The sequence below is a fragment of the Cebus imitator genome, unplaced genomic scaffold (genome assembly GCF_001604975.1).
Source record: "Cebus imitator isolate Cc_AM_T3 unplaced genomic scaffold, Cebus_imitator-1.0 Scaffold178, whole genome shotgun sequence".
NCBI lineage: Eukaryota > Metazoa > Chordata > Mammalia > Primates > Cebidae > Cebus > Cebus imitator.
In genome coordinates this window covers 2227629-2299717 of record NW_016107493.1, presented here as the reverse complement: position 1 = coordinate 2299717, position 72089 = coordinate 2227629, and the positions used below count along the sequence as shown (strand labels likewise).

Here is a 72089-nt window from a genome sequence, read left to right as displayed (position 1 = left end):
CACCATATTGGCCAGACTGTTGTGGAACTCCTGACCTTGTGATCCACCCACCTTGGCCTCCCAAAGTGCTGGGATTATAGGCATGAGCCACCATGCCCAGCTTTTCAGGTAATTTTTAAGCAAATCTTTTAAGAGCAAATAAGTTTTCCCTTTGTCCCTATAGTATTCTAGGAAAAAAGTTGTGTTTCAGTGGAAAACTATGCATTGTCTCTAGCATGCCTGCTTGGGTTACTGTCAGATTCTAGCCTTGTTCATTGTCATTGAGTTATTTTGCAGCTCTTTGTAGACTGTTAGTTATTCGTGAGTTTGTAGATCTGTCTTGTCTGCTAGTGACCATGGCCGAAATATTAAAATTCAAAACTGACTGAAAACTCACCAGTTCACGTCAAAGTGTTGTTCTCTTCCCAGTGGGTATAAATTATTGATTTGAAATAAAAATAGACAAACAGAAAAGACTAACAAACCAGATGTTCTGTCAACTTTCACCCAACAGGGACAAGATCTCCATAAACTTTTAATTTGTTTACACAGATCAACAAATAATCTGACAATAAAACCAATTCTCAATGGGAAATTATTTATTGGCCATATAGAAACCAAAACCAAGGTCACCCAAGAGCCAAATTTAAATGAGAAAAACAGTCTATTACACCCTCATGGGTTCTTCTTGCCCATTGCACAGGTAAAGACAATACACTGAGACAGTGGTGTTACAGTAGAGAAAGAGTTTAATTATCACAAGGCAGCCGAGCAAAAGAATGAAAGATAGTTTTCAAATTTGCCTCTGAGAATTTGTGGGCTAGGATTTTTCAAGGATGGCTTGGCGGGCAGGGAGATAGGGAATGGGGAATGCTGAATTGTTAGGTTGGGGATGAAATTATAGGAGTGTCAAAACTGTCTTCTTTGGGGGGATGGAGGCAGCAAACCACATTGCCATGTATGTACCTGTGCAACAATCCTGCATGTTCTGCACATGTACCCCAGAACCTAAAGTGCAATAAAATACATACACACACATATATATCTATATCTATATCTATCTATCTATCTATATATATATATATATATAAAAAACTGTCTTCTTATGCTGAGTCCATTCCTGGTGGTAGTCACAAAACCAGTTGAGTCAGTTTGTTGATATGGGTTATCAATCTGGGTGGCATCAGTTGGTCCATTACAGTGTAAGGTCTGAAAAATGCCTCAAACATCAATCTTAGGTTTCACAATAGTGATGTTATCTATAGGAATAATTGGGGAAGTTACAAATCTTGTGACCTCCAGCTACATGACTCCTGAGTAGTAAGCAGTTTTGAAAAGACAAATTATGAAACAATGCCTGGTTAGAGTAAAACTATACCTACATCTTAGCAGAGGAAACAATGACTGGTTTAACTATTCCTACATCCTAACAGAATTCAGACCTCTACCATAATTCTAACCTTCTGGCTAATTTTTGTTTTACAAAGGCAGTTTTGGTCTCCAAGCAAGGAGGAGGTTACCTTCTTTCTTTCTTTTTTTTTTTTTTTTTTTTTTAAGGTAGAGACAGAGTCTTGCCATGTTGTCCAGGCCATTCTCAAATTCCTGGGCACAAGGGAATTTCCTGTATCAGCCTCCCAAAGTACAGGGATTACAGGTGTGAGACACTACGCCTAGCCAAGAGAGTTAGTCTCGGTAAAAGACTGTTAGCATCTTTGTTTTAAAGTTAAACTGTAAACTGAATTTTTCACATAGTTAGCTGGGCCTATGCCTCAAAATGAGCAAGGATAGTTAGCTTGTGAGCTTAGAAGCAAAATGGAGTCAGTTATGTTAGATTTCTCTGCTGTAATTTTTATAAGACCTCATCTCTTTAAAAAATACAATAAAAATAAAATCTCTGTAAGGAGATTGTAACAATAACTAAGTTCTTATATAAATTGAATATTCCTAAAATTACAGAAAATAAAGAAATTGAACTTCTAATACTTTTAGTATGCTAGATTTAATAAGTATTTTTTTAGCCAAAACTAACTAGAAAATGTTTTAAGAAGTCAAATTTATATAATTTAGGTAAATTTTTGCTAAGCAAGACTAGTTTAATATTTTCAGTTTAATAAAAAACAGCTATCTTCTGTAATTTATCAGTGTTAAGTACAATATAATCAATTTTTATTTTACTTGGTTATATTCTTTCTAAACTTGTGAAGGTTACTGACCAAATAAGCTGTCGTTAATTCTACTTAATATTTAAAGTTATAAAAAATGTAAATATGTATTTAACCAAATTGATTTTTTTTTTTTCAAGATGGAGTCCTGCTGTGTCGCCCAGGCTGGAGTGCAGTGACATGATCTCGGCTCACTGCAACCTCCACCTCCGGGATTCAAGCGATTCTTCTGCCTCTGCCTCCCAAGTAGCTGGGACTACAGGTGTGTACCACCACGTCTGGCTAATATTTTGTATTTTTATAGAGATGGGGTTTCACCGTGTTAGCCAGGATGATCTTGGTCTACTGACCTCGTGATCCGCCCTCCTCGGCTTCCCAAAGTGCTGAGGTTGCAGGTGTGAGCCACTGTGCCCGGCCATGAGCCACCGCAGCCAGCCGACTCATCGTTCTAACAAAATTTTATGTTAGCAGTAATTATGTTGTATAGTATGTCAACTTGGAGATAATTTCCAAGATCTATTGATAACTTAAAACCTTAGACTGGTTTTAAATCAAATTAATTAATGCCTATTCATTGAATGCCTAGATAATTTCTAAGATTGAATACTGTAACTCTGATTATTAAGCATCCATTTTTTTAACTTGTTGTTTATTTATTAAGATAAATTATTTCTTATTTAGCCCACATAATCATGTTTCATAGTTCAGGAACACAAGTCAGTGACAAAACTTCTGGGTAATTGAACTCAAAGAAATTCTTTATATTCTAGAATCATTTTGCATTATGAAAGATACCAGCCTTCCTCATCTCCTTAAAGTCTTTCATGAAATCATAATTTTTTTAGACATCTGTACATGCCTTCTTTCTTGGTTCAACCACAGCAAACCTATAGAGAACCACAACCCCCAGGAATACAATGCTCCAATGATATGAAATTGCAGATATTTGTCCAGAAGGTCACATATCTGAGGTTTCATCAAAGCACTGAATGTTCTCGATAAGTACATCAGCCTCAAAACCAATATCCTTCCTGGCTGATAGAGAAATGAACAGCACCTACTAAGCATACTTTTAAGACTGCTTTTGCTTCTTTTTATATGCTAGAGAGAGAGAAACTTGGGGTCTCTTACCATATTCATTTTTGCCATCTTGAAAATTTGTACAAAGTATGGCTGTAGAAAGTTGTGTTAAACGTATTCATGAACTCTGCAGGACTGCAAGGATGCTGGTGTGTAACATAGTTGTCCACCTCCTTTCCCTCCCACTCCCCAATTTGCTGTGAAAATACAAATTACTTTGGTTAAAAATTATAATTAATGTATGTAAATGAGGCACTACCTTGGAGCAATAGTTTCAGAGAAATACAGTTGACCCTTGAGCAGTGTTGGGATTAGGGATACTGACCCACCTTTCAGTAGAAAATCCACATATAAATAAGTAAAATATAAATATATTGTAGAGACAGAGTCTCACTTTGTCACCAAGGCTGGAGTCCAGTGGCACGATCATGGCTCACTGAAACCTTGACCTCCCAGGCTCAAACTATCCTCCTGCCTTAGCCTTCTGAGTAGCTGAAGTGCAGCCATGCCCAGCTACTTTTTGTATTTTTTTGTAGAGATAGGGTTTTACCATGTTGCCCACACTGGTCTTGAACTCCTGGGTTCAAGTGATCTGCCTGCCTCGGCCTCCCAAAGTGCCAGGATTACAGGCATAAGCCATTGTGCCTTCCCTGTTCTAATTTAAAAGTTTTAAAAAAAGCAAAAATTTTTAAAATTTAAAATAAAGAAGATGAAAAGGACATAGATCCATTACTAAAATAATTATTTCTGGTTCCATGGTAACATTTTAGAGACAGCTTTGCTATGTTTTGCTATGTCAAAAATAAAATTAGAGCTTTACAGGATGACTAATACATTGAGACAACAGAGGGACTTTTTCCTCAACATTTCCAACCAGGTCTCTGACTCTACTGCAGCAAGTTAAATGTCCCTTAACTGTGTGAAGTACTCCAGCAGATTTAGGATTGGAATGCAGAAATTGCATTGTAATCCTGAATAAAACTGGGACTAATGTGAGGAAATACAAACTCTTGGAGGAAGTTCAAGTATCAACTAAAGTGGTTATGGAATTGCAGTTTGTTATTATAATAGATACTTAGAAAAAGATGTCTTCTGAAGAATGAAGGTGAAAATCCTACATTCCCTATTCTGAAGTTGAACTACTGTACCTAGTTCTAGTGTGACAAAATGTATTCCCAGGTTTTACATGTTTTCTCCTTCTTTTCCTTCTCAGAGGAACAGCATCACAGGTGTAGGAGCTGCTGTTGTCTTGAATCTATTTCCATTATATATTTAGTGGGTAGGGGGAAGTAAAGAAGGATTAAATTTGGGAACCCAAAGAGACAATGAAGAATCAAACAGGGTTTTGTTTCTTAAAAAAGGAAAATTTAGTATTTAATAACTAGATAACCAGTTTTAAAGCGTTCCTCTCTTTCTTGTCACTATTTTTGAATGAATGTAAGATGCATTGAACAGGCCTAAACAGGAAATTGAGTGGCGTAATTTAGTGACATAAATGCAGGATTAAACTGCTGCATATAGAAAAAATTACTACCTATAATTTCTTAAATGTTCAGGTTTTAAAAAATATATAACTTTAATTTTGTGAACTTAATAAGTTGGATTTCCTGCCTTTTTTATTTAACATAAATTCACCAGGGAATGTAGAGGCAGCCTCTGAAGCTATTAGGGCTACCGCAAACCATCTCACAAAGATTCCATTTTAAAATCTTCCCTAGAGGACAAATTCAGTGAAAGTTCTGTTTATAATTTGCCTCCTATAATTTGCCAGAAGACCAAACTGACCCTGTCAGAATTCGATCCTTTAACTCTGTGATTTCTCACCTGAGCTTTGGACCATTTAATAGCGCTTTAAGTACTTTAGCAAGGCATTCATCCACTGCGTTTCTAATCAGGGAAACATACAGCAAGATCTGTCCTTAAGCTGTTTTACTTTGCCTTATAATGGTCTCTATTTCCTTTCATGCAGCATTATGTTGATGAATTGCTGTTTTTAAAGATCACCCTTTGCCTGGAAAGTGTGCAATAGATCAGGCATGATGAAGGTTTGTGTTAAGCCTGAGATTTTGGTCAAATTTTGTATAACCCCATTGCCTGCTGTATTAATATACCACACTATTCCTGAATTTACTCTTTGTTTCCACTTTGTATACTGTATATTTTAGCAAATTTGACTGGGTAGATTCTTCCAATAAGAAAGCATATTCAGTAGCTAAACTAGGACTCAAGAGCGTACAAGATTATCATACTCCAAAAAAATCTGTAGAGTACTGAAACTGTTGGAAGAAAGAAATGAAGAGAGAGAGAAAGAAAGGAAAGAAGGAAAGAGAAAAGAAAGAAAGAAAAAGAAAGAGAAAGAAAGAAAGAAAAAGAAGGAAGGAAGGAAAGAAAGAAAGAAAGAAAGAAAGAAAGAAAGAAAGAAAGAAAGAAAGAAAGAAGAAAGAAAGAAAGAAGGAAAGAAAGAAAGAAAAGGAAAGAAAGAAAGGGAAGGAAAGAAAGAGAGAGGAGGGAAGGAAGGAAGGGAAGGAAGGAGGAAAGGGTGGGCGAAAAGAAGTAGGGAAGGAAGAGTTCTATTAGTCAGATCACATTCCTTGAATTCAAATGTTAATTATTCCCACTGAAAATTACCATTGTAATTGATTATAGACGTTTGTTAGGGTTTGAATCACCTACATTTATCCCTAGAAATCTAGCAATAGTTTAAAGAAAACTTACATGGTAATTTGTCTATACTTATTGCACTTGGAGGAGCACTTAGAAAACACTACACATAAACAAAAAACAAAGCAGTCACATTGCTGTGGAGTACAAGTTCCTTAGAATGACAATAATAATTAGTATGAAAAGAGCAGCATTGGATCCACTGAGGACTACCATTTCTTCAAAAGCTAAGGAGCAATTTAGAGGAAAGCTATCAAAATTAGTCACCATAACAGTGAGTTGATTGGTAAATAATGCCCTGAACTGACTTTGAAATAACACACAAGTATAGCAATGTTACTAAAGAAACATCTTCTGAATTCATTTTAATTTACCTTACCTTTTCTTTTTGTCAAGTAAGGTTTTGTTTTTTTTCTATCAAGTAGTCAAGAAAGCACCTGTCTCTCTGTTAATTTTTTTTTGCAGTATTAGATTTATACCTCTATTAAAGGATTTCAAAACTGCTTTGTAATTATCGAGAACAGATCTCAAGTTCTCATTTAAAAATAAAGTTAATGTCATGCCCAAAGTCATGGAGAAATTTAGAAGTGGTGTTTAAAATAGAAATTTAGACTACTGACTTGAAATCCCATGCTCTGACCACGAGACCACACGCCTGCCCAAAGATACTTAAAATTTTTACTGAGCTATTCTTCTTTGTAATTAGATGCAGTGATTAGAGTGTCTTTTGCATTACTCTGCATTTTTCTTTTAAATCAGGGTTGTAAGCCACATAGGGCACTGTCCTTTGCAAAACTAAACAAGGGATTTTCAGTTTTGCAATACAATCTCCTGATATTTGTTTATAGGTTTCACACATCAAAAACAATGAAATCTGTAATTTTTCAAATTACAATCTTCTCATTCTCTATGTTATGTGCCTATGAGAATTTGAAAATCTTTTGAAGAGAATGTAATCTTTATGCTTACAAAATGTAGGCTTTCATACTTGGGTGCAATTACAAATCAAGGCCTTTTTTCCCCATAATAATCAGTTTCTCAAAGTTGTGGATTTTCCTCATTTGAAAATAAATTAATGGGAATTTTAAGTTATAATTCATCCAGCTATTCAATCTTTTGAATCTTCAAATTAGAAACCATTTCTATTCTCAGTTCCCAAAGAAGCAATGACAGAAAGTGCTTTATATCAGAGCATGTAAATTACAATTTATTTTTTTTTTGATTGGGGAAATAAAAATAACCAGCTAAAACTAGTTAAATTTAAATTAAAAAAGAAAAGAAACCTTTTATGTGACTACTCAATTGTAGTATGTATTTTCATTATAGGTATGTATTGTGTGACTTAAATATTGAGTTTATTTTTGTTAAGTACCTGTTAAGAAAGAAAGTCAATTCTGAAACAGCAAAAACTCAAAGTGCTGCAGATGGCTTTCAGAGTAATTTGAATTAGACACCATTTGATGTTGCAAAAAACAATGATATCTTTTACATCTCTAAACATCACTTTTTAAATTAGAGATTGATCTATAAAGGAGCTAATTTTGTATAATTATTATTCATTTTGAGATAATAATATATGATAGCTACTAAATTATACAGTAGTTTTTTGTAGAGATTTATACGTATTTTCAGATTGCCATCATCACATCATCTAATTATTTAGAAATTTCATTTTCAGAACCTTGACTTTTGGACATAGGACTTTAAAAAAAGTTATACTTTGAGATGAAAATGTGGCTGTTCATATTTTCCCAGACCTACCTGGAACGATCTGCAGGGTGGGGGTGAAATTTGGGAGTTGGGGGGAGGTGGCAATAGACACACACAAAACTTATGTTAATTTGTATGTTAATTCCCATACAAGAAGTGTGTGCTTTAAAAACGACAACAATAATAACAAAACCAGTTCATTATTGTTTTACGTATTTATTTAGTTCACTACTATGGGCATTTTGTTAGGGTTTCCCTGAGGAAACATAAGGTAGAATCAGGAACAACACTGCCCATACAAAGATGCAGTCTTCCAAGTAACAAGTCCCTACCTCTTGATCTCAACTCTAGCAAACACGCTGGAAGGCAGGCTCTTTTGTCTAAATTTCTCAACACGGTACCTCTAGCATCTAGAGCAAGAAATGAAGGACTGGATGAATAATGAAAATAATGATTCCTTTGGGGACCTTTTAAATCAAGTTGCCAAATTAACATTAATATTCATAGGTAGACTGAAGGTGATGCCACCAATCAGTGAATGACGTAGGAAATCTACACATGGAAGGTATAAATACTTGAGAGAACAAAGCCATGGCTGGAGAAGTGGTTCTCTGACAGTGACCACTTGGGTAATGTGAACTTTTCCAAAATGGACAGAAGTCATGGAGAGAACAGTGGTCTATTCACTTCAAAAACCTCCCCTTGAATGTATGGGTGAAATATAATAGCTGGGCTTCCTTTAAAATTATGCTTTGAAGGGCAGGATGGAGAGGACAGGAAAATTAGATGAACTAGAGATGAAATAAAATTGACTTTGTGTTAATAGTTGTTGAGGTTAGGTATGTGGGATTCACTGTGGTGTTTGAAATTTTCTGTAATAAAAAGTCAACATACACATCTCCACTTAAGAGCCTGACATAATAAACATTTACACTGCTTAATATGTAAATACAGTCTAAACTTAGAAAGCACTTCTTACATAGATTAAGAAAATTTAAAAAAAGGTTTGTCTTCATGACAAAAAAAGTTGCTTTCAGCTCTAGATGCAACAAATCATGATAGCAATTGGTACTAGGCCAGGTGTGGTGCCTCACACCTGATATCCTGTCACTTTGGGAGGCCAAGGTTGGTATACATCTAGGAGCCTGGGAGCTTGAGACCAGCCTGGGCAACATGGCAAAAACCTGTCTCTACAAAAAATACACACACACACACACACACACAGCCGGGCATGGTGGCAGGCGTCTGTTGTCCCAGCTACTCTCAGGCAGCTGAGATGGGAGGACCTGAGCCCAGGAGTTTGAGGCTGCAGTGATCTATGATGCATATTACTTTATGCAAAGTCTACATGATTCTCATTACATCTTTGTACTCACTTGGACAAAGGCTGAGTAACTCAAGGAAAGTTACTGAAAAAGGGACCAGATAACCACCATATATCTCAATAATTCACCTGCTGCCAATCATCTGTCAAAAAGACATAAGTGCGGCGCTGTTGTCAGGTGGTAGAATTTATTATTTTATAATGGTTTTATGTGATTCTCATTGCTTGATCATGAGTCAGATTTATTTTCCAACTAAAATTAATCTTGAACCCTTGCCTAACAACCTTTTAATTATTTTCTAGTTCTTTTAAAGTCTTGTTCCTTAACGTGAGATTGTGTATTTTCCTGCCTCTTCAGAAAATTTGTTTAGGACTTCTTTAGCTTGGTGATTTGTGACCTTATAAATAAATACTAGTTAAATGAATATTAGGTAATTAGTGTAAAATGAGTTTGAGTTTGAATTGTTCAATTATCTTTAGGCACAATCATTAGTGAGGTGATGCATTCAAATAAGAGTTGATCAAACAAACAGAGCAAAGGAGGTGATTTTTTTAGCCCAATCCTTATACTCTCCCACTCAAATGATAACTTCAAGACTGATTTGTCAATGTTTGGTATGAAAGCTTAAAAAAGACAGCTATATATTACAGGGTCCTAAAGGTCAGGAATTACTTCTCTATAAGTACCTTTTTCGTTTTCTCATAACACCTAATAGTTCTGTAGCATAGCAGGCCTCAATACCTTTCTCTGCAATAATTGCCATCATTACCACCAGACATTCTGATATGAAAATAAATGGTTCTAACCTTTAATAGTGTAAATCTGAAATTTTAAAAGCTGTTGTTATTGAATTAAGCAAATATAAGACGACATTAGTACTAAGGCCAACAAAACCCCTTTAACAGGAAAAGATCAAAATTAAGTGACTTGTTTACTTAAAATTATACTTTCACTCATATTTATACAGTATATTTTGTAATTTCCAGCTGACCCTCCACTCCAAATCTATCTACTTATAAAAAGAGGTGTTTATAAGTCAAATGCTATAGGAGGAGGAAATCCAATTTTGACCTGGAGTCAAATTGATGCCAAAGGGAGTTTATGGTTTTCTCTACTTTATAAGCTGTAATTGCAAATACAGTTTCCTTCATATAAAAAACCATTCCACCCTGAAATTTTCAAACAAAAATAGTTTTCAGAAACATTGGCAAAAGACGTCTTCAAAGGAAACTAACTAGTTTGAATTAAAAGGAAAAGGGAGGAGAGAGATGGTGCAGTTTTTTTTTTTTTTTGATGGTGGATATTTTTAAAGAGATTATGTTTTCAATATTTTGGGCACAAGATGTCTAATTCCTATTTTTTAAAGCATTTCTCATTTAAAATTTAAAGTAGATTAGTAACTTATATGTGCTTAATTTGTAAATAAGATAAAAATAGCATAAATGTGTATAACTTTAAGAGAAAAATAGTAATATAAAAATCCTTTCTTTAAATATTAAAGAGAAACAAAGTTGTTATCAGTAAATGCCATGAAATACTGAAATAGAAGGGTCCATATCATATAATTAATACCAATATAGTAATGGTATGAAATTCAGTGACCAAAAGTATTTTTGACTAATTGTTTTTATCAGAATATTTGATATCATAATTTCATAATAACTTTAATTTCAACAAATTGTTAGTTGCCTCAATCCTGTTTATTCTGGTGTATCTACAGGTTAAATTTAAAAACCTGACTAACTTTGAGATTAACTGACAGATCACCTTTGCTACAACTGTTGGATAACATTCAACGTAAGACATGTTAGGATTCCAGTTTTACAAAGTTAGCATAATATTTCAGCAGGTGAGAGGTTAGGGTAGTGCATTCAGTGGTTATGTCATCACTTCTTACTCCTCATCACAACAGGTTCCAAACTTTAATCTTCTCATTCCTCTTTTCTTTGCATTACATATATATATACATAGTTTTTTGCTTGTTTGTTGGTTTTTTTGTTTTAAGTTCTTACGCTAAACTACTTTTGATTCCAGGGATTATTGAACATGGACTTTCAATACCAAAAAAATGTTTGAGTGAGGTAGCACAGGGAGACTCACTGAATTAGTCTCAATATATTTAGAGTTTACCTTTGAATTAAATATATCAAATACTGAAATGATACCTGCAGAAATGGAAACTGGAGACATCTGAATCTTTGAGGTGTCTCAGATATTGGACTGAAGGTTCATTTATCTGTTAAATGGCCATCCTAATGTTAAGTTCAGGGGTTCTTATTTATTTCTAGGAGGAAATATTTAAATATGTTTTTTTTAAAGGAGCTGGAAAAAATATTCGGAGAAGCATAAAATCTTCCCAGAAATGACTCTGTCAGGACAGCCTACAACAATAGGTTTAGAATGGTAAAGCCAATTTCTGAAGTGATAATCCCTAAAAATTCTGCCAAAAAGAAATTGACTAGCCAAGCCCAAATAAACCAAACTCAAAACAAAAACAATCAGAAAACAAAGGTAATGTTTCAGAATTGTTGAAATTATAACAGCCATTGTGACTATCCAGTAAGACAACATACCATGAAGTGAGGCCAAAAGATATTTTGATGCTGGAACCCTTAAAAGGGTAAATGTTCTGCAGGCTGTCTTCAGGAAACGATAAAACATGTATGATTACAGTCTGTAAAATATGCAAAATATAAAAGGTTCAGAGAATTAGAACCTGATTTTAGAAAAGTAAGATTAGGTGATATTCTCTGAAATTTTAAGAAAATATTTACAAGTAAAATGGAAGTCTTTCTGATGTGGTATATGTTGAAAATAAATGGCATTAAGGAAAGTTTTAGAATGTAAAGGGTACTTTTACCTTTGATCACTAAGAGGGAAAGTTAGAGATGGTTTTGTTAAGTCCTTAAATGTGCAGGGTGACACTACTCAAATCATTCCCTAGGGCCACTCACAGAAAGAGAATATTAAAGTTGGGCTAGGCTCCTACCCAGCAGAACAATTCATAGAATCTTAATCTGTTAAGCTGGAAATGACATTAAAGAACACCTAGTCCAGCCCCCACATTTTACAGATATGGGGACTGAGATGCAGAGAGGCTGAGTCATTTGTCTAATGTTATGCACTTGGTGACAGGCTGGAAGAGAAATATGGTTTCTTGATCCCTGGTCTGAAGTTCTTTCCACTAGGGAATATTGACTAACTGGGGACATCTCTATGTTTGCTGAAAGCCAAAAACTATGTTATTCATCACGTGGGTTGCCTTCTTACAGAGGTGAGTGGGTTAAATAGAGCTAAATGCTATTACAACTATTATGGTTATTCGAGCTTGCTGACTTGATCTGCCTGCTGGGGATGTATCTTCAACTACAAAGGCCTGTGAAAGAGTCCACTGTCCTGTAACATAATGTTGTTTTTGGATCAAAACAATTATGTGAAAGTTCTTGCAAGAGAAGTTCTCTTTTTGACACCCTTGTATTCTTACCATTTCCCTAAGTAATGGTGTCTTGTCTTAGAGAATAATGGAGCTTAGATACCCAAATGCCCTGTGCTGAACCCACTTGGCCATTCTTGGTGTTTCAATGAGGAGAGATGAGGAGATAATCAAGGAATAGAATCTTCTAGTATATGGCTATGCTTAGTTTATGTCATGGAGAAGGATTGTCTATCAGAATGGAAAATAACAAATGATAATTTTAATTAATTAAACATTTTGCCTATAAAATTGGACTATAATTAATTAATATGTCCTTGAATAGAAATGCTTTTTTCCATACAGCAATCCCATGCAGGCTCCTCGTACCAGCATTTAATGGTCTTGGTATTTCGTGATAAATATTTTCTTTCAAGTTAGAAAGAAAAAACTCACATATTTTAAAAAAGAGAAAGATACTCCAAATCTGTTATGTTTGACATCATTTTCTTTCTATTTTATTCTTCCTTTAGGTTTAGAATAGATGTATATCAAATACATTTTTAGGTCAAATGCCCAATGGCTATTAGATCAACATTTTTCAGAGGCTAGATACCATCATAGAACGAACACCTTAGATATAAGAAGAAATGTGAACTATAACTGCAACTATGCTTATATAATAAAAAACTTAGTAATCTGATTTTAAAAGTTTGACATCATGGTACAGGAATAAATATTCATATTATTGTCAATCTATATCCCTATTTCTCAATTTAACAGCTTAAATATTCTTATTTGTTTTCTGTATAAGCTTACCAGCTTTCACAATCTTCCCTAATTTTGCAACACTTTGCTATTCTAATACTTAGAGCACATAAGGAAATTTTAATTCTATGTTATATCTGTACATTCAAAATGAATATTCAAATATTAAACAGTACATTAGGATGACCTTCCTTGTTGGCATATCCTTTCTTTGCTGACTGTACATGATAGTAGGCTACAAAAGACACACATGATGATGATGATGATGTAGGTTTGTGGCTATTTGACTTTCCAAAGGTCTAAGAGGAAGCTGTAGTTGAAACCAAAAACTAAATCTTAGCTGAATATCAAAATTGAAGTCAAACTTCACTATGTCTCTAATTCAGAGTTTGGTAGAACATTTCAATAAACACAACTTATTTTTTCTTCATATTTTCTTCCTTTTCTGAAGAGGTAACTACAGACATTTTAAACTGAAATCCATGAATTCCTCTAAGATCCACAAGATGGTGCTATAAAGTGGCATTTAGAAAATTTTGACAAACCATATGACTTCCTGGAGCAAATACTTAGGCATGGTCAAATAATTATCATTTGACAATATCGGCTACAGATAAATGCCATTTTTAAAGGGCAACAGTAAACTAAATTTGTTAAAATAAGGAACGTATACCTTTACTCTTAATGTTGCTTTTAAATATTCTGTCCCATAAATTATATTTTTGTTGATTCTGTTTTCAATCTCGGATTTTAAGACTATTTTGTGAGAAGGTTAATAATTGAATTTGGATCTCAACAAGGCTAAATTATATTAGAGAAAGTACCGGATTGAATTGGAGACCAATCCCTGCCCTCCACCTAAAGTGCTGTAACCGGTCTTTTCATCTCTTCCAGTTGTTCTCAATCAAGGGCAATTCTGCCCTTGGCGGGTCTTTGGCAATGTCTGGAGACATTTTTAGTTTTCACAGCTGTGTGGGTGGGGGTGGAGGGAGCTGCTACTGGCATCTAGTGAGTAGAGGCCAGGAATGCTGCTAAGCATCCTATAGTGTACAGGACAGCCCCGACAACAAAGAATTACACTGCTCAAAATATCAACAGTGCCAAGGTTGAGAAATTGACCTATTCATTCACTTCCTTGTTGTTGGTTTGTTTGTTCATTCATCAATTTGTCCACACATTCATTCACTTATGCATGTACTTATGCACCATCCGTCCATTAATTCATTCCTTCAACACATTTTTACAAAGTGCTACCATGATTCAAGACTGAACTAAGGGTGGTAGTGGCTCATGCCTGTAATCCCAGCACTTTGGGGGGGCAAGGTAACAAGATTTCTTGAGGCCAGGAGTTTGAGATCAGTCTGGGCAACACAATGAGCCTGGGTCTCTAAAAATATTTTAAAACTTAGTTGGGTGTGGTGGCGTAAGACTGTAGTTCCAGCTACTTAGGTGGCTGAGGAGGGAGGATTGATTAAGCCAAGAAGGGCAAGGCTGCAGTGAGCCATAATCATACCACTGTACACAGCCTGAGCAGAAGCAACCCTATATCTTAAAAAAAAAGGAGATACAAAGATAAGGATTATCCTGTTTGTATTTAATCTGACAGGGGAGAGAGATGCTTATGAAATAATCTAAACAATAATATGATGTGATTGGTGTTTCATTTCTAAATGTAAGGTGTTCTGGGAACAAAGAAATTAACGAATCCTAGGGAAGAGAATAGAATTCAGGAAAGCTTCACAGAGATGGGGATTGTTTATTGGATGGGTGGGTGAGACCATAAAATGAAATTCTGAGGAAAGCACAAGCAAAGCCAGAGATGTAATAGTCTAAAGTGTTTGATGAGCATGTACTGTTAGGGTATGAAATTAGATTGAGGAGGTTGGGAAAAAGAATGCAGATAATACTTAAAAAATTGAGCAGGACACTCTGGGAAGCGCCTTGGACTTCATTCTCCAGGCATGTAAAGTTTAGAATAGGATTGAGCACGGTGGCTTATGCCTATAATCCTAGCAATTTGGGAGGCCAAGGCCGGTGGATCACTTGAGGTCTGGAATTCGAGACCAGCCTGACCAACATGACGAAACTCTGTCTCTACTAAAAACACAACAATTAGCTGGGTGTGGTGGCACAAGCCTGTAATCCTAGCTACTTGGGAGGCTGAGGCATGAGAATCCCTTGAGCCTGCGAGGCAGCATTTACAGGGAGGCGGAGGTTGCAGTGAGCAGAGATTCTGCCACTGCATTCCATCCTGGGTAACAAAGTGAGACTCTGTCTCAAAAAAAAAAAATAATTAAAATAGAAGAATGACATCAGACATGTAATAATTACTCTCTTTAGCCTGGTTTCATACCTTTAATGTGAGAAACATGTCAGGTTTCCTGTAGCTTTAAAACTATGTTTTATAATTATACAGTCAATCCATTAGATATATTACATCCTATATGCTATTACATTTATATTACAACTATCAATAAAATCACACCTATAAAGAACATTTTTAATGTATAAAAATTGTGTTGTCATGGACATTTACTTTCATTATGATGAGCAAAATATTATATATTCCTATTAACATATTTGGTGTTTGTTTTAAGGCTGGACATACTTGAGCAGATCAATTATTCTGCAGAATACAGTCTTCCAGTTGGTTTATTACTACCTCAATAACTAATTGAGGCTGCACCCAGAATAAATTTTTAAAATATTTTTCCTTCTAACTTCTCTACTCTTGTACTTTTATCAATAAATTTTAGACAGCCTAATCAGATACAATTAGTTTAACAAGTTTTATAGTTTGAATAATTACTTCAAAAGTATTAGTGTTTTATAGAAATAAAATTGTGGGGAATCCTTTGTGTCTTATGTTAATAAGTGAAGGAAACCTTATATGAACAGTTGTATGAATTTTATTTGAGTAAAATCAGGGTACTAATAAAATGAATATTTGATAAAATTTTATTCCGATTTACAAAATGTATTCTCATTATATATTTTTGATTATATGTTTTTATATTTATAATTAAATTTGGCTTTAAAATATGGGTGGCTGAAACCACTGCTGCAGACAGTTCTGTAGTCATTCAGAACTGAAGTTCATAGAATAGATCAAATGGAGTAACATGAAAATAAATGGAGTAACATAAAAATAAAACACAGGATGAGGGTGCAGAGAACAAAAATGGGCCCTATATCTAAATGAAATACAAAAAACCCAGAAATCTCCTATAAGGAACACATCCATCATTTTGCCCAAAATAGAGAAATGGAAATACTGATGTTAAAAGTCATAGAGTTATGGGGAGGGGCATGGCTGTATTACAGTCTTCAGAACTGGTTAATGATATAGTAACTGAACCACTTTCATTCTTGCCTGTTGTTTGAACTGTAATTGCCTGCCCTATTTGATTGCATCTTTTGGAGTCCTCCTTCCTCCTTCCCCCAAATCTTGATCGTTATGGTTTCTATACCACATTTCCTCCAGTATTAAAGTCTTTGATGGATCATTTCAGATTTGAATATTCATTCATATTTATTTCCTCTGCAGAAATTAAGACCCATCCAATAATTTACAAAGTTACATGGGTTTTCCGATTTTCCACAGCACTTTTTTTTTTTTTTCAAGACAGGGACTCACTCCTGGGCTGAAGCTATCCTCCCACCTCACCTCCCAGGTAGCTGAGACTACAGGCAAGCATGACCATGTCCAGCTAATTTTTGGATTTTTTTTTTTCTGTAGAGATGGAGGTCTCCATATGTTGCCCAGGCTGTTCTTGAACTCCTGAGCTCAAGCAATTTGCCCACCTTGGCCTCCCAAAGTGCTGAGGTTACAGGCATAAGTTGCCATGCCCAGCAGCACTTAGATTTTGAGGCCACATCATAGATCCCTTTTTAAGAGAGAGGGTTAATTTTCAAAAGATAAGGACTTTGTATGATGTTATAAAAAGGGGTCCAAACCCAAGAAAAGTATTTGAACTAGTTTGTGGTTTTGAAGGGTACCTTACGGTTCAGAGATGTGTTGTGGAAGAAGCAGATACAGGATGGGTGGGGGGAGCAAAGTGCAGGACTACGGGACACCCAACTCTCCACCCCCACCCCCTGCTTCCATCAGCCACTCTGCTTTTGTCTCTATTTTCTTGTTTCAGGTGAGGTATAATTTTTTTTTTTTGAGACAAAGTCTCACTCTATCTCCCAGGCTAGAGTGCAGTGGCATGATCACAGCTCACTGCAACTGCAACCTCCTGGCCTCAAGCCATCCTCCTGCCTCAGCCTCCCCAAAGCTTTGAGGTTACAGATGTAAGCCACTGAGCCAGATGGAGGCAGAATTTGAACAAAGGGTTATGAGGAGATGCCAGATGATCTCTAAGGTCCCTTCTGCCCTGTAGGGACAGGGAACTTTTGTTTTCAAATCTTTGACCTGAACATAGACCTTCAAGCTAAAAGAGTTGAATAATAACTGAAAGACACAAGATAGGATAAAGAAAACACATAGGCTGGGCATGGCGGCTCACTCCTGTAACTCCAGCACTTTGGGAGGCTGAGGCAGACAGATTGCTTGAGTTCTGGAGTTTAAAACCAGCCTGGGCATAATGGCAAAACCCCATGTCTACAAACAATACAAAAATTAGCAAGGTGTGGTGGCACGTGCCTGTAGCCCCAGCTATTAGCCAGGCGTGGTGGCACATGCCTGTAGCCCCAGCTACTCAGGAGGCCTAGGTAGGAGAATCACCAAGCCTGGGAAGTAGAGGCTGCACCACTACATTCCATCCTGGGCAAGAGTGAGAGCCTGTCTCAAAACAAAACCAAAACCAAAAAACCTTGTTAAAAAAAGAAAGACCCCGAAATAAAATTTTTAAAAAAAGTAAAAAGCACCAAAAATTAATCTTTTCTTTTTGGTAAGAAATTAAACATTTTCTATTAAATAGAATGAAGAGGCATATTAAAAAATGTTAAATCTCTTCCAACACTGAGATACATAGTAAAAACCAAACAAACTAGCAGATAAACCTCAGTTTGAGTGTCCTGCAGAGACAGGACTTGGAGATCTACCCAAGAGCAGGAGAACTAGTTCTCTCCACAAGGGGCTCCTTTTCAAAACAAGGGTTGCCTCTGAACACCCACCTGAATTAGGACGTGGCAAACACGACATGCAGGATTTTGTTCTGGGTGTCTGATTTCTGTGCATACAGGACCTTCCCCTCTTGGTATCATTGAGAGTTTCCATTCATTTGCATATACATAGGGACATTCAACAACAGCAGCCCTATAAAAGTATGGAGAGGATGTTTCTGTTGTTGTCACTTCTTTCTGGACATCAAGCTCCTTTTCTTTGTTTAAATTAATAGCACAGCTTCTGTTGTTCCAAACTAATAATGGCATCAGTGAAACCTATTTGCTATTTTAGAAAATGACTAGTAGAACAATATTTCATAATATTACATGATAAAACAATTTAAAATTCACGGGTAATTAAAAACACTTCACTGTCCTGCAACGACAACTAAGGTCACTTGTAAAAAAACTCTCATTTATCAGACTACATTTATATGAAAGAAAAAAACCTTTTTGTGTTCCATGAGGGAAGAAGATAGAATGAAGTCTGACATAGTGCAAATGTGATTAAAGAAAAATTTTCAAAAAAACAAGTTGCATTAGGAAGTAGACGTCTGTCTCTTTAAGGTTAATTCTCTACTCATGTTTTCCTGAACACAAATAAATGCTACACCAAAAAAACAGAATATAGATAATATTAATTAGGAGGTTCTTTAAAACATTTCAAAATTCTGCAGCACAGTAGGAAACCTAATTTTCATACTCTGATGTGTATCAGGTAAGTAGAGCTGATTCTTTTCCTTGTTCCAATAAGGATTTGCCTTCTTTTTATTTATTTATTTACTTTTTTTTGAGACAGAGTCTTGCTCTGTCACCCAGGCTGGAGTGCAGTGGCACGATCTAGGCTCACTGCAACCTCTGCCTCCCAGGTTCAAACAGTTCTTAGGTCTCAGCCTCCTTCCTAAGTAGCTGGAATCATGGGCTTGCACCACCACACTTGGCCGAGTTTTGTATTTTTACTAGAGATGGGGTTTCACCATGGTGGCCAGGCTAGTCTCGAACTCCTGACCTCAAGTAATCTGCTTGCCTTGGCCTCCTAAAGTGCTGGGATTACAGGCATGAGCCACTGTGTCTGGCTTGCTTTCTTTTGAGATAAATTGGCTGTCTCCTATCTATGGAAGTCTAGAAACTCTTGAACAGAGTATGAATTATGTGTCTACACTGGCCTGGAAATTTCTACCCTTGACATTGTTGGTTTTGTTGCCCATTTGGGGGGCCAGAAGAAAGGCTGCAGGCAGGATGGAGTGGCGCAGTTTCCTCTACAGGCCTACAATCAGAAAGAGGCTGGTACAAGGGAATAATCCCAGGGCCAGGATCAGTGTGAGGCCAGTGAGCCTGAGTCAAGGGGCAAGTGCAGGGGATCCTGTCTTTACTTAAGATTTTGATGTTTTGTTAACCACATTTCTTTTCTGCATTAATTTTATTAAAAAATGTTGCCTCCCTTAGTTTTTTGGCACCTACTTACATTTTGTGCCCAGGGTGAATGCCTCACAGGCCTCACCCTTGTCCTGGCCCTGCTTAACCAGAACCTGGACCGTAGGCTCAGGTAGACCTATGAGGCCACAGCAGAGTGCAGCCTCTCCCTTTTATTCTCTTCAGCTCAGATGGGTCAGGAAAGTCACTCACAAGAACTAAGTTCTCCCTGCTTGCAAAAATGAAAACAAAGGGTAAAGAAAAGTGTCCTGTGTCTAACAGGAAACCAATGGGAGTGTTAGGGAATAGCAGTTGTCATAGATAGAACTGACCCCTGGGAGTTTTAGTTGATCTCTATTCCAGGGCTTGTATCTTTCTGGACAGGAACCATAATGAGCAAAAGAATGAATGCCCACAAGTTGAGTTTAGCAGAAGAATCAAGGAGTCAGAACAATACATTGATTCAAAAAGTAGGAAGACTCCCTCCAAATCATGCTAAGTTAAATAAAAATGAGAGACTTGAGATGCACATACAAATGTGACATAAAGCTCTTTTATGTAACAAAACGGGCAGGATTACATGTGGTACACCTAAACTAACCGATGGTAACTTTCCATTCTTGAAGAGAACAAAATAATACTTTCAATCTTATCGCTAAACTTCTCATGGGACAGGTTGGTATGTGTCTCCCTGTATTTTTCAAAAATGCAAGCTTACTGTCCTCAGGCAGAAGCAGACGCTGCCCCACCACAAAGAACACTGGGGTCCTGTTTTCTCTCCATTTGTGTTTGAAGTGAGTAGAATGGAGAAAGGGATGCTTTCAGAAATGTCATCTTACTTAATGCCCCCATAGCCTATAGCTCGGTAAGAACAGTCTCACGGGGAGGGGAGAGAGGATTAGGAGCCAGGGAAAAAGCTTTCCTTCTGGCAGTTGCTACAGCTAGAACCATGAAGCCCCCAGGATTCACTCTGTTTTCTCTGGAGGGGTATGATAAGACTCGATGTAATGTTATTACGCTATCTCATTTAGCAAGTAGTATCATCATCCAATTGTTTGGAAAGGTGAAATACAGGAGCTTCCGATCTTTGCCCTACCATAGAAGGAGCATTTGGACACCACAGTTCTTTTTTTTTTTTTTTGAAAACGGAAGCTATAGCTAGAGGCCAAAAAAGCTCTCAAAAGGGAAGATGAAGAAAGGAATATCGATCTGGTTAAAAAGCTCTCAAAACTATCTAACAAATGCTGACATCAGAAAGGTATTGGTCTTTAGGTAATAACATGGGTATGTATCTACTTTATGCATTTCTATGCAGATTTAGTAGAAAAAATACCTAAATATATATTTAATTCCATAGGATCCCACTGCATTTTGAGGATTTAAACAGATAAGCCAACCTCAAAGGGACTGATTCTTGCAACTTAAACACAGACACCTCTGGGGTGAAATGTGGCAACAGTTTGACAGGCATAGCAGTAGCTTAGGCCAGAAAGGATTTATCCAATTAAAATTATGGGATGAATTTTGGCTGGCAGAATGTAATTACCAGCCTTGGAATGGATCCAGGATCCTGAGGTTAACACCCCTCCTCTTGCCAACAACCCTCCTACCTGCCAACACTCCGAGATGGAGAAGGCTGGATCTGACATAATCGCACATAATACTGTTGTGACATCTAAGTACAATGATGATGATGTGAGAAGCATCGTGAACCTGATTTTTTTTAACACTCATTATGTTACTTATTTTTATGCCACATTAGGCTAGAAACCAAATGTCCACATAAATGTTAATTTCCTCAAATCTGTGTTTAAAAATTATAATTAGAAAATAAAAAATAGATTTAAAAATTAATTTATTCCGTCAAAGTAGTTATTTAGTGATTATTTCACTACAGGAACAAAATTGGATCAAAATGGTGACATTTAATCCTTGCTACACGGAAAAAAAAAAAAAAAAAAAGCAGGTCCTGATTTTTTGGAAGCGAAATGTGTTCTCAAGGTTGACTGGCCTAGAAAAAAAGGAAATGCAGAAGCCTTGTTCATATTCGTTGTAACTTTGACTAAATGGGTATGTGCAAAGACTGCTTTTGTCCCGGGGTGGGTCCCGTTCACAGTCACAGGGTGCACTAATCCTCCAGGAGGGGATTTACCAGAAGGGTTTGTGAGTGCCTGTGTCCCCTCCAAGGAAACCAGAGAAGAGCCCCCTGCTGGTGCATGGTCAATAGGCAAAGACCTGATCATTAGATTCCAATGCCCTTTTAAAGTCATAAATGGACCAGAGAATTGAGGAGGGTTTGGCGGCACAGAAGAGCAGATGAAAAGGCAACACTGAGAAGAATCTGAAGCGTTCAGGGACGCCAGGCACGTGGTGCCGGGTCAGGGAGGGAGAGGCAGAGCCAGCCCGGGTGGTGCGCGGCTGGTTGGGGCGCTCCCTGGGCGCCCGGGAGGCGGAGCCGGCGGCAGAGGCTGCGCGCGGGACACGCGCGGCGACACGGGATAGACTGCTGCGCTGCCCCACCGCCCATCCGCGCGCGCTAGTCGGCTGCCCTTCCAAACCGCCGAGCGGCAGGCGTGGCCGCTGATTCTAGAGCCTGGCAGCGGCGCGCAGCCGCCGGCTGTCCCTCACTCCCAGGCGCAACAACCTTGCGCCCTCGCAGCCGCTGCGTCCCGCGAGACCTATGGGGAGGCAGGGAGTCACTTCGGTTTCCCCTTCAGCCCACGTGGCCCTGGGACACCACCCAGGAACCCAGGCGGGACTGCGCTGGGAGTCCCAGTAGCGGGGTTCTGATCCCCGCACGCGTTGCCGCGGCCTGGCGAGCCTCCTTGCGGCCTCCCAGCGCCGGTGGGGTGCGTGCGCCGGGGGCAGGTGAACTGCTGTACTTTGCACTTGCTGGTCTAGGTCCTCCAGGGGTGGGGAGGAGCGGGGGCGAGGAGCGGCTGGGTGTTTCATCTATCACTGGAGGTCATCCAATGGTAATTGAAGGGATGGGCTGGGAAGATGAGGATCTCCCTGTCCCACCAAACACAGAGTGTTTTGGGGGCTTGCGTTTGGGTCACTTTCTGAGTCTGGTACTGCCGCTCATTTCAGTTTCGCTGTGAAGGAGAATTTTTCTAACACCATCTTTGTGTGATTTAGCTGTCCACAGGGAATCAAAATGTGGAATGAGAGGATGAAACTAATCCTTTCTTTTGCACTGTTAGGGGTTGCCATAAACACCATTTGTTAAAAAGCATAATTATGTTGGGAAAGTGCCTGATGAGACAATTAAGCTGCATAAACACACTGAAAACAAATGAAAACCAGAAGACGCCCACACCCCTTGTGTAAAGCAATTTTTTGTTTACATAGACGAGAGGTCTGGGTTGCTTTATTACAACAATGTTATTAATACCTAGAAAAACCTAATGATAGAATTTTTATGAATTTTCAGTGATGAGATGATGGTCATATTACGAAAACCTGCCTGCAAACCTGAGCTAGCTAGGTAGCCTGAATTCTCTCTAGATTAAGATGATTAGGCCAATGAATGATCCTAGTGAATAAGCCAGCAGATTTATTCCGGGAGAGCACCATTATTTGCACCAGAGCACATTAGCTTAAACTCTAAAGTTTATAAAGTGTGTCTCAGATTTAGACCACTAACTCTGTGTGGTTAGTATCCCTCACACAGGGAACATTACCTGTCAGAAAATAACCCTCATCAAATATTTGTTAAATGAATTCATGAGGGCCTCATTCATTTTTAGCTATGATATTTAAAAGAGACCAATGTTATATGGTCCTGAACTTGAAGAGGGGAATTATTTTCTTATTATTTTAAGATGTTTTAATTCCTTTTGATCATGAATATCATTTGAAGTATGGAAAAATCAGTCAAAAATGCCATTCTAGTGTATTAAAAAGAATCAAAGCAACCTCTAAAACCTGTATAAACTATTTTCAACAAAAATCACATTTCTGGTATTATTGAGTAATATATATCACAATATGTGTCATCTTTCAATTCAAGTTACAGAATTCTGTAAAAAGACTTTAAACTGATTTAGAAACTTTGTTGAAACAAGGAGGAATAATTGTCATGTAAAGCACCCAAATGGCTTCCTTATTTGTTTGTATAATGTCCATGGCTGGCCTGTAGATACCTTTTTTTTTTTTTTTTTTTTGCCACAAGAATTGCTTTTATAAGAATCCACATATTAAAGAATCTTCCTCGTTTCCTTTTTCTGCATTTTCCCAGTGAGTGTAGTTTAACAACAAAAAAAATCATACCTATTTATAAAACAGTACAGACCTTGAAAACAGGGATAAGGCTAAGGAAGACCATGCTTGAAATGGGATTACATACTTTAATGAAAAACTTTCACTTCCATGATGGAATTCAGGCTGAGGACCCTGCCAGGTATTTTCCAATGTCGTTACAATGTTCATATGTTCATATGTACATGACCATGTACACATGGTTTCTTATTTGAGTCAATCTGGGATTTTATGCTTTAGAATTTTTCTAGGAATGAAATAGTAAAGTGCTTATATTATGACTGCATAGTTTCTAAAAAGTTATGATTTTTTATAGTTAAAACATGAAACTAAATCAACTCTAGAGACACCTAATTATTTTTCTCCTATTCCAGAAAAATCATGTCTTCCTCCAGAGTGGGGCTTCATTTGCCTGCCTGTTTACTAAACATTTCAGAAGCCAGAAGAAAATACATTGTTGAGAACACAGCAAAAGTAGCTCTTCTTGACAAAAATGGTAGGAAAACCAGACAACTGAAGCTGAATGTTGTAGTGTTTTACTGTGCACACCTTATCTACAGAACACTTTTCTTTCTTTCTTCCTGAATTTTCCTCCTTGTTCTTGAGCTGTTACAGCTCTGCACAACTCCAGGATACGAGATAGCTCAGCTACTCAGATGTGCACATATGCTCTTTTTCAAATGTCTGCATACGTTCAGCAGCGCAATTCTTCACATTTGTATGAGTCTCTGAGATACGCGTTGTTCAGGCTATTGACAGGCTCCTGGGGAGGATGTATTTACATAAAAGCATAATGTTTCCCTCATGGGTTGTTTATTTGATCATTAATAGAAAGAGCATAATCATACCTTATGCTTTTTATTGAGCAGGTTAAATGAAAAATAAACTTGCCAAATACCAACTACTTTTCAAAGCATTCCTACCACCAAAGCCCATGCAATCATTATAGTATTATTCTTTATACTCTCTTTCCTCTGTGTAAAGACTGTTAGGCAAGTGCATTTAAATGATGCGCATAGATCACTCAGCAATTTGATGACAGAAGACTGGAACTCTTTATTCCCTTGGCCAGTATTACTATGAAAGATACTACTCTTTTTCATCCTTCTTAAAATATTCCTGTGATGACACATGGTTAGATATTATTTGTCTTTACTTTCACACACACCAACACACACAACAGTGTATACAGTCATTTAAATAGAATGCTTGTTATTATATATATCAGTAACTTTTTGGCAACAGGTGAAACCAGCCCTAAAGCATTTCAGACATTAAATTTTAATTTCCGGTTGTCATTTCTAATGTGGTTACTGCTTTTCATAAGAAAGACGTGTTTTCCCCCAATCCATTTCAACTATGAGCACATTTAAGTTACTGTCTTGCAACTTTGCTGGAACTAGAAATGTCTATGAAAATTCCTGATAATTGCTGATAAGAAAACTCATTTGGAGTTGGTATGCAGCTGTGATTTTGTGTGCTTTTTGTGGAAAGAGCCAGCTTGGACTCTTCATTGTCATCTAATGGGATTGGGTTGCCTGTCTCTGTGATTAAGTGAATGTGCAGAGACATTTGTGGAAGATACACACTGATGGATGCCTGGGTCTCAACTCACGGTTTTTATCAGCTTATTAGTGGCAGCAGCTCAAATGGAATTATAGCTATTATACTCCATTACAAATACCAAACAATTTACTTCTGCTGAGATTCACACTGACAGCTCCTCTTGCCAGCAGTAATTTTTTTTTCTATATACATGCTTAAGAAATTGCAGGAGAGAGTGTTTTATTCTTTCAGCATTTGATTCAATTGAGTCATATGAAACTGAGAATAAAAGCTTTTCGGGAGAATATTTAGGATGAAAAAAATTAAATCATATCTCTTTTCTTCCAGGTGTTAGAGTATGTTAAAAAACTACATAAAATAGGAGGTTGCGTGATCTTGTTCTTACTTCATCTTTTATGGTTTTCAAAATGCAAAGAAGGTAGCACTAGTTAAGAAAATGAACCTGTTTTTTTTTTAATAAATATTTTAAAAGCATTTATTTTTAAGTGAGTGGAATAAAGCTATATAAACTGTGTAGTTTTTTCTAATTAAGGAATGTGAGCACATTTAAATGGCCTAGAAAGGTCTTAGGTAAAGGAATCTGAGTTATAAATTTTAGACCTACACCAGGGCAGGACTCTATAGATGCTTGTTTGGCCATGAGTGAGTGACATATGTTTATCTTCTCACATTATTAAAATTAATAGTGCAGGGCCTTTCTAAGCTCTGTAGTTCCTGGGTGTAACTTGTTTTTCCTTTCCTCTGAAAAGATTAATTGTTGAGCTGCCAGGGTACAGGAAAACAAGGTATAATAGCATAACTAAATGTTTAATTACCGCCTGAAAACTTTTGTCCTTCACTTTGAATTTGCTTTTGTAGGCATAAGGGGGACTTTTAAGGAGCCTGGACCATGCTTGTAAACTTCAAAAATAACTCTGGGGTTATGTATGGCTGCCATACAAGGGAATGGCAGCTTTCTCCTCCAGGTTACGCATATTCAAGAGAGTCACAAACCACCAAAAGCTGGAAGTTGTTAACATCTGAAGGCTGTTGGTGGCCTCCGAAAAGGAGATGGTGGACTTGGAACAGTTTCTAATGGACAGGTGCATTCGTCTCAAAAACCTCTGCTCTGGGCACTAATTGGTGTATTTTGGTTTTACCAGATGTCAGATCTTGACCCAAACAGTTTAGTTTCTGGATTTTGGAAGGAAATATTGACAAGGCCTAGGTGATGAGATTGATAAGGAACAGGATTTACAGTAATATGATTTGGCCATTGAAGAAAGGAGCTACTGTCTTAGACTGAGTTAAGGGAATTCTGGCAAATTCAGTAATAAGTCCAAGAGAGGATCTCTTGTAGATATCAAAAGCTTGTGTCTTAGCTGAGCCATCTGGTTATACAATAAGACGCTGTAAGAGAAGTGGACATTGCTACTCATGAATTTCGTGTTTATTCAATGTCACTTCCAAAAGTCACATCCCAGAATTTTTCCACTAAGCTAAATTTAATTATATCAGAAGAAATAAAGTATTAAGATTTTATCACAGAAAAAACATTCTTACACTTCTGTCTTGTTTCCTTTACAGGGAAGAAACATCCTTTAAGTGTCAGTGCTCAATATATTTTCTGATCAAGACTACAATAGATCAGTCATTACAATAGCAGCTTCTGTTGATCAGTTGGGTAAGATTTCAGTTTCTTTCTTTACATATATGTCTTTTTTTGGTGAAGGGTAGGCTTCGGATAGACCTGAACATTATCTGTAATCATTGATTTCCTGTGTAAATCTGAATACTCCCCTCCATTAATAAAGAGTCTACCACAAAACTACATTTAATCATTTTCTGAACATGTACATCTCAAACATTCTCCATTTCCTCTTTGTTACAATAAACCTTGGGGTCCAAGATTTAATAACTTTTTTTTTTTTTTTTGCTGAAGATGATCACATATGCTTTGTGGTTAAGAAAAGACATCTTTAGGTTTTAGCCTGGAAGTAATAGTGTTGAAGTCAGCTTTCATTTCACTGCGAAGCTGGCATGGAATGAAACTTGCTAAGCAGCGCATTCTGGGCTGGGAGTTTGAGATCTGGGGTTGGGCCGTAAATGGACATGAAATGGACTCCATGTCTCATAGGGACATAGTAAGGGTTAGTAGGACAACTTAAATTTGAAGAAGCACAATTGTTTAAGTGAAAACCTATATTATCTTAACATTTCTTAGTAAAGGTTTCAAATAATTTCAAATAAACTTGTTTTCCACTTGGCAGATTGTCCTTGTTCAAAAAGTATGTTTACTTGCATAAGAGAGGGAAGAGCTTACTGATAACTTACAGCAAGCAGAGGACAGATTATCTGGCTAATTTTTTTGAATTTTTTTTCAGTAGAGATGGGGATTTTGCATGTTGGCTAGGCTGGTCCAGAACTCTTGACCTCAAGTGATTTGCCTGCCTCAGCCTCCCAAAGTACTGGGATTATAGGAGAGAGCCACTGCACCCAGCCTGGACAGATTATCTTGAATGTTAATCTTAATACAGGGTTAAAAATCTACTTTTTCCTCTATTGCTAAAATGGTCATATCGTATTACTAATGAAAACTCAGTGTAATATCTAAAACTCTTAGGTATCTATAATATACATTTAACTATAATAATTCAATGAAAATATAATTAGTGGATAAGACCGAAACTAAAATAAGTATTTATGCTTTAAAATATTTATGTGGAAAAAAAATTATGTGGCCAGGCACAGTGGCTCACACCTATAGTCTCCGTGCTTTGGGAGGCCAAGGTGGGAGGATTCCTTGATAGCAAGACCCAGTCTCTAAAAAGGAAACATAAAACAATTATGTCTGTGTATCTATTTTAATATAATTATTCATAAGGCATTCTGAAAATAAGGAATTTGATTCAATTAATTGGAGAAAATTGAAAAAATTTAACCAGTTGTAAAAAAATAATCAAATAGTATAAGACCAACAAATCTTATATAATTCTCCCTCTTTGAGGAGGAAAAAGCTGTAAGAAATATGAAGTTTTATGAGTGTTGGGAGGTGGGGTGAGGGGAAAGATTGGATTTTATGTTTTTCATTATTTTGGACAAAAAATAAATCTATACAGTTTACAAAAGAAAAGCATCTAGTGGAGCACCAAAATCATAGCTTTTTCTTTAGATGCAGTTGAAAGCTTAATGATTGTTTTTCACAATTTTGCATTTTTAGGCAGTTCTGTTCTGGCTGCCTGCCTAGAGGCCTTCCAGGCTATTGTTAGGGAATTTTAAGAAGGAATCCATCCTTGCCTGGGAGCAGTGGACCTGATTCCAGTTTACCTTCTCTCTGGTGTCACAGTGGAAGAGTGTGGAGTGGTAGCCAGATGTAAGAGAAAGTGTGGGCTTATATGTTCTTGCTTACTGGAAACCACTGTTACAAACCGAAATAGCTTGTGAAAATCTAATCACTCCCCAATCCCCTGGGAAAAACTGATTGTGAAAACTATATCAACAATAAGCATTCTTGGGTTGCTGTGGCCCATTCTGTGTTTGTGACTCCTCCACTTCCTACCCCATGACATTATGGAATACTAAATGCTGTGGGATATGGCAAAAAAGAAAAATCAATAATTTTATCCCTTACAAATTCACAATAGATCATGAGGAAACAATAGTAGTTTCTAGTAAGTCCTTTAGACTCTTCAGGGCAGAACAATGGTATGTTTTGCCTATCTGTGTCGTATTTTCTTGAGCAAGGGTAATGATGAGGTTGAAAAACCACTTATATGTTAACTTTTACCCCTTTTTCCTCTGACTTTTTTTTTTTTCTTTTTTCCCTGTGTACAACCCTCTCTAAGATTTTCTTTAGAGCTGAACTGTCACTTGCATGATTTCAGCCCCAGGGGTAAGGTTCGTTTGGAAAATTTGAGCTATATCACTTGAGGTGTTGTTGAATTAGGCAAATTTGGGGAAAAGAAAGACCTTTTGCCTGGACTGTCTAACTGTACCATGGTTAATTACAAGATACAGAGGCTTATAATCTTTGGGGAAAAATCTGCCTTAGGATAATTGCATTCTTTTCTGTATGACCTCAGAAATCCTTCTATGATGTTGCTTCATTTTTAATTAATGGTGAATTGTCTAACATTTGGGATGTAGATTTGGACTTTAGCTGAGCTACATCAAGCACCAGATAGGAAATGAGACTTGCTTCTAGAGGACTACCTCACTACTTATGCTGCATTTTTATGTGATCTGACAGTTGAAAGGCTATTTCCAAGGGAATCTTGGCCCTAGATTCGCTTGACATTATCCAAGAAAGAGTTAAAATTCAGCAAGGGGGAAAATATGTTCCACACAAAAATGAAGAGTTTAGAATTGTCCAGACCAGAATAATGATTCTAATTGTCTTCAAAACAATTATGGACAATTACATTAAATCTCAAATTAGCTAGTACATGAAGTTCTTCATTACATCAGTACCGGTCCACCCCAGATGTTCGTCCTGCATAGGAGACAGTTGAGAATCAGTGAGTCTGGACACAGGATTTCTCCCTTCCCTTGCCCTTTGCTTCATTGGCAGCTACTGTACCTCATGATTTAAACATGGACATTTCTAATTAAATGAGAGCTCAGCTGCATTCTTGAACTAATTTATAACATTTGATTTGAAATGTAATAGCTTCAATCTTCATCTGATTAGAAACGGTCCTATACTGTACATGGTTACTATTTTGATGCTCCAACATGCAGTTTTTATTTTTACATTCCTTTTTCTACACAGCTGTTCATCTAATATCATCCAAATTTTTAAAAGTTTTTTTTTTTTTTTTTTTTTTGTAACAGCATGCCCAGGCATTATTATGAGGCAGAAATATTCACATTCTACGATCCTGCTGTTCTCAGAACAGTGAAAGGATGTTTTTTCCTAAAATAAGACTTTCCCAGGGAAGCCAGCTTTAAGATAATAATCAGCTAACTTTCTCTGGACAAAGGGCAATGAATAGCATCCCAGTGACATAAAAGAGTTGATACCAATATGTGTAATTTATGTATACTTTGTATGCAAAAATGCTGAATAATATATTTCAGAACTTTTTAATATCAGCTGTAAGTTTGCTTATAGCTTCAGGAAGAGGTTCTTAAGGTGGATTCAAAGTTAGTATTCAGGGAATTTATAAATAACTGTAACAATTTTTGCAAGTTTTTATGTATGCTCATTGTGTATATATACATAGAGACATACACTCACACATAATTTTGCGTACCATTTTAGTTTGAGGACTTTTAGAATAAAGGGAACAGTGATGCAGAGGCCCAGAGGTGAGGGCAGCTTGAACTTGAGCACCTGCAAAGGATTTCAGTATGGCTGCATGGAACTTAAAGGTGCGGTGCGATGGGAAAGGTGTCCCTGGGAATGTTATGAAATGAGGCTCAAGAGGTAATCAGAGGCCATTATTATGAAGTTTTAATTTTTAAAATTTTTAAAATTGCTTGGGATGGAGTCTCGCTCTGTCACCCAGGCAGGAGTGCAGTGGTGCAATCTCAGCTAACTGCAACCTCCACCTCCCAGGCTCAAGTGATTCTCATGCCTTAGTCTCTCAAGTAACTGGGAGTACAGGTGTGCACTACTGTAACTGCTTAATTTTTTTTTTGTATTAGAAATGGGGTTTCACCATGTTGGTCAGGCTGGTCTAAAGCTCCTGACCTCAAGCACTCTGCCAGCCTCAGCCTCCCAAAGTGCTGGGATTACAGGCATAAATCACTGCACTTGGCTATATTATGAAGTTTTATATGTAAGGTTGAAAGGTTCAAATCCTGTGCTAAAAGCAGTGGTAACCAGTATTTTAAGCAAGAAAATTCTATGATAGGCTTTCAGTTTTAGAAAGATCACTATGTCTGCATGGTAGAGAATGGACAGGAAGCAGGCTGACCGGTTTGGAAGGATGATAGTGGCCTAAGAGAATAGAGAATGGACAGATTCCGTGGGATCTTACAGGTGAGCGACAGAGCAGTGGTGTGACAATGTCATAATTTAAAATGACAGAAGAAAGGGGATATGGGGGAAAAGAGCATGAATACATTTTTTTTTACATGCTGTCATTTGACAGTTAGTTATACAGTTCGGAGCTCAGGTAAGATGTAGATCTAATCCATATTTATTTAAAGCTTATAGGTTTTCCCCCAATATTTTGGATATTGGTTTTCATTTGTTGTTGTTTTTGTTTATTTGTTTGTTTTGGGACAGAGTCTTGCTATGTCACCCAGGCTGGAGTGCATTGCATGGTCTTGGCTCACTGCAACCCTCACCTCTCAGGTTCAAGTGATTCTCCTGCCTCAACCTCCCCAGTAGCTGGAGTTACAGGTGTGAGCCACCATGCCCAGCTGGTTTTCATCTTCTGTAAAAACTCACAGTTGATTTATTAGGCTACATCTCATTTTTATCAGTATTAGGACTCTACATTTTTTTTTCTTTTGAGACAGTGTCTCGCAGTGTTGCTCAGGCCGGAGTGCAGTGGCATGATCTTGGCTCACTGCAACCTCTGCCTCTCTGGTTCAAGCAATCCTCCCACCTCAGCCTCCCGAGTAGCTGTGACCACAGGTGCATACTACCACACCTGGCTCATTTTTGTATTTTTTTTGTAGAGACAGGGTCTTGTCATGTTGCCCAGGTAAGTCTTGAATTCTTGGGCTCAAATGATCCTCCTGCTTCAGCCTCTCAAGTGCTGGGATTACAGGCATGAGCCACTGCACCCAGCTAGGTTTCTAAAATCTTTCCTTTCCTTATTCTCTCTCTCTCTTTTTTCTTCCTTCCTTCCCTCCCTTTCTTTATTTTTGTTTTTATCCAAATGATAGAGGCATGTAGCTAAAAATCACATACTGTACAGGGTTTATTAAAAAAAATTCTAAGTACCTGTCTAACCCCCTTTACTTTCCACCATACACACACTTCAATTTCCTTCTCCTCAGAGCCAGCCACATACTTTCCACTTTTTTACCTTATTATTTAGGATTTAACTCTAGATATCAAAATATCACACTTACACTGGTACATCATGGTATTTCTGTTTTAGGCATTATCTATTGACTTCTCACTGCAGAAGATGAAAATTTAGCTTCCCCTTACCCCACCTCTCATCTCTAACACACACACACACACACACACACACACACACACACACACACACACACTCTTCCAATCTTCTATCCTCTCGATATGTTTATATCAAAATTTGGGTCAATAGTTAGTGGTTACATTATTATAACTATGTAAACTTTGTTCACAATGAATCATTTAGAACATCATTATTATTTTACCTATTCTGCATAACTTTCTTTTTGCTAGAGTTGGTCATTATCTTTTGGATAATTTGTTTGCTTAGTGTTTTATATAGTTACCACTGGTTTAGCTCCGAATTCTCTGTCAATAGTTACATCTCTCCATGCATTCTGATAGAACACTTGATGCATTCATTGAGGATTCTATCAATTCCATAATCTTAAAGAAGTATCTTCTGGAATTCTCTGACCTGTTCTAGTTAGGGCCAGCTGCCCTCAGTGTGTTGAGGATAACTCTCTTCGTGGGATCTCCTTTGGCCATCATCTGAGATTTTCATCCTTCTCCATGTTGGATGCCCTGGTCCTCAACCTGAATCCCATGTCTTCTCTTTCTGTTTTTTTGCTTTCTTGGTTTATGGTGTTGTTTGGGTGGAACACATCCTTTCTATCTTTCTGAAAAAAATGGAGGACATTGTTGACCCTTTGCATGTCAGAAAGTGCCATTATTCTACCTTCACACTGAATTGTTAGTTTAGCTTGCTATAGAATTCCAGGTTAGAAATAACTTTTCTTTAAAGATTTTGTATCATTGAGTTATTGTTTCCACATTGCTATTGAGACTTCTAAAATCATTATGACTCCTTATCTTTTGTAGGTGACCTTTCATTTCTCTCTGGAGGCTTGTGAGGTCTTTGCTTGGTTCCCAGTGTTCTGAAATTTCTTTGAAGTGCCTTTGAATGGGTCTATTTTTATCCATTATGCTGGATAATTGGTGAGTCCCTTTATTCCTTGAAACTGTTGTCCATCAGTCCTGGACAGTTCTTTTGGATTATTCCGTTGATGATTTCTTCCATTTCCTCACTTCTTTCTAAAAGCTCCATTATTTGGAGATAGAATTCTTTTACTGGTCCTTTACATTTACTTTCTTTCTTATTTTCCATCACTCTATTTTTATAATGCTTTCTAGCAAATTTCTTCTATTTCTATCCCAGCTTTCCATAAGTTTTTTATGGCTTCTATATTAATTTCCAAGTGTTTTTATTTACTCTGTAAATGTTCCTTTTATTTTATGTTTCAAGAGAAGATCCTGGTTTTATTTCATGAACGTATCATCAATGGATCATTTCAGTTTCTTCTTCCTGAATAGTATCCTCTTACCTTGACCTCTTCACCCCATTGCTTTTGCCTGTTTTTTTTATTAAGGCTTTCCTTAGATGTCTGATGATGCCTGGTTGACTGCTTCTTCTGTGTGGATGCTAGAAGACTGAATGGACACTCTGAGTATGCAGGTGAGGTTTGTCAGCTGTAGGCTGACATGGCTGGGTCATTTCTTTGGGGAACTCATACTTCAGTATTTTTTTGGTCTTTCCTCAAGTCCCCCACAGAAGGATCTTCCAGTGTCTAGCCTGGAGTGGACACACCACTACCAGTGGTTTAGAAGCTGAGTTGCAGAAAAGGGCTGAAAAAAATCTCAACGTTTAGTTTGTCAATATAAATATTCTTTTAATTCCTCTCTTGTCATCACTCACCCCTGCCCTCAGCTGTGTCAATATTCCCCAGCCCAGGCACCTTGTATTTTACCTCTTGCATATTCTGCTAGGGTGCGGCAGGCAGGTGCCTGTCTGTGTAGAGCAGGGATGGGCTCTGACCACTGCTGAAGCTGACTTCCCACCTGTCTTCTGGTTTTGATCTTCCCCTTTGCTTTCCCTTCCAAAGTGGGGTTGCTGGCTCTGCCCACTGTCGGGCTACCGTGGGATGCCTGAGGCACTTCTCTGCTGCTCTACTTGCTGCCTCGGGTCTGTCGAATCACCTCCCCGTCACACGTTTTCTCTGCAGCTTCCAGTGCGACATCCTCCTCTTTATTTCTGTTTGAGTTAATGCTTGGGAAAAAATTTTCTTTACCATTTTTTTCCTTGAGGTTTTTGGAAGAAATGAAAGTAAACATATGGATCCACATTCTCATGTTTTCCTAGAAGTCCCTACTTCTCTTATTCTTGGTGATTTTAAATCATCTTGGATCTTTCAAGAACAATGCATTCACTCACTTGGAATCATTGGTAAATTTTCAGGAGCATCCTTCTTTGGTATGACTGCTACTCAGTATTGAAGATATTTAGTTTGATTTTCTGGACTTCTGTCAAGTTTCTATAGACAATTTCTCTGTAGGATACTGTGAACCCTAACGCTTCTTGTGTGTGTTCCACGCCTTCCTTACTCCGTGTCCTCATGTGCTGGACCCAATGTCTCTGTAACGTGACCCTGTTGTCTGTTTACACACTGTTGCCTGTCTACACTTTCACAAGAAGGATTGAGTGATGATAGAGGAGAGGGATCAGGGCAGAAGGTTCTTAGGCAAATCCTCCCAATACCTTGACAGTGAAAATAGGCTTACCTAACACGTAGGCTCATAATATTCAACTTTAAGAGTCTAGGCCACAGTTAATGAATTTCATAAATGATATGGAAACTTACTTTTTGTTTCATGTCATTGATCAAATGAAGGTTTGTACAATGCAATATCAACTAAGGTCATTATTTAGAGAGTTGTAAAGATAAATGCTAGCCATGTAACTTACATGAATAAAGAAATAGCTCTGGCATGATTTATGTTGATTTTTTTGATTCAAAAAATATATAAAACATTAAGGACTTTGAACAGAATTATCAGCCTTGTAGATGTTTTTTTCAATTATTCTTATGACTTGGAGAATGTGTGCCATGACACATTCACACAGCATCAACACTCGCATGGTAGTCTTGAGACCCTTTGATTACCTTATTACAGATTGTCAAAACATGGGCTGATCTGGCAAATCAGGAACAACTTTTCACTTTAAGAATTTCTACTCTGATTCTCCAGTTGCTATGGAGATTGTCTCATAAAACAGTGTTGGATTTGGTTGAAATCAGTCAGTTTAGATGCTGGGTTCTGATACAGTTCTCACCACCATCAACACTACCCTCATTGCCACAGCGTAAAAACAATAGTCAATTTTACAAGTGTGTGTAAACATATGTAGGGCATAGCATTTAGTTGGAGAATTACAGGAATACTGCTACCATAGAAAAATCTGATAAAACAAGGGATCGTGCTTTGGAAAGGTACTTAAAATAGTAAGATTGATTTCCAGTGACTTTAGTACATTTTAACTATGAGAAAGAGATACCAGGTTGCTCATAAATGCATATTGGCACAGGCTGAATAAATGCAAGAGGATTCTACCAACCACTGTAAAGCAGAGGTAACTAATGAGGAAGGAAAGACCAAATGGGAGAACTGGGATAAACTAACTTAATTTTCCATGACCAGCAGTTATGGATGAACCCAGCCGTACTTGAAACTTTTTTCTCACTCTTTTCTCTCACTGTGGCTCTGCTACAGCCCGCAGTTCAAGTGAGCAAGCAAGTTAACCCCATCGACAACACTTGACCCATGGAGGACCAGAGCTGGTAAATAAATGCTTGCCTCTTTTGTTCCTGAGATGGACAGTTCTGAGGCCCATCTCAGCAGGATTGAGTCCCAGTTGCTCACAGATTGATAACACATCCTGGTGTTGACTTTTTTCCCTCCCTGTCTCTCTCTTCCTTCCCTCCCTCCCTCCCTCCCTCTCTCTCTCTCTCTCTCTTTCTTTATTTGACGGAGTCTCGCTCTGTCACCCAGACTAGAGTACAGTGGTGCAATCTCAGCTCACTGCAACCTCTGCCTCCCAAGTTCAAGCAATTCTCCTGCCTCAGCCTTCTGAGTAGCTGGGATTACAGGCACACACCACCATGGCTGGCTAATTTTTTGTATTTTTAGTAGAGATGGGGTCTTTCTTTTTTTTTTTTAAACAGGGTCTTGCTTTGTCACCCAGGCTGAGTGCAGTGGCACAATTGTGGCTCACTGTAGCCTTGACCTTCCAGCCTCAAGTGATCCTGCCACCTCAGCCTACCATGTGTACCACCATGCCTGGCTGATTTTTGTATTTTTTGTAGGATGAGGTCTCCCTGTGTTGCCCAAGCTGATATCAAACTCCTGGGCTCAAGGGATCTGCCCAATAGGACTGGCATCCTATCTCAATCTTGATATAAAAGCAATAGGGTTTATTGAAATATTGACAAATGGCTGGGAGTGGTGGCTCATGCCTATAATCCCAGCACTTTGAGAGGTTAAGGCGGGACAATTGCTTGAACCCAGGAGTTCAGGACCAGCCTGGGCAACGTAGGGAGACCTCATCTCTCCAAAAAATAAAAATAAACATTAGCTGGATGTGGTAGTGTGTGCCTGTAGTCTAGTTACTTGGCAGGCTGAGATGAGAGGATCCCTTGAGCCCAGGTTGAAGCTGCAGTGAGCCATGATGTGCCAGTTGTGCTCCAGCCTGGGCAACAAAGTGAGACCCTATCTCAAACACAAAACAAACAAACAAACAAAAAAAAGAAATGTCGACAAGAATAACTGTCTTATAAGAATCTCCTTATTGGAGCAAATAGGCGAGTACATGAAATCCATCCTCCCTGACTGTACACTTCTTGCAATTGTTTCCTAATCTAGAAGCCACAGGTGAGATTTACAGTTAAAAATTGGGAGACCCCCTCCCCAGTCAACCACTTCACCTAGGTAAAAGTCCTCTTAGGATACTCAGTATTAAATCAGGAGTCATTGTAGGAGACATCAAATATTTACCCCTTACTAACAAAGGGAGCCCTGGGGGGCCTCAAAGTTGAGGCCTTTTAGGTTTTCTGATTTTCAGTAGACATCTGTATCACCCAGAGATTGATATTTTATATCATTGCTGATGGTGTTTTAGAGACTGTGTATCTAGTAGGGGTTTATAGCAGGTGACTACATACTAGGCCCTGGTATTTTTAAGCCCAGGCCCCATAAACTTGGAGATGTTTTCCTGAATCCCTTTTTCTTTTATCTTTTCTTCCTGGCTTTTATAGTGGCTTCCAGTGTCAAGGCCACTAGGATTAGAAAGCTCTGAAGAAATGCTATAATGATGCTAGTGACATTGATGGCCTTGTAGATTAAGTGCATAAACCCAGGTCTCTCCACACCCTCATGCACCCACCAGCCCATCCACCTGTTCTCTGTTGGAAGAGTAAGAGTGTGCTTCTTGGGAGACTCAGAGCCTGCAATAACAATGACAACAATGTATGGTTGTAGTATTATGATATTACAGTAATTATAGCATCACTAATTAGTTATCATTATCATTAATATGACTATTAAAATTATATAGATTAATTTATCCTCCAATTTTAATTACCTAAAAATATGTAGTAAGATAGTATTTTGAGATGTTAATTGTTGTCCTTTCTTTCCCCCATAGCCTGTGTGGGACTATCTGAGTTACCTACCTTGAGGGAATTATAGCATTGTTATAGTGAGAATGTGGAAGTAACAGTGCTCATGTTTTATTTGTTTATTTATTTATTTATTTATTTACTTATTTCTTTTAGAGACAAGAACTTGCTCCGTTGCCCAGGCTGGAGTACAGTGGTGTGATCCTAGCTCACTGCAGCCTCGATCTCCTGGGCTCAAGCGATTCTTCTGCTTCAGACCCCTGAACAGCTCCCTTGCAGCCAAATGGCGAGATGGAGTGCCAGCTCGGAGACCACTGAGATGTTATTGCGCACTGTCTGTGGCCAGCAGCCAGGGAGAGGCTTGAGAGCTGAACACACACAAGGAAAGCAAAGCAACTCATGCAAAGCAATTGTTTGCCTTTTTGAGGAGTACCGAATAGGTGGAAGAGCCAAGTTAACTCTTTGTTGCTGTGGGGAGTAGGCTTAATGCTGAAGGCTATTTATACATTGACTGATATGTTCTCCAGCAAAAGAATTCCTGGCCATCCCCAAGACTTTGCCATGACCCATCTGAACTACTCTTTGGGGAACCTTTAGTGTCTCCATAGCCTCTCTGAAAGAGTCAGAGATCCTTAACATGCAGGGAGCAGTATATGGAAGCAAAAGGCCAATACCAGTTCTACCCACTCAGTATGTGTATGTGTGGATTTGCCTGTCAGTCTCTGATCAGCATGAACTAACCAATAACATTACAGCCCACTGTGGTTAGGCAGGGAAGCAAAATGGGAAGTGGGCAGGATAAGAATTTGAAACTGGACACACTGGCTCATGCCTGTAATCCCAGCACTTTGGGAGGTCAAGGCAGGTGGATTGCTTGAGCTCAGGAGTTCCAGACCAGCTTGGGAAACATTTCGTCTTTGCGAAAAATTTTTTAAAAATTACCCAGATGTGGTGGTATATACCTCTAATCTCAGCTACTTGGAAGGTTAAGGTGGGAGGATCGCTTGAGCCTGGGAGGTGAGGCTGCAGTGAGCTGTGACTGGACTCCAGCCTGGAAAACAGAGCAAGACCCTGTCTAAAAAAAAAAGAATCTGGGAGCTGAACAATCTGAGTTCAAATCCTACATCTGCTACTTGCTTGCCAACCGGCTTGAGAAAATTTTTTAATCTCTTCTTTTTCAGTCTCTAAGAGTTTTTGTATCTGTAAAATGGGAGAATATCATCCTGTGAGGATGGTTATGATAACTGATGACTATGTGTAAAGCCCCAGGTCCTCTGCCTCCCACCAGCTATCATTATTTTTAGTGGTTCTCCATTGCCTTGTGGAGGGGGTGCTGAGCAGTTGGAGCCCAGGAGAGTCCCTTTCACCATAAACAGAGTGAATTCCCCTTTTCTGTTTTATGTATAAAGATTCCAAATAAGGTACCTTCTGAGCAAAGGGATGGCACAGCAAGATATTAGAAAATCACTTGAGCAATAGATGTCTGAAGTGCTTTTAGCTCTGGAATTTAAGTTCTATAGCAAACAGCTTCTCCTTTATCAGTCCTTCATTTGCAAAATGATATTCAGTAATCTATTTCAGAGAAATATCATGAAAACAAATGGAGAGGGGTTTGTGAACATCCCAACGGTCTTGGAGTGCCTGTTGTGTTTCCATTTCCTATAGTAAATGCTATTGTGACTTTCAGAGAAGCATAATAAAGTACCTTCCCCCACAAAACTGAGGCCATGAAATCTGTGTATAAAGCCATTAGAGAGTACCATAGGACACAATAAAATGAGTTATAGAGTACAGTATAAGTTAAATATGTTAGGTCACTCAGGACAGTATAATTCTTTAAATGATTAATATCACGTCTGCACAAAGTGGTAAATATATCAGCATATGCCCTACAAAGGAATAATAAGCTTCTTTATACATATCTATATGAAACTATATGTTATATGCAAGGAAATAACAACCTTCTTGGATTACTGGTTATGAAATACATATGTAAAATATCCCCCAAACTCCTGATATACTATATACTTTCATGAATACCTATAACTGTATCTCCATGAAACTGTGTGGTATTTTAAGAGTTTGAGGGCACATTATTTTTCTGTTTGTAATGAGGAAAGTAGATAGGTCCAATTTTTTCACCTATAGCTGGAAAACAGACCTGGACACATTAAGAAACTCACTTGTAGTTTTTTTTTTATCAAGATGGTAACAGAACTAAGAATTCTCACAACTGTTTATTTATTAGACTTTGACTGATTTTTTTTTTTTTTTTTTTGAGATGGAGTTTCTCTCTTGTTGCGCAGGCTGGAGTGCAATGGTGCAATCTCAGCTCAATGCAACTTTTGCCTCCTGGGTTCAAGCAATTCTCTTGCCTCAGCCTCCCCAGTATCTGGGATTACAAGTGCCTGCCACCATGCCCAGCTAATTTTTGTATTTTTGGTAGAGATGGGGTTTCACCACATTGGCCAGGCTGGTCTCAAACTCCTGACCTCAGGTGATCCACCTGCTTCAGCCTCCAAAAGTGCTGGGATTATAGGTGTGAGCCACGACACCTGGCCAACCTTGCCTGATTTTTTAAAATTAATTCTCTGTTTCAAAATTTTGAATACTACAGTTAAGATTAAAATTCACCTCTGATCACTGCTGTCATTCCTGGTTCTCTGAATGTTTCTCTGCCAAGTTATAGTAAGAATATAGCATGCCCCAAATCCAGAATTTTCTACATGCTTTACTTATATACACGTATATACCAATAAATCCAATATAATATTGCTTGTATATGTTTGTATTAGAAATGCTCTTATACTATAATTTTTTCATTCAGCAAGATAGGTTAGAAATATATCCACAGTATTACATTCTATTTCCTTCAGTTCTATTTCATTCTAACTGCTTTGTAATTATCATAGTATGAATGTAACACATTTTGTCCATTCTCCTGTTTGTGGATGTTCAGATTGTTTCCTGTTTTTCCTAATGCAAATAATGCAGTGATGAACATTCCTGGATAGTCTCTCTTGTGCACAGGTGCAAGACTTTCCTAGAGCAAATACAAAGGAATGGAATTGTTAGGTTAAAATATTTAAAAATGTCTTTTCCACATTAATTTTACATGAAAATCCATTAAGTGCTTTTCCTGACCTCTTTTCCATAATAGATAAATTTTTTCTTTGCATTTTATTTTTTACTGTTATGCCAATAATAAACTGACACTCAGAGATGCAAGTGAAATTACTTTTCTTAGCAAGGCCTGTTCATTTGGAAGCATAGATGTTGTTATCAGCCTATCGTGGCTTGTAAGATTGTCCTTTTGAAGTGAAACATGATGGAATAAACAGTAGCATCTAGTGATGTGCAGTGGAGTTTTGTTTCTTCCCTTAAACTGTTTTCTGCTACCTCAAGAAAAAACAGGCAACAGAATGTGTCAGTCGAAATGCAATTTAGGAATTGCACTTGATCTCATTTTTCAGCCTGATGTTTCTGCTCTTTCATCATAAAGATCAGCTGCGTTTTATTTTTTTTCAGTCCCTTAGAATAACATCCAGTTCTAGTCAGCATGTTTAATGTGCTTCTCAATGATGTTCTAGCACAATAAATTTTTGTATCTCGTGCATGTGTACATATGGTAAAAATTTCTTCAAGTTCTAGCCATGTGGGGGAGGAATATTGCGGTCGCTTTGTTAATGCAGTGTTTGTGTTGGAGCGGTTAGGGCCCCGCGCTTTAACTCTCAGCACTGGGCGTAATGAGACGGCTTTGATGGTGGTGTAAGAGTCTAGTGGGATGGTCACAGCTTCACACTTCAAAGCCGAGCATATGGGACGAATACTGGTTAGCTTTGTACTCTTTGGGGATGGTTAGGAGACAATTCTTAACAGCTCTGTTTAATGAAGACATTGGAAAAGAAATGTTCTATCTTTAAAATAATTTTGAATTGCAAAGAGAGAAATTTCCACCACCCCCCTTTCATAGACTAAACTAAGAATAATTTTTCCTAGTCTGCACTTAATTAGAGGCAGTGCAGCATCACACTGCTATACTGTATTTTCAAATGCCACTCTTTTTATACATACTGTAGCAAGATTAATCGGCCAGTTTTAGTTTATGTGCATGAGTTTAGGCAAAAACTTTTAGGGCTATCTGTTTTATCATCTGAAATTTTTATGACTTCTGGTAGAGAATTTTACCACCTTCTCATTAAAAAATATGTAAGTAAAAATCAACTAAATAAAAAAAACTTGACTGTATTAAGAGCTATACTAAAACTAGAGAATGGTTGTAAGATTTTAAGTCTAGCACCCAGTTTAATTTTTAGATTTTGTGCTTTTTTTTTTTTTTTCCTAGCTTGATTTGAGTCTCAGGTGATAGGGGTTGGAAAATGCTCTTTTGACTGGTTTGTGCTTAGGGAAAGGTTTGATATTCTTTTGAGTATCACTTGGATCCAGGTTTAAGAATAATAATGAACCATGCATTTATGTAGTAGGTTACAGAAAAGATAATTTAACTTTTCCTAGAGGAAAGGGAATGACAGGCTTGAGGTCTTTTTTCTAAGCTGTGCATTTTGGCTGGCATCAGAAATATAACAAAATGAATGAATTACATTTCTTGAGCTGCTGAAATGCAGTTCTGTTTAACAATTCAATTTCAAGTCCATTTATATCAGTAGTCCTAAATTGCTCCTGAAAGAAAGAAAAGCAGAAGGGAAAAGAATGATATTAAATACCACTGTAGACAGGTACATTTAATTAAGCAGATTCTTAAGTCCTGTCTTCATGTACTACTTTTACTGTTGGATATTCTTAATAAAACACTACATTTCAGCCACAATTATGTGTGTTATAGGCTTAGAAAAGATATTTGTTACGAATATGAAGCTTAAACTTCTCACTGCACTGAGAAACATTTAATTGTGTCGATTCTCCTGCAAATGGAAACCTAACCAAACTCACAGAAGTCTCTAAAGTTATGCCTGAAAAGAAAGTGCTAGATATTCATCTATAGAAATGACTAAAAATTATTTTTTAGCAAATAAGATCAGCCAAACATGAAGATTAAAATATATACATTTCAAAAAGCATTTCAGTATTTCCTTTAATCAGCCTTTTAAGAATATGACCAGAGAAAATGGAAAGGGCAGAACCACTGACAACAATGGTGGGAAAAGCTTCTTAAAATGAAAAAAAAAAATCTAAAAAAATTGGTCTTTTAATAAAGAGTGATTTTTGGAAGCTGCAGTTTTGTTTTGCCTCTTTTAAAACTGCATTATACTCTTTCTGAACAGGTGTTTCAGATATATGCCTTGTCTCACAAAGCTGATCAGCATGGATATCCCACAGGTACATGTGGTTTTGACTGCTGTGGATATGACCACTATTCTAAGGACAGAGCGTAAAACGTTAACACAACAGTGGAAAATTGACCCCATGTCTTCTCACTGGAAATACAGTATGTTCTCCCTGGTGTTGAACTGTGTTCTCATTTTGTTAGCAGAGTGACTACTCCCATTTGTAAGTTTAGAATGGACACTGATATTCCAGGTTTGCAGCACCAACGTCAGCAAAGTGCTTAGGAAGCAGAGTCAGTTCATTCAATTTAATAAGCCTTTATTGAGTAACTAGAAGGCACAGCCTTTTGGGATTTTAAAACCCAAAATGGAAAACAAAGCAAAAGCTCAAGATTAACTCTTTAATACAAGTCTGTTAGATTTGATGCTATCAGTAAAAGCAAACACAAGCTGTAGAATATTCTAACACAAGAAGGGGAGAAATGAATTCTGGGGGAGGGAGGGCACAAATATGAAGCGGGCTAATTCAGGAGTTTGGGTTTCTTGGGACTCATTCACAAGGCTAGAAGTCCCTGCTTTGGAAATGTTTGGTTCCACTGCAGAGGGAAGTGGAACAAGCAGCTAAGAGAGCTACAGTGAGCAGTGGCTTTACAGCAAATCTGCACAAAACTGTTGCTTTAAACGATAATGCCGCTTACTTGAAAACTGGTGAGACATTTTCCACAGACTTGAGCTTGAAGTGTTCAGAATTATTATCTTCTTTAAGAGGTCTATTGGATTTGCTTGATGTGGACATTTGAAGTTACAGAGGATAATTTTTATGCAGATTAATTGAGAAAACCAAAATATAAAATTAAAACTAGCTCTTTTGAATATACAATTTATATCACAAATAAATTAGCTTGGTAAGTAATTCTCTGACTAAATATGAGACATTTCTTTGAAATACAGGCTGTCTAAATTTGTTTTCCAACAAAACTACAAATACCTACTTACTATAGGCCCTTGGGCTGCAGTCATTAGAAACACAAATGTTGTTTCCTTGAGTATGAAAAAGGTGTTGTACTATCTTTATTACTAAATATTATTTTGGCCTTGGTTGTCTCTTCATTGTAATGAGAATAATATTTCATTTGCTTGCTTCATTAGAGAACAAAAATCAAGCTTGATTTCTTCCATGATGAATTTATGTAGCTGACATAATGGTAGAGGAGTTGTTAAAATATAGAGGCATTTCTAGTAAGTAGGAACATGCCAGTCTAGGAGAGTATTCAGAACTCAGAATTCAAAACAGTGGCTTAGTCTTGCAAAAGGGAAAGAAGCTAGTATTTATTGAGTTATACTCTGTACCAGGCACTGAGCTACGTGGTTTTCTTAATTTATCCAATCTCTATCCATCCTATGGGTTAGTTTCTTTATTCTTTTTTTTTGCCTTTGCTTTCTGTTATTTTTTCCCTGCTTGCATCTCCTTTGTTTTCTTTTGTTTTTACTAAATAATTTTAAGGCAAATTCCAAAGATCATGTCACTTCACCCCTTCATGATTAACATACGTCTTTAAGCAATTCAAATATTTTCTTACCCAACTATAATGCCATTATCACACCCAACAAAATGATAATTTGATGATACCATCTAACACCCAGTGCATAAGTCAGGCAAATATCTCTTTACAGGGGCCTGTTTGAATCTAGATTTAACATGGTTTACACGTCATACTGATTGTTGTATCTCTGATCTTGACCAGTCTCCCTGTCCCCCACAACCCCCAGTTTTTTCCCTGCCATTTACTTGCTGCAGAATCTGGGTCAGTTATCCTATGGAATTTCCACATTCTGGACCTGTTTGCTTCTTTATGGTGTCATTTCATTTGTATCTTTATCACTCACGTTTCCTACAAACTCTGTTAGCTCTGGAGGTCTGATTAGTTTGAAGTTTAATTTTTTGGCAGGAATTCTTCAAAGGTGGGCTGTGTGCTTCTCACTGTATCACACCAGGGGGCTGCCGTGCCTCGGTGTCTCACTTCTGGTGATGCAAACACCAACTGCCTTTGTCTGACATTGTGAAGTTCCTAACTGACTTCTTGGGAGAGTTTCATCCATTCAGAATCTTTGCCTAAATTAATCATACTTTTAGGTGTTGCAAAATTGTGATTTTCTAATTCTGTCATCACTTACACATTTATTAGTTGGATTTTTTTCTATTAAATTTTTTTTTCTCATCAGTTTGGACTATCTGGCTACCCTCAAATATTGTTCATGCAGGAAGGGAAAGAGAAATGCTTATTATCATTATTATTATCTTTTTTTGAGATAGAGTCTTGCTCTGTCACCCAGGCTGGACTGTAGTGGCACAATGTTGGCTCACTGCAACTTCCACCTCCTGTATTCAAATGATTCTCCTGCCACAGCCTCCCAAGTAGCTGGGATTACAGGTGTGTGCCACCACGCCCAGGTAATTTTTGTATTTTTAGTAGAAAGGGGGTTTCACCATGTTGGCCAGGCTGGTCTTGAACTCCTGACCTCAAGTGATCCACCTGCCTCAGCCTCCCAAAGTGCTGGTATTACAGGCATGAGCCACCACGCCCGACCTATTTTTTTTTTTTTTTTTGACTGAAAAGTTTCTAGATAAGAAATTGGTGATTTAGAGAAAGTTTTTTTTTTTTTTCTTTTCCATTTTACAGATAGAGAGGTTGAGACTCAGATATGTAAAGTAAATTGTTCAAGATCCCAAATAGCTATTAAGGAGCAGAAATGCCATTCAATCCTTTGCTTTCTGGCCTTAAAGGCACACATTGTTTCCACTAAATTAAGATGTACCCCTGCCCTTGAATCTCCAACTGCAGACAGCTGGGGGTTGCTACCACAAATATCTCTTAATGCTTTGCCCTTTAGGAACCAGATTAAAGACTCTCCTTTATAGGCATTATGCCTATATAAACTTAGGCAATGCTTCAGAACTGTAGCTCCAAGGGGAGATGCTGGCCTGGGTAGGCAAAGAGCTAGGCAAGGCTAGGAAACATGTCATAGTGTTTAGTAGGACAGGTTTTTGGGCATCACAGTTTGTGCTTTTAGGCTACTGTAGCAGCCAAAGTGTGAGTTACCCTAAGTTACGGCTGGAGCACATACATGTGACCAGAACAATTTGGAGAGCTGTCAGAATTTAGTTCTAACCTTTCCTAAATATTCTCCCATTTCTCATGCTGCCTTCTCAACTATTGTAGAATTGAAGGGAGAATTTAGCTCACTGCCTGTGTTAGTCCATTTTGCATTGCTGTGAATGAATACTTGAGACCAGGTGATCTATAGAGAAGAGGTTTCTTTGGCTCACGGTTCTGCAGGCCGTATAAGTATGACACTAGCATCTACAAGACTCCTGGTAAATCTACAGGAAGCTTTTACATAGCAGTAAGGCAAAGGGAGAACAGATGTGTCACATGGTGAGAGAGAGAGCAAGAGAGATGCTGGCTTCTTAAACAACCAGCTCTTGTGAAGTAAGAACTCACTCATTACTATGGAAGGGCACCAAGCCACTCAAGAAGGATCTGCCGCTGTGACTTAAACTCCTCCCATCAGGCCCCACCTCCAACACTGGGGATCCCATTTCAACATGAGATTCAGAAGGAACAAACATCCTAACTGTATCACTACCTAAACATTATTTTGCAATTCCTTCAGTTGACTGTGTCCCTGGCATCTAGCCCTGCCCCATCCCAGGAGCTATTGCCCTTTAGTACTGGCTTACTTTGATCACTCTGACTTGAAGGCATTGCATTTTTTACAAATTAAAGGTTGTGGCAACCCTGCATCAAGTGAGTCCATTGGCACCATGTTTCCAACAGCATGTGTTCACTTCGTGTCTCTGTCACATTTTGGTAATTTTTGTAATATTGCAAACCTTTTTATTGCTGTATCTTTTTTTTTTTTTTAGACAAGTTTTTGCTGTGTCACCCAGGCTAGAGTGCAGTGGCATGATGATGGCTCATTGCAGCCTTGACCTCCCAGGCTAAAGCGATCCTCTCACGTCAGCCTCCCAATTAGCTGGCAGCATGGGTGTGTGCCACCATGCCTGGCTAATTTTTGTATTTCTTGTAAAGACAGGGTTTCACCATGTTGCCCAGGCTAGTCTCTAATGCCTGAGCTCAGGCAGTCTGCCTGCCTCAGTCTCCCAAAGTGCTGGGATTACAGACATGAGCCACTGTGCCCAGCCACTATTATATCTCTTATGGTGATCTGCAATCAGTCATCTTTGAGGTTTGGGGTACCACGAACCACAACCATATGGGACAGAGAACTTAAAACTGATAAATGTTGTGTGTTCCGACTGCTCCATCGACTGGCTGTTCCTCCATTTCTCTTCCTTTCCTTAGGACTCCCTATTTACTGAGACACAATAGTATTGAAATTAGGCCAATCACTAACCCAACAATGGCTTTTAAGTGTTCAAGTGAAAGGAAGAGTCTCACATCTTTTATTTTAAAGAAAAAGCTAGAAATGATTAAACTTAGTGGAGAAGGCATGTTGAAAGCTGAGATAGTAAATAGCTAGGCCTCTTGTGCCAGTTAACCAAGTTGTGGTGCAAAGGATAAGTTCTTGAAGGAAAATAAAAGTGCTACTACAGTAAACACATGAATGATAAGAAAGCAACACAGCTTTACTGCTGATATGAAGAAAGTTTTAGTGGTCTGGATCGAAGATCAAACCAGCCACAACATTCCCTTAAGCCAAAGCCTAATCCAAAGAAAGGCTCTAACTCTTCCTCTATTCTGTGAAGGGTGAGAGAGCTGATGAAGCTACAGAGGAAAAGTTGGTTCATGAGGTTGAAGGAAAGAAGCTCTCTCCATGACATAAAAATGGAAGGTAAAGCAGCAAGTGCTGATGTAGAAGCTGCAGCAAGTTGTCCAGGAGCCTGGCGTCTGTAGCTAAGATAAAGGATGAAGGTGGGCTGGCTGCAGTGGTTCATGCCTGTCATCCCAGCACTTTGGAAAACCAAGATGGGAGGATTGCTTGAGCCCAGGAGTTCAAGACCAGCCTGGGATACATAGTGAGACTCTGTCTCTACAAAATTTTTTTTTGAAAAGGATGAAGGTGGCTGCACTATACAGATTTTCAGTGTTGATGAAACAGCATTCTGTTGGAAGAAGAGGCCATCTAGGACTTTCATAGCTAGAGAGAAGTCAATGCCTGGCTTCAAAGAACAGGCTGATTCTCTTGTTAGGGGTGAGTGCAACTGATGACCTTAAGTTGAAACCAATGCTTATTGATCTTTCTGAAAATCCAGTGGTCTTTAGAAATTATGCTAAATCTACTCTGCCTGTGCTCTATAAATGCAACAACAAATCCTGGATGACAGCACATCTGTTTACAGCATGGTTTGCTGAGTATCTTAAGTCCACTGTTGATACCTGCTGCTCAGAAAAAAACATTCCTTTCAAAATATTCCTGCCCATTGACAATGCACCTTGTCACCCAAGAGCTCTGATGGAGATGTACAAGGAGATTAATATTGTTTTCATGCCTGCTAACATAACATCCATTCTGCAGCCCACGGATCAAGGAGTAATTTTGAATTTCACATCTTATTATTTAGGAAATGCATTTTGTAAGTTATGGATAGATAATGGTTCCTCTGATGGATCTGGAAAAAGTAAATTGAAAACCTTGTGGAAAGGATTTACCATTCTAGATGCCGTTAAGAACATTCCTGATTCTTGGGAGGAAGTCAAAGTATCAACAATAACAGGAGTTTGGAAGAAGTTGATTCCAACCCTCCTGGGTGACTTTAAGAAGTTTAAGACTTTAGTGGAGCAAGTCACTGCAGATGTGGTAGAAACAGTAAGAAAACTAAAATTAGAAGTGAAACCTGAAGATGTGACTGAATTGCTGAAATCTCATAATAAAACTTGAATGGGGCTTAGTATGGTGGCTCACATCTGTAATCCCAGCACTTTAGGAAGCTGCAGCTGGTGGATCACTTGAGAGACCAGGAGTTCAAGACCAAACTGGCCAACATAGTGAAACCCCATCTCTGCTAAAAATACAAAAATTAGCCAGGAGTGGTGGCGCACACCTGTAATCCCAGCTACTTGAGAGGCTGAGGCATGAGAATCACTTGAACCTAGGAGGCAGAAGTTGCAGTGAGCCAAGATCATGCCAGAGCACTCCAGCCTGGGTGACAGAGCAAGACTCTGTCTCCAAAACAAACAAACCAAAAACACACAAACAAACAAACAAACAAACAAACAAAAAAACTACAACAACTAGAATGGATGAGGAGTTGCTTCTTATGGATGAAGCAACAAAAGAAGTTTCTTGATATAGAATCTACTCTGGTGATGATGCTATGGACATTGTTGAAATGGCAATACAAGATTTGGAATATGACATAAACTGAATTCATAAAGCAGAATCAGGGTTTGAGAGTATTGTTTCCAATATTGAAAGAAGTTTTACTGTGGGTAAAATATGATCAAACGGCATCACAGGCTATGGAGAAATTTTCATGAAAGGAAGAGCCAATTGATGTAGTAAACTGCACTGTGGTATTATTTTAATGAATTACGACAGCCACTCCAACGCTCAGCAGCCATCAGCCTGATCAGTCAGCAGCCATCAAGATCAAGACAAGAATGTCTGCTAGCAAAAAGATGACGACTTGCTGAAGCCTTAGCATTTTTTAGCAATAAAGTTTTTGGGTTTTTTTGTGACAGGGTCTAGCCTGTTATCCAGGCTGGAGTGCAGTGGCATGATCTCAGCTCATTGCAGCCTTGACCTTCCAGGCTCTAGTGATCCTCTCACCTCAGCCTCCTGAGTAGCTGGGACTATAGGCACATGCCACCACATCCAGCTACTTTTGTTTATTTTTTGTAGAGATGGTATCTCACTATGTTGCCTAGGCTGATCTCAAACTCTTAGTCTCAAGCAACCCTCCCTCCTCAGCCTCCCTAAGTGTCAGGATTACAGGTGTGAGCCACTGCACCTGGCCAATAAAGTATTTTTAAATTAAGGTATATATGTTGGTTTCTGCAGACATAATGCTATTACACATTTAATAGATTACAGTATAATATAAACATAACTTTTATATGCATTGGGAAACCAAAAACTTTGTGTGACTTGCTTTATTGTGATATTTGCCTTATTGTGATATTTGCATCATTGTTGTGGTCTGGAATCAAATCTGCAATATCTCTGAGGTGTGTTTGTATCTTAAAGTAGTGTTAACAAAGCAGAAATCACTTAGGGCTAAAATAAACTTAGGGGATTTTCTTAGCTTTATGTGTCTGCAATGCCAGTGACTTCTCATGCTGGAGTCCCTACCTGACTCAGAGAAAGAACATTTACCAGGCTGGGTGTGGTCACTCACACCTGTAATCCCAGCACTTTGGGAGGCTGAGGCAGACAGATCACTTGAAGTCGTAAGTTTGAGACCACTCTGGCCAATATAGTGAAATTCCGTCTGCTTAAAAATATAAAAATTAACCAGGCATGGTGGCAGGCATGGTTAAAAATTAACCAGGCAGCTGGTGTAATCCCAGCTACTTGGGAGGCTGAGGCAGGAGAATCCTTTGAACCTGAGAGGGTGAGTTTGCAGTGAGCCAAAATCATGCCACTGCACTCCAGCCTGGGTGACAGCATGAAACTCCATTTCAAAAAAAATTTAAAAACCCCCAAACCAAAACATTTCCCAAGACTTTTTACACTCCAGTGGTACCAAATCTTTTTTTAGTGTCTTCCACATTTCACTTCTTCTATTAACATGGCAGCCTGCATTAGAATTAAGCAAACAATAAACCCTGAAATTGTAGTTGGGAAGGTCTCCTATGCTTATTGTGGCCAGAGGTATCATCTCAGCCCTGATTGATGATCTACAATATGGAACAAATGAAGAAGGATCCCACTTCTGCCATCCCAGGCCAGGACCAAAATTCCCTAAGCACCTACATTTTGTATATCAGACAAAAATGTATGCCATCTCTATGCATGCTTACAGGGGACTATAATTAGCTCCTTGAAAACAAGCAGAGGTCCTGTGAAGATGTAATCTAGAAAAGCCCAGCAATTCTATATTTTGCCTTGAGAAGATAAAATCAGATCCAGAGAATCCAGATGTGAAGAATGGCAGAAGAAGATGAAAAAATGTTCTGTCATTTAGAGTAATCTCCAATTGTGCTTGAATATTAGGCTTCCTTATAGAGCATCTGGCCCGGAGCTGTCCAACAGAACTTTCTATGGCGATGGAGATGTTCTTTATCTGTGCTGTCCAGTATGGAGACCACTAGCCATGTGTGGTTGTTAAGTACTTGAAATGTGACTAGTGCAACTAAAAAACTTAATTTTTCTTTTCTTTTTTTTTTTAGTTTTTGTAGAGATAGGGGTCTCACTATGTTGCCCAGGCTGTTCTTGAACTCCTGGCATCAAGCTATCCTCCTGCCTCAGCCTCCCAAAGTACTGGAATTACAGGCATGAGCCACTGCACCTGGCCCGTTTTATTTAATTTTAATCAATTAAAACTTTAGTTCCAAAGATAAATCCTAATTAAAGCTTTAATTGATTGGAATTAAATTTTAAAAGCATACATAGCTAGAGGTTACTATATTAGACAATGTGGTTACTGGCCCTTGCCCTCTTAACTTTTTATATCTTCTAATAATATTTACAAGTTGAGGCTATTATAAAATTGTTCAAAAATTGAAGGCACCAATTTCATTAATCTTAGAGATAAATTTCCTCTGTGAAATTAGATTTGTATTGGGTTAGCAATTCAAGCCTCCAGCTGGGCCTGGTGGCTCACACCTATAATCCCAATACTTTGGGAGGCTGAGGTGGGCAGATCATCTGAGGTCAGAAGTTCGAGATCAGCCTGGCCAACATGGTGAAACCCCATCTCTACTAAAAATACAAAAAATTAGCTGGGTGTGGTGGCGGGTGCCTGTAATCCCAACTGCTCCGGAGGCTGAGGCAGGAGAAGTGCTTGAATCCAGGGGGCGGAGGCTGTGGTGAGCCGAGATCGCACCATTGCATTCCAGCCTCAGTAACAAGAGTGAAACTCCATCTCATAAAAAAAAGAAAGAAATTTAAGCCTCCTTGTATCAAGGCAAGCTTTTATTGTGAGACTAACTTCAATGGAACATTAATTATGTTTAAGCTTTGATTTTAAAAATTTGTATAAATCGTGTGCTTTAGTGGTGCTGGTTGCACAACGGTGCGCAAGTTCATGCCACTGGACTGTACACGTAGAAACGACTAAAATGATGAGTTCTATGTTAAATGTGTTTTAACACAGCCAAAAATTATATGCTTTGGTTTTAAATTTGGCTTGATTGTGATTGACTTTGGTTAAAATTCCCTCTGCCATAGGCCTTGCTGAGGATCTGGTGCTGCACGTTCTTTGGTGAAGCTGACATGCCTGAGAAGCACAGCCTTGTCCAGAGAAGGAAGCAGCTGGGCTGGTTCATGAGGAGGGATCCCAGTGCTCTTCAGCCTGACCTGGGAGCTGCCCCTGCCCGAAGATGTGGTTTAACAGGTTCTAAGCGTGGTTTTTGCTTTGCTCTGTTTTGTTTTTTAAACTTGATGGTGAATCCTGAGGTCCCCTTTATGGTTCACACCTTCTTAATGCAGGGAAGAGTTACAGGAGTGGCTACTTCTTGAAATGGGTGGGGCTCTCCTCTCTGCTGTTACTCTCACTCAGGCCCTTTTAAGCTATCCTGTGAGCCTAGAAGCTCCTGTCAGGTATTTGATGAGGGCCCCCAGAAGTGATATTTAAGGTGTATCATTAGTCCTGCAGTGTGATCACTGATGAAAATAATGCTCATAGCTCCCGGCACTGGGGCAGAGTCCTGGAGGCCCCTGTCTATGAGTGGTGTGAGGTGTGTCCTGGGGTGTGATGGAGACACTTAGGGTGGGGGGACTTAGAGAGAGATTACTTCTAGCTGGTAGGAAGGTCTTTCAATACTTAAACATCAGTGTAGCCAAGTTGGTGCTTACAGCTGGAAATCAGTTCTAGAGGAACCCTGGAAAAAAAGCTTTTCTAGATAATGGACTTCTAGAACACAGAGACCAAAGACTGGGAAAAGAAACTATTCCTTCCCTTGGCTCTCATCAGCTTTTCCCTCTCTCTGCCTCTCCTGCCATCACTCCCTGTCCCACTTTGAAGGGGTTGTGTCAGGGAAAGGTAGATCTCCTCCCTGTTGGCTGTACTTCCGCCATCCTAGTGTCACTTATTTGAGTCTTAATTGTTTCATTTTCAATGTCTGTTGGGGCCACGAATTAAACCATGTTAGGTCACATTTTGATGGTCAGTCGATAACTTAATCAGTTACTACAATGCTAGATACCCAAGGAGTGAAAGGTGGGTGAGCATAAGAAACACATTTCTCATGGCACAGCTCTGCCAAAGCCCTACAGAATCATTTACACATAGGTCTTTGGTTACTAGACCCTGGTACAGAGTTCTGATCTTAAACAAATAATATCTATAATCAAATAGAGCAATGCAATAAAAAAAAAAAAAGCACAGATTTTGAGGCTATGCTGAAATCCTGGCCTTGTTATTTGCTGGCTGTGTGACCTCGGTTCCTTGGTCTTATTATGCTTCAGTTCCCCTGTATATAAAATGGACATAATAATGTCTCCCTCTTATTATTGTGAAGTTGAAATGATGTCTCTAAAGTGACGAGCACAGTGCTTAAGGGCCATTTTTTTCTTCCCAATGAAGAGGAAATTTAATAAAAGTGATATATAAATGCATTTCATTCAACATTTTGTTACAGAAAAAAGGAAGAGACTGATTGCTCTCTGCCAATTTGAACTTCACATATTTTCCCATGATTTGTCTCACAAATGGAGAAGTGTAAAGTTTTATGACTAAATTTTCAGAAATCTATTTCCTGGTTTCTAATTTAAGCCTCCCCAAAGACTGAAGGGATTATACGGCAGATGTATTCAGTTTAGTGCCAGGTGGACTGGTATTGCAGTCAGGTGGATAGGAATTAGACATAGGTATACTGCTAGGAGAGCATTAGGTTAAGCAAACACTGGAATAAATTAATTCTCATTTTTTAATAAAAATTAATTGACACATTTTATTCTGACAGCAGTGCTGTCAGAATCTATGGATAATAGATAATCTTTGGATAATCTATGCCTCTGCTGCATTATTATCTATTTTATTTGTTTAATTTGATGAATTGAAATGGCCAACACATTGAGATTTTTGATTTTTTTCTTTTGCTTTTTTGAGACAGGGTCTTATGCCATTTGCCCAGGCTGGACTGCAGAGGCGCAAACTCAGCTTCCTGCAGCCTCAACCTCCTGAACTCAGGTGATTCCCTCACCTCATCTTCCCAAGAATATTTTGTAGAGACAGGGTTTCACCATGTTGCCCAGGCTGGTCTTGAACTCCTGGACTCAAGCAATCTACCTGCTTTGGCCTTCCAAAGTCCTGGGATTACAGGCATGAGCCACTGTGCCTGGATCCTGATTTTTTTCTCTATTTTTACTCACATGGAAATCTGTAATTTACATAAAAAATTTCATAAAAATCTGCAAATTCCAAGTCAAAACATTAAGATGCCAAAATTGGCACAATGAATGTTTAAAGATGATATTTTAAAGGTAATATTTAATACTGGGGAAGATGTAGTTAGAGATGTTTATATTGTTAATGGTAATGTAAATTGGTATAAACTTCTTCGAAGTGAGCTTGTGATATATACCAAGAGCTCAAAAATGTATATAACTGCCTTACAGGAATTCTACATCTAGAGATAAATCCTAAGGAAATAGTAAAAGGTACCTGTACAAGTATGTTTATTAAAGCATTATTTATAATAGTAAATACTGAAAATAGTGGAAATGTTTGCTATTTGGGAATGTTTACATAAACAATGGCATACTCAAATATGACATTTCAGAAGAACTTTTAGATACATGGAAAATGTAATCTAATGTAGAAAGAATTTGCAGTTAAATTAGTTAACAAAACAGATATTACCTCCTATGTGCTAGGTAGTATCACCAGTGGGCAAAGTAAAATTTATGTGTCTTCAGAGAGCTTATATTGTAGTTGGGGAGGGGCAAAGAGACAGACCATAAATAAAAGCCTTAATAAATAAATGAATTCCATCGTACATTAGGAAATAGCAAGTGCTATAGACAAAAGAAATACTGAACAGGACAAAGGCATTAAGAGTTCTAGAATGGGGTGGTACTGTGATTTTAAGTGGAATAATCCAAATTAGGCCTCATTATAAAGGCAATATTAGAGCAAAGACTTGAAGGAGTGAGGCCACTAGCCACATGGAGATGTGGAGTAGAGTTTTAGGCAAAGGGAATAGCCAGCTTCCATACCAGGTAGTACATAGGTAGCATGATCTCAATATTGTAAAATATATATGTACATATTTTGTTTGTATTTTATATTTATGAGAAAAACATTTTTAAATTTGTAAAGCTTCCAACATATTTTGATAATATCTCTAAATCGATCCTGTGATTATTTCCATCAACTTCCCTGAAGGGTAATTATTAAGATTTATTAGTGGTAAATTTTATAAAACCTAAGTAAGTTTCAGTGCCTGTATTCAGATTATACTTGATGGCAGATGGATAATAAGAAGGGAAGAGAAGCACAGCTTTTCCCCTATATGCCTTTTTCGCTGGTACCTACTGGTCACTGGTAGAAGCCTTAGTTTTTGGAAGAAACAAGATTACAGTTTGCCAGTTTGGGCAGGTCTTTTTGTCTGTCATTTAGTAGGCTCAAAGCAGGTGCTAATAGCAGAAAGGTAAAGTATTTCAAGGAGGATCAGTGGATAAGTGATATGAATAAACAGTTTCTAATATTCCTCACACCAGACAGTAGAGTTTAAGACTGTTTACTTAAATATTAGGTTACCTTAATTGCACCTATTCTTCCTTAAAAAGTTGTCTAGAAAGAAGTAAATCACTTTCATTTTTTGAAGTAATATCTACTCAAGTAGAATTTATAACACTTCTTGCTTTAGGGTAGAAATGTTATTCATCTAATTTTTCAATGAATTTGGTTCCTAACAATAGCAGTTTCCCCCTTGTTTAAATTTAATTGGCTTTATATATTTTTCTAATATTTTTTGATTATGTCAGCATTTCCCAACATATTTTTCCCTCCCACCAAAACAGAAAAACCTCAATACATTGTGGCTATGTTTATTTTTTTCCTACAAAAATTAAATAGAAATGATTGGCGCTATCAATTGAACAGTATAGTCAACAATCCAGGACAAATTAATTTGCACAGTACCAGAGAGGAAGCAGAATATATAAGGAAACAGGTTTCTGTTTTGAAGTTCCCAAAGAATATTATAAACAGAAGAGAAAAAGAAGTGAGCTCAGAAATGATTAACACCCATAGTCCGTGCCAAACACACAAAATCTTTTAAGCCAAATTCCTTTTAAAAGTTTGTAGTTGGCCAGCTTGTGCGGAACATAAATAAGGGCAAAGCAGTAATAGTTGATACTTTTAGATCTATAAATAAATACTTTATACATATATATTTAAAACCCTAAACATTTATGGGGTAATTTAAACACTGCTGTCTGATATGTTGTGTGAATGGTCTGCATGTATGCATCATTGTTTAAAAATGCGGGGAAAATTCTTTGAACTGTAGTTTCATATGGTGCCCTAGGAGTCAGAGATGGAGGTAATTGGTACATCTTGGAATCAGGGGCTTCTGTTTAGTTATTTAAATGGGTTACTGAGCACTTTCCTGCTTACTTCTTTCTACTATAAATAAGAAATGTATCATCAGGCACTTTTCTTGACATTGAATAATCCAGTTTACTCCACATCAAAACTTTATCTGGTCTTTGAAAAATAATTTCTAGTTTTTAGAATGAGTCTTGTTTTAAGGAGCCTCTTTTTAAAAATTATCTTCTGATGCTGGTTAGGAAGCCTAGTTGGGATTATGAAAAATGAAAAGTCTCAATGTGTCATTAAGCATGTAACCTTACAAGTGGAACATGAAGGACTTAGACTTTGCCTGAACTCAGGAAGGGCACTGTTCTATTATTGACAAACCTGAGAGCAGGCTAGACACTTGAGTTTCCCTCTTACTTGTACTGGCTTCATTACGGAGGTTAATTTATACCTATGCCTGTAATCTCTTATGAATTATTTCTATTCCGAAAGATTCATAGGCAGTAGAATGAGGTTCACAATGCCTTGCAGAGCAAGGAAATGTCATAGCCATTTTGCAGAAAGACAACTGAGCAGAGGCAGTGTCTTATTGGGTTGGAACTTGAATTTGGATCCATGTGAGTACTTCCTAGCCTTGTGCCACATGGTTCTCACTTTCTTTTCTGTGGATTCAGCCACATGGACATGAGTCCTACATTCTTCCCACCATGGGAGCATTGGACTTAGCAATTATGTTAGAGTATTATGGTTTTAGTCATCAAATGTCCTGTTTCAGCTGTGGTTTCTCTTTAGTACATGGTCTAAAAAATGTAAAATACCAATATATAATGATAACTAATTGCTTTTAGTATAAAAACTGTTTATGTTTTTGAACCTGAGTTCCGAGTCTGGTGGCCTTGCTCTGTTTGTTACTCTGAAGCAAAGTCCACATTTCAGCTAGGGTTATACCTTATTTTAACCTTCTCCTTTTTATACTCAGCAACCTGCATGGTTCCTGGCACTCACCAGGTTTTCAGTAACAAAGTGTTTAATGAGGGAGTTGAATTGGTTGAAAAGAATCTATTTATTCAAATTGTAATGCAATCCACAAATTTGAAGTTTTCTCTTTAGATATAAAAACGCTAAATATCCTACAACACCACCGCAGCTCTCTCCTCATGCATGTTTTAATACTGGCCACCAAAGAGGAGTGTAATTTATGAATGGAACTTCTGAAGACATCCCTAAGTAACTTTGGACCTCCTAAAGTGAAACTCTTTTCTGTAGAGTTAAAATATATAGAATCTTTTCACCTTTAATTGATTGAAAATGATGGTGCCTGAAACTATTTTTGAGAATAGTTTTGATCTAAAGGGAAAAAATACATGTGTTTCTCTGAGTGCTGCTTTTCCATTTTCCTAATGGGTTCTTCACTATTGTTTTGTCTGAATGCAGTTTTTTATTTGTGTTATTCCAGACATGGTCCTACCACAAGCATCTTTAAACCAGACATTAATAGCATAGTTCACAGTCATTACTGCCAGTGCTCAAACACAAATATTGCATTTGTGTTTGCAAAAGCTACACATCATATGTTAATTAAGTGCATTTGGTTTTTCCTTTCTGCTTAAACAATCTGGCATAAGGAATTTACATCCATATAAGTTCACCATAAGGTCTCAACAATATCTAAATCACCAGTCGTACAGTATATGATAAATACAGTGTTTCCACACAAGAAAATAATAGAATTGTCAGGAAAACATCAGGCCTGTTATATTTTCTATGAAATAATAGCAACAGAATCTCAGTTTCTTTTTCTTTTTGATAAAAAGTATTTAACTAGGAGTAAACACCAATATTTAGAATGATAAATTTTTCATTAAAGAACACATGGAAAATGAAATCATACCAAAGATTTTTTTCCTTGTTTTTAGCTTGCTTCAGGGCGTTGTGACAGTTGTGTTGGAATAAAATTGGAATTTCAGCCTTGCAGTGAGGGGATTCGTGCTGCCACCAGAGCAGCTGAGTGCCAAACTGCGGGAGGCGGGAGTGGAGCGGAACCGCAAACTGAGAAACAAACTTTCACATCAGGTTTCTAATTTTAGAGCAAAAAGTGGAATTACTTTAATTATATGACATTTAACTAGAAATACGATTTGCTGGGATTAATTATCTCTCTCATTTAAGATACCTTCTTAGTAGGTTTAAATTAACATAAAAAATCAAATTCAGGATTTAAATAAGGTCAATGGGACTGCTGGATTTAAACACAGAATTTGATTCAGTATAATTGGATCACTGTATTGGTTTTGACTTGGAAGGATTAAATGGAGGAAATTGGAAAAGTATGAATTTGGGCAAAAAGAGAAATTTTCTCTTCTTTCTTTCTTCTTTCACCCCCCAAGGGAGAGAAGTTTCCCTGCCTTGGTGAGGAAACTACTACCCTGATTAGGTCAGAAACATCTCAGATTCATTCACTGTCTCTGTTTATTCACTACTTGAATAAGAAATAGTAATAAAACAAAAATATTGTGTAACTAAAGCTTACTAGAAGGATTTAAAATACATATAACAAGGGCCTATTTGAAAAATGATTATTCTATAAGTAATTCTTATTTTATTTAAAAGCATATAAAACTTATTTTTGATGTTTAATTTTATTTTACTAGGAAAAATTAACTTCATGCTTTTGAAGGAATTTTTAAAATAGGAGTTTCATTTTAATCAAGTACGTCAGTGTTGGGACACTGAACCATATACATGTAGTATTCTTTATTGACCTCTTGTCCTTAGGGCTTCACATCTATACTTACTTTATCTTTAATAATTTAAATCAGGCAGTGAATTCATTTATAGCAAGAATGATCAACTTTGGAAATTCTACTAACAAGGGGAAGTTATTAGACATGTGATGGTAAAGGATACCTTGGAATTTGCTGGGTGAGGGATTCAGGAAAAGTCACAGGACTACAGGGATGGAATGACCTATGTCCTGGGGAGAGCCCCAGGTCCCTATGTAGGAACTTCCTTTGAAAGAGCTTGCTACCCCTGGCTGATGAATTGCATGTGAATATCTGAATGTAACTGGGCATATCAAAGATATGGGACAGCAAAGTGTAATAGTGAAGCACTAAGGGCCTGGTACGGATTTTAAATAGTTGTGCTGATGCAATCCCCAGTGTTATATACTCTTCAGCAAAACCTGAGTGTAATCCAAATACTTTTTGGAACTATGGTAAAGATATTACCATTCCTTGAGTCAAAATAGGATATGTACACTAGATTTTAGGACATAAGACTATTTGTAACATTACTTTTTGGGGGGTAGATGAGAGAAAAATGTTTGGATGTTTTCTGTTAATGAATGGCAACATTAGCATTGACAAAAAATTCTAGGTATACTCTGCAATGTTAAAACTGATATAATTCTCAAAGATATTTAGGGTAAGTGACTGGGACATGAGATGATGAGAGAGAGATGTATTGACTGCTAGGAACTTTAGTTTTTATGAAATCAGCATATCAGGAAATACTGTAATCTGATTCGTTCCTGCAGAATTCCCAGTAGGAAGAGGCCCAGCCTTGGGAGTTGAAATGTTTCATTATGTACATGTGTAGGAAAAAGATGAAATGTGGTTTCCGTGTGCTGATTTTCTGTAAAACATCTATTAGTATGAGAGTAGCCAGGCTAGACAACAGAGCCCCCAAACCATCATGGTCTAGGGAAAAGTGAACCCAGAAGGCACTTTGCTGATGGATACTGACATCAGGAGCAATAAGTTTGAAAGTAGCAAGAAAAAGCAATGACAGTAAAATAATGTTGAAATAGTAGCTAAGGAATGATCACATGTTGAAGATGAGGTCAGCCCTTTATCCCCCCTCAATCCCTGTTTAACTTTGTTTTTAGAAATGTAAGGTTCCCCTAAAATGAGAAAACTGCAATTGTAAGCTTTTTATACCAATACTAATTTAACCAAGTTGTCCATCTTATAATGTAAACTATAATTAGAGCCATATTATTTATGTAACGTGAGCTGCACCGTCCCCAAAGCAAGGAAAAGCGGGACATTTGCCCCTGAGCTCTAGAGTAACAGGGCTCCAGAGTGGCAATGGCCATCTCAGTCTCTTGTGAAGCTGGGGATGGAAGAAAGAGGTGCCTCCAACAGGTTGTACAAAGAGAAAGGCATGAGGTTTCTAAGTATGTGTGAGGGAACTCTTGTGTCTTGTTTGTCTCCAAACCCTGCCAAACTCACATCATCACAAAACACATGAGTCCCTTTGCTCTTCCCAGTTCCAAGGCTGTTTATTAGTTTTTAGTGACCTCTTTCCCTAATCAAGACTGGTTTTGAGATTCATTTTAATCTAATATTAACCTAATTCAATAATGACAGTTGTTTGTTTGGGGGAGAGGGAGTGGTACGTACAGAGATATGATTTATTCTTGTCTCTGAGATTCTTGGGCCTGGCACTGAATTCCAACCCCCATGGAGATGGCCTTGGAAATGAATGAAGGTCCAAGGCCTGTTGCTGCTGATGACAGTTAGTTCTTAATTGTACTTTTCTTTCTTTGTTGGTATTTTGGAAAGTTTGAGCTCTTTTAGGAAAAAAAAAAAACCCTTCAGATACTTTTAGAGTAAATAAAGTTACTTATTATAGCCTAAATACTTCTGTTATGGAAAAAAAATTATCTTAAGAAAATTCTGGAGTTGACAATGAGGAATATTTGTATTGTTTTTAAATGAAACCGAGTAAAGGAAGTGCCTCTGATTAAAACTGGCTGGCGAATAGAATCTTCAGAACAAGGCTTTTGTTCTGCCTGATTAACATGCTTTTCTAATGATTTAGGTGTTGGTACCAGCCCATATGTGATGAACTGCAACATTACCATAGATTCTCAAGACATGTCTGCAGGAAGAGAGATCGCTAGTGCCATTCGGGGCTCAAATGCAAAGGGACTGAAGGCCGTCCAAGTGATGGCTTTTCCCCACAAGGGAAAGATCAAAATAGCCTGTAATGTGGAGAGTTTTGATGACCAAGAAGCTGCAGAAACCTCAGAAGAGTTCCGACATGTGTCTTACAGTATCCTTCGTGACCAGTTTTCTTACGTATCTCCTCATTACATAGAAGCTCAAGTTAAAAAGTTGGCAAGCGATCGTGGAACTGGTACTAAAGGGAGAGCATTAGTTGGATTTACACCCCAAGAGTGCAAGAACTGTGCTGAATATGCTGAAAAGGAAAATATTGGGGAATTCTGGAAGATTTGGGGAGGTGTTTTCATGTGATCCAATCTAAGCCTTCACTGAAATTTTAAGGAAAATTATTAGTCATTACAAAATTTTCTTTTGGGCAGTGACGATGTGGAGAAACTACAAAGAGCTTAGTTGCAGCCGTGTATTGAAAAACTGGAAGTATTCTTTGCTCAACAACAACAAATGTTCATAGGTTATCTGTAATTGCCTTGTGTTTCCAGTCATCCCTACAGCAGAGAGAATCTACTTTGTGTTATGTGCTAGTAACTTGGGAGAATTAGAAGCTCTTCTGAATCAACTGGGTAAATGGCCATGGTTTCTGAACCATCTTTCATTGAATAATAGATAAAATGGACTTGATTGGATTTTCCTGAATGAACTTTAAAGTTCCATATTCAACTCTCATTTTTTGAGCAATTACTATTTTATTGTTTTTGGTTATTTTTTTTGAGACAGGGTCTCACTCTGTCACCCAAGCTGGTGTGCAGTGGTGCAATCATGGATCACTGCAACCTCTAACTCCTGGGCTTAGGCAGTCCTCCAACCTCAGCTTCCCAAGTAGCTGGGACTACAGGCACACACCACCATGCCCAGCTAAGTTGTGTATTTTTTGTAGAGACACGATTTGACTGTGTTGCTCAGGCTGGTCTCAAACTCCTGGCTAATCGTTTTTTAATATGTGTATTAAAAAAAATCAAGACTAGGTACAGTGGTTCACACCCATAATCCCAACACTTTGGGAAGCCAAAGAGGGCAGATCACTTGAGCCCAGCAGTTTGAGACCAAACTCAAACTGGGCAACATGACAAAATCCCGTCTCTACAATAACTACAAAAATTAGCCAGGCATGGGTGTGCACACCTGTAGTAGCTACTTGGAAGGGTGAGGTCGGGGGATGACCTGAGCCTCGGAGGTCAAGGCCAGGTCATGCAGTGAGCCATGGTTGTGCCACTGCACTCCAGCCTAGGCAACAGGATGAGACTCTGTCTCAGGAAAAAAAAAAAAAAAAAAAAAAAAAAAGGTTCTAAGTGACTAAAAAATGGGAGGGTTATAAAATATAATCTCTCTTTCAAAGCATGATTGTTCATTCTTGCCTTGCACTTTTAGGATGATCTGCTGTTCATAAACCAGATACAGAATTTTGAAATGTTTATATAGGGAGATGGCATGACGGTGTTGGGCATGACTTCAAGGAAGTACTTATTCTTTTGGAATTTAGATGGAAAGTCTAAAGGTTTAGAGAATATACTGTTTTTGAGCAAAGAGAAGGATATTGGTAGAAGAACTTTTATTTGAAAGAAATTAAAATTTTTAGCCTTTTTGTGAACTAAAAGAAGCTGTTTGTCAATGATGGTGATTTTAATTAAATCCTTAGTATTTATATTGTTCTAGTATCAGATGCTTTCCATAAAGCACAGAGAAATGGATTTTTCCACAAATTGTGTTTAGCAAGAAAGACTATGACCTTCTTTAATAAGAGCACAAAATGTGAATTTATTTTAAGGAATTAAAAATAAAGAGGTTGGCTGGGTGTGGTGGCTCATGCCTATAATCCCATCACTGGGAGGCCAAAGCAAAGGCATCACTTGAACCCAGGAGTTTGAGATCAGCTTGGTCAATGTAGTGACGCTGTCTCTATTTAAAAAAAAAAAAAAGTTTTTTTTAAAAAAAGGTTGAACTCAATCTTTTTAAAGGATCCAGTGATCTAATATTTTTTATTTTACTTACATTTGATTCTTGAATCTGATTGCATTTATATTATTCTGGAATTCCAATTCTGTGTGTGTTTTCTCTGTCAATAGGATTGCAACAAAGTTGGAAAAGATGATGGACTAGGTATGGTTTATAGATATAAGGAATTTTAGTTGCTCTGGTGAAGAGAGAAAATGCTGTTCAGCTAGACCTGATGGGTTGGTCTCTCAGTCTTTGAGACCTGGGAAGCAGCAGTGCCTAGATCTTGCCCTGCTTTGGCAGAGGCTGCGTGGCCTGGTAGAAGGAACATCAGGCAGTGGATTGGAGGGCTTGAGCTCAGTCCTTGCTCTTATTTTTTATGTAGCCATAATTTCATTAGCTATGAAAAATAATTCACACCCTAACTGGCGGAATAAATATCTATAAGCTGTAATGTAAAAATGAAATGTATTATTAATAGTTTTTCCAGATCTATTCTAGAGCTTTGCTTCAGTTTTGAGCATTAGTATGAAACAAAGGAGAGGGGAATAAAAGCACATGGTGCTGCTGATTCATATCGGCTTGTAGGAGGGGTTGATTCATTTGCCAGTTACCTGAATTAACCTCTCCAGGTTCCTGTCATTGCATTACAGGCTGCTAGTTTTGAGCAAGGCCTGTTTAAAACCAAACATCCCTTTAATGTGTATAGTGTTTCAGTTTGCGAAGATTAAAAAAATTCTGGAGATGGATGGTGGTGATTGGTTGCACAACAGTGTGAATGTACTTAATTCCACTGAATTATACACTTAAAAATGGTTAAAGCATACCTATAATCCCAGCACTTTGGGAGGCCGAGGAGGGTGGATCACGAGGTCAAGAGATCGAGACCATCCTGGTCAACATGGTGAAACCCCGTCTCTACTAAAAATACAAAAATTAGCTGGGCATGGTGGCACACGCCTATAGTCCCAGCTACCTGGGAGGCTGAGGCAGGAGAATTGCTTGAACCCAAGAGGCGGAGGTTGCAGTGAGCCAAGATCATGCCATTGCACTTCAGCCTGGGTAACAAGAGTGAAACTCCATCTCGAAAAAAAAAAAAAAGGTTAAAGTAATAAATTATATGTTATGTATATTATGCTTTATAATTTAAAAAGAACAAAAAGTATGTATTTATTCCATAAAAGTTAAGAAAAAAATACAAAAATCCCATCATACCTGAATAAGATAACTTTACTAAGTCCATTATATTAGTCCATTCTTGTATTGCTATAAAGAAATACCTGAAACTGGGTAATTTATAAAGAAAAGAGATGTAATTGGCTCATAGTTCTGCAGGCTGTACAGGAAGCATGTTGCTGATATATGCTTGGCCTCTGGGGAGGCCTCAGGAAACTTACAGTCATGGTGGAAGGGGGAACAGTTACGTCACATGGCTGGAGAAGGAACAAGAGAGCCTGGTGGGGAGGTGCTACATACTTTTAAACAACCAGATCTCACGAGAACTCACTTACTCTCACAAGGAGAGAATGGTCTAAAGTATTCATAAGAAATGTACCCCCATGATTCAATCACCTTTCACCTGGCCCCACGTCCAACACTGAGTATTACAATTGAACATGAGATTTGGGTGGAGACAATGATCCAAACCAGATCATTGATATTTTCAAATAAAATGTTGGCAAATTTCTAATGTCTATTAATAAATACAAATAGGACCTATTTTTCCCTTTTAAAATCTATTATGATAGACTTTGGTGCTCCAGATGAGGTTTAGTTAATGGTTTAAAATAAAGTTGTTTTAATGTGGCCTTTGATCCAGCTATCTATTTAAAAATAATAATTTACCATGTTTATTGTAAATAAATAATTTTCTTTCTTTTTTTGAAATAGAGTCTCACTCTGTCACCCAGGCTGGAGTGCAGTGGTGTAATCTCAGCTCACTGCAAATTCTACCTCCCAGGTTCAAGGGATTCTCCTGCCTCAGCCTCCTGAGCTGCTGGGATTACAGGTGCACATAACCACACTCAGCTAATTTTTTTTCTTTTTATCAGTAGAAACAGAGTTTCACCATGTTGCCCAGGCTGGTTTTGAACTCCTGAGCTCAGGTGATTTGCTCACCTTGGCCTCCCAAAGTGCTGGGATTACAGGTATAAACCACCACACCTGGCCAATGAATAGTTTTTAAAACAAGCACAGACACACCTCTTCTCATTCATATTTGAATTTGCCTTTTCTTTCTGTGTTTCCCTTCTGCCTTTTAGAAAATCGGAACCAGCTGTAAATTGCTGAAGGTGTTCTGGTGGATGGGTACAGTATCATCGGCTCTTCCTCTGCAGGAACTGGCAGAAGCCACTGGGATGCATCTATAATAACTAAGAAGGATGATCCCATTGGCTTGAGAAAACCTGACAAAATCAGCTAACAAATACCCCGACTCATATGCATCTTTCCTCAGATTGGCCTCTTAGAAGCAGACCCACAGTTTGTGCCAATGTTACGTCAGTATTTGTTTTTTTAAATCTTACCATAAGGTGGACATTGTATGGAATATGGCTTCATAGCTCATATTTACCCTCGGTCCTTTTACCAACAATGAAGAGGCCAAAATTTATGTGAACAAGTAGACTACTTTCTGTCAACCCCTTTGTGTTTTTATTCTGCCCAACTTTAAATTTTGTTAGTTTCTTAAAAGAGGGATAAGGAAAGCAAGAAGCTTAGGCTATGAGGTGATCAGGTTTTGTGTATGGAGTGGTGGGGAGAGGGGGCGTTGTCATTGGTTTCCAGCCTAAATTGGGGTTTGACTCACAATAAATTAAAACTATTTAAACATTGGGAGAGGGGAGTAAGTAAAATATAACTGTGAAATAAAACAAAAGGGGAGTAATATTTTCATTTCTTGATATAATGAAAAGCCTTGCTCTGTAATTGGTTTGTACTGTCTTGGAAGTGGCGTCCGTGGTCAACAAAGGAGCACTCTGTGAGAGATCTGCAAGGAATTTATCATTCCTCCTGGCTGAGCCAAAGCAGGCTTGATATACAGTTTTGTTTCATATAAATATTCTCATGTTACTGTTTACTCTGCGGGAATATGAGGATCTCACTGACAGGGTACGTGCTCCACTGCCTTGCTTTTAAAGGCATTTATTTGACTCTGTTGTTTGTACTTGCCCAGAAACTTCAGAGAACAGCCCGGGAACTTGTTTGATAAGCATCCAGACCATGCTCCCGGAGTATGTTGTGCTTGGGGGGTTAGGAAAGCTTATTGTTTTAAGTGAGCCTGCACATGGCCTCCAAAGAGTCCATTTTTCATAGATAAAACAATTAGGACACCCTCAACAATCTCTTAGAATACTTCTCCAATGTGCAAGAAAATGTCGTGGTGGGTAGGGCTCTGGTGGAACTCAGACTGCCTTTGGATTACTCTGCCACTTCTTTTGTTCCTATTTACAGTATAATGTATCGTGAATTAAGATGTGAGATAAAGACCTAAACATGGAACTAATTTCTTTCTACACTTTTAGTGTGTGTGTTGACTTATTATCTCTCAGTTCCACATTCACCCTTCCATATGCTTTTTTTTTTCCGAGGTAAGGTCTTGCTTTGTCACTCAGGCTGGAGTGCAGTGATCATGGCTTGCTGCAGGCCCAAGTGATCCTCCCACCTCAAACACCTAAGTAGCTGGGACTACAGGTGCACACCACTACACTTAGCTAATTATTTTTATTTTATTTTATTTTTTTAAGACAGAGTTTTACTCTTTGTTGCCCAGACTGGAGTGCAGTGGCACAATCTCGGCTCACTTCAACCTCCACCTCCTGGATTCAAGCAATTCTTCTGCCTCAGCCTCCTAAGTACCTAGGATTACAGGCACATGCCACCATACCCAGTTAATTTTTTGTATTTTTAGTAGAGACAGGGTTTCACCATGTTGGTCAGGCTCATCTCAAACTCCTGACCTCAAATGATCTGTCCACCTCGGCCTCCCACAGTGCTGGGATTACAGGAATGAGCCATCATGCCTGGCCAATTTTTAAAATTGTTATGTTTAGTAGACACAGGGTTTTGCTATGTTGCCCAGTTGGTCTTGAACTGAGCTCAAGTAGTCCTCCTGCCTTGGCCTCCCAAAGTGCTGAGATTATAAGCATGAACCACTGTACATGGCCCCATTCTATGCTTTCTGATACTGGGACTCTGTAAACCACATTTCTTCTTTGCCAGTCAGTTCCCGATTAGGCTCTGCCAATATGGGGTGCTGGACTGGGGAGGCTACAGGGGTGGAGGATGGCGAGGGATTGCTTCTTCCTCTTGACTTCCTGTTTCTAGCAGCCCTGCCTCAGCAGTGGCTCTTCACCTTGATGGTGGCTGTTAGTTCCAGGCTCCAGCTGTTCTTCCCTCCACGCCCCCTGCCGACACTTCTCAGAGCTTGCCCCATTGTACTATTCAGAAGTCCCAGCAGCTGGGCAGTGCCACCTCCTCAGATGCCTGAGCCCCAGCTCTGCAGGGCCTCTCCTTTTAGCTCCTAGGCTCTGAGAACCCCTGCCTTAGTGAGTGGTGCTTCCTGCAGTTACAGCTCTGTGATCCCATGTTCTCTGTTTTGCTTTTAAAGTTCAACAACTATTGACAATTTTTTTCGTGATCTCTTTTGAAATACTTAGTGTGGTTTCTGTTTTCCTGATTGGGTTTGGACTGGATTCTGTCAGAAACAAACCAATAGCAGACCAAATGTGACTGGGGGAAAGGAGAAGGCAGGGAAAATTCATTGTGAGCATAGCTCCTTACAAAAACAGCCCACACATGGTTACTTTCCTTTTCTTCTCTTTCGCATGTTATCCTCTTATTTCACTGTCTTCTTATTGTCAAATTTGCAGTTCCCCTTGGCATTCTTGCTGTTTTTTCCACGAGTACGGAGTCTGAGTGTTGACTTGAGGTGCAGGGTGGGAAATGCCATGGAAAGCCATTGGGCCAAATGTCTTTTGTGTAGTAGCTGATTCTATCATTTAAAATGTAAACTAATGTAATGTAATAATTAAAAAAATTAAAGTCTTTTCAATCTTATAATAGTTTCTTTTCTTGTAAAGCCATCTTTACCTGCCATGTAGATGATGATGCTTTTTATCTGGCGGTGGGCCCCCAGCCAAACCCCTTTCCCAAACCTGTGGGTACCATGCTATCAACTTTTTCTCAGGAAGCCCCATCTGCAGCCAGTCAGTTTCCTAACTTCTTAGGTACCTGTATCTCCGTGAAGACTAGCTGCTTTGGAAAAAGTAATAATGTGGATGTAGTTTAGTGAGGACCCATTTTTACAAAACTATATGGTTTCTAGTAAGGATAAAGGATTTTTGGTAACTGATTAATATGAATCTGTGTCTATCCCAAAATTCTTTTTAGTAGTTCATCTTCATGATATCCACTCTATTATTTCACAAAGATAAAGGGAAGATAAAATAGCAAGATATAGGAAAAGTCTTGGGTGAACCTTTTTGGCATCATTATTTGTAGCAATCTTTTACTGAGTATCAAGCAAGTGTTAGTTATTACATGATTTTCCCTCTGACATATGTGACTAAAGTAATAAAATTCCCTCAGTTCTCTTAGCCTATTGGGTCAACCAGGAACCTCCACCTACCCTATCCCATACCTGTAGGCTTATACCTCTGCCCTAACCCTAAACAATACCCCTTGGGCTGGGTATGGTGGCTCATACTTGTAATCCCAGCAATTTGGGAGGCTGAGATGGGAAGATCACTTGAGCTCAGGAATTCAAGACCAGCCTGGGCAACATCATGAGCCTTTGTCTCTACTAAAAATAAAAAATTAGCCAGGAGTGGTGATACACGTTTGTAGTCCCAACTACTCAGGAGGCTGAGGAGCAAGGGTCGCTTGAGCCTGAGAGATCAAGGCTGCAGTGAGTCATAATTGTGCCATTCTAGCCTTGGTGACAGTGTGGGACTCTATCTCAAAAAACAAACAAAACACAGCAACAATAACCTTGGACCCACATCCTCAGATCTCCAGGTATCTCCTCCTAGACCTGCTGGACCTTCACCTCTAGTTTGTTGTGTTCCAGTTAGAGATTGTACATCCAGTTAGCTGGCCCACCCCTCTGTGGCAGTTTTATAAGATGGTCCATGCAGGATCCTGAGACTTCTTCCAGACCTTAGGCCTCTCTCCAGTGCTTCTGTACTCTTTCCTCATTTAAAATTTCTTCTAGAACTTTTTTTTTGAGACAATCTTGCTCTTCATGTAGGCTAGAGTACAGTGGTGTGATCATGGCTCACTACAGCCTCAATCTCCCAGGCTCAAAAGATCCTTGTGCCTCAGCGTCTTGAGTAGCTGAGGTTACAGGTGCACCACCACAGCTGACTAATTATTTATATTTGTATTTATATTTACATTTATATTTTTAGTAGGGATGAAGTCTTGCTACGTTGCCTAGGCTGGTCTTGAATTCCTAAGCTCAAGCGATCCTACTACCTTGGCCTCCCAAAGTCTGTCTTTTACTCTGTTATCATATTTTGGGTGCTTGCCCACTTACTCCTTTTTGTACCCAAAAGACCTATTAGCTTCTAGCTTGGTGACTTCCTCCCCTGGACTGTCAGCGCCTCCTCTGTAGGATAGTGCATTTTGTGCTGCTAGGCACAACTGTCTCTCATCAAGTGGGAAAGTGGAGGATGAACTGCATATCCCCAGATTTCTCCCAGATGAATTTCTCTGAGTTGGGCCACAAACTTGCTCCAACTCATTGGGAGATGCCTGGAATCACTCCCACTATCTTGAAATAGCCATGTCAGCCATAGGACCCAGAGTAGTCTCCATCAGTATTTAAATCAGGGAGGAAAATTGCCATCAGGTGAGGTCAGCACTGCTGCTAGAACCAGGATGGATGTGGATTGTGCAGCCAATGCTCTAGAACTCCTGGCTGGCTAAACATGTGGTCACTTGGTCGTTTCTTTTACTTTTAATTCACATCCCTACATTTTATGCAATTTTAGTTTATAGACATGACACATTGACTTGTTGCAGGGTTTTATTGATATTGTTTGTTTTGCTGGCTAGACTGTAAAGTCCCTGGGGATGAAGCTTCATTCACAAATATTTATTGAGCTCCTACTGCATTTCAGCAGGAGCAGATTTATCATTATCCTGGTGATACATAAGACGTAGGTGCCCTCACATGCATGGAGCCCTTGTAAGGCCTGGGTGATATGTTCACAAGCCCTAGTAATATGCTTACATGGTTGTATGATTTTTAAAAATGTGCACAAGTTAGGTATTTTAGGCACAATCTGTTGAAATTGCTTTGTTATACTTCCTCTCATGATGAGTGGTAGTGGAGCAGCTAGCACTAGCTTCATGAGCTTGCAACCTGTGCCATAGCACAGGATCCTATGCTTGGTTTAATGTTCTGCTGTTACTGTCAGGAAATTCTAAATAATTTTTTTCTTATTCCTTTTTCTTTTAGAGATACAGTCTTGCTCTCTTACCCAGGCTGGTCAATGGCATGATCATGGCTCACTGCAATCTCTGCCTCCGGGGTTCAAGTGATCCTCCTACCTCAGCCTCCAGAGTAGCTGGGACTGCAGACACACCTGGAGATATGTGTGTGTGTGTATGTGTGTGTATATATATATATATATATATATATATATATACACACATATATATATATATAGTATTTTTGATACAGATAGTCTTACCATATTGCCCAAGCTGGTCTTGAACTCCTGAACTCAAGAAATCTGCCCGCTTGGGCCTCCCAAAGTGCTGGGATTACAGGTGTGAGCCACTGCACCTGGCAGGGACCCATATTTTTATTTTGTACTGGGCCCCATGAGTTATATGGCTGGTTCTGGGAGTTTATCTGGATTCGGGACATTTTTGGACCCAGATGAAGGGGAAGTTGAGTTGGGAATATTCACGTGGTTCATAGTCACATCCATATGTAATGAAGTCATTACCAGCTCTTCCAGTGTAGGAATGGTTCCCAGGAGGAGTACTCTTGCGGCTCACTCAGTGCTGTGACTCACAAAGCAGGGCCAGAGGGCCATCACACATGAGTGTGTCCCCTGGTGCTCAGCATCAGAAGTATGTAAGAACTGGAGGAGAAACAGAGGTAAAGAGGTATGGAGCCAGAAGCTAATCTGTACAAAATCTTTCTAGTTATTGGCAGCATAAGGTTGTAAACAAATGATATGGTTTTTAATAATGTTTATCCAATACAGAAGCTATACTGCAGTTATGTATATGT

General features: G+C 38.4%; 1 protein-coding gene across 1 annotated transcript; it reads left to right on the top strand.

Moving 5' to 3' along the window:
* The first annotated feature begins 22087 nt into the window (after positions 1–22087).
* Positions 22088–58875, top strand: FTCDNL1 (formiminotransferase cyclodeaminase N-terminal like). The gene is given in 7 exon segments (XM_037744525.1): positions 22088–22490; positions 24257–24378; positions 27015–27031; positions 27033–27111; positions 52622–52649; positions 52651–52787; positions 58856–58875. Coding segments are annotated over 6 exon segments (396 nt in total). The 5' UTR covers positions 22088–22490; positions 24257–24263.
* Positions 58876–72089: the final 13214 nt, after the last annotated feature.